The sequence below is a fragment of the Grus americana genome, chromosome 4 (assembly GCF_028858705.1).
Source record: "Grus americana isolate bGruAme1 chromosome 4, bGruAme1.mat, whole genome shotgun sequence".
NCBI classification, from domain to species: Eukaryota; Metazoa; Chordata; class Aves; order Gruiformes; family Gruidae; genus Grus; species Grus americana.
Window position 1 is genome coordinate 59,217,264 of NC_072855.1, and position 60,948 is coordinate 59,278,211.

The 60,948-nt window shown below is 41.8% G+C and overlaps 2 protein-coding genes across 2 annotated transcripts in view; both read left to right on the forward strand.

The window, feature by feature from the left end:
- LOC129205942 (transmembrane protease serine 11E-like) overlaps nt 1-5,654 on the forward strand; it is a 19,710-nt gene extending 14,056 nt beyond the window's left edge. The window contains exons 7-10 of the mRNA XM_054824450.1: nt 1,483-1,663; nt 1,891-2,156; nt 3,039-3,181; nt 3,585-5,654. Coding sequence (XP_054680425.1) covers nt 1,483-1,663; nt 1,891-2,156; nt 3,039-3,181; nt 3,585-3,746 — 752 coding nt within the window. The 3' untranslated portion in view covers nt 3,747-5,654. The remainder of the gene's footprint in view (nt 1-1,482; nt 1,664-1,890; nt 2,157-3,038; nt 3,182-3,584) is intronic.
- An 8,433-nt stretch (nt 5,655-14,087) lies between these two features.
- Nucleotides 14,088-56,565, forward strand: LOC129206064 (transmembrane protease serine 11E-like). Its single transcript, XM_054824694.1, has 10 exons — nt 14,088-14,251; nt 22,282-22,403; nt 23,136-23,254; nt 36,318-36,385; nt 39,352-39,515; nt 50,023-50,061; nt 53,261-53,456; nt 54,285-54,544; nt 55,311-55,453; nt 56,404-56,565. Exons 1-10 carry the CDS (start codon nt 14,088-14,090, stop codon nt 56,563-56,565), a joined length of 1,437 nt encoding a protein of 478 aa, XP_054680669.1.
- The last annotated feature ends 4,383 nt before the right edge of the window (nt 56,566-60,948 follow it).

Consider the following 60,948-nt stretch of genomic DNA (forward strand, 5'->3'; position numbering starts at 1 on the left):
TGTGGTGTTTGCAGAATCAGGTATTCTGACTTGATGGTGGAAAGCATTTGCTTTAATGTTGGTTACGGGAAGTAGGGGCATGTAGATGAGCTGCTGTTAGTGAGCTTTGCACAAGGACTGCAGTTGCTATGGGCCAAGATTATTGCTGGAATCCTTCCAAAAACATTTTTCCCTTCTGCCCCCTCCTCCCTGCAGAAAGGGTTCACAATAGATGTCTGTCAGATTTGACCTAAACTTGCAATATACAGGGAAAGGCCAGAAGATGGGATAGGGAAAAGAGCTTTCTACAGTGAGAACAGGTTGTCAGTCCCTCTCCTGTTCTGTGCTCCCCCATAAGGTCTTAAAGCTCCTCCAGAAACAGGGAGACAGCATAAGTCCCCTCCCAGGGGACTACATCAATCCTCTGCATGGTCTCAGAGCCTTTGCACATTAGCTTTCCATCTTTAAATGGACTCTGAGAATTAACTGGTTTGGATCTAACTTTTTTTCAGCTGAGTAATACATGATTGTGCTGTTGGCACAGTGGCTAAAAGTAAACTGTTGGAGGAAGAGGACGCTATTTTTTTGTTGCTGTTGTCAAGGCTGACCTGGAGGTGACCTAACAAAATCCTTTCTTTCTTTGCTTAGTTTGTGGGTGGGTTTTTTGTTTGGCTTTGTAGCTGTTTGCAAACTAGTCTTCAGCAATTCTGTGACACTTAAAGCTATACTGACTATGTTGGTCTTGTCTTCGCTATACAGGGGTGATGTTACAAATAATGGGAAGATTGCCTCTACTGAGTTTACAAGTGATGTGCAGCGTCTGTCTTGTGCATATTTTGGTGATGATGTGTGTATTAAAGCTTAGAGCTGCCCTGGTGTGGTTGTTTTTGTGGAGGTTCCTCAGTATTTCCATACTCTTTTTTTCATATGGTACCAAGAGAGGTTTAGTCTTTAGATGAAAGTTACGTGTCATTATTATGAAAGCTATATGAATGTAAACACTTAGGTTAATTATCAGTGCATATCTTTGTGCCTAATAATCTGTGTCTGTGTGTGTACCTGTATGCACAGACACACTAATGGCTATATCTGTTACCTTTCCCACTATACAGCTCTGGTCAAATATCAAACAAAGCAAGATTTGTAGAGGCAATGTGTTTTTTAACTAGGTAAACAGTTGCAACTGTGGAAAATAAACAATGTCTCAGATATACAGCCTTCAGTACCCATGGAAGTACATATGGGCTTGTGTGTCTGAAAACTGGCTTAATGACAAAATAGTCACTCTTCTACCGAGCTTCTTTGTTTACCCCACATCTATCCTGAGATGCCTGTGACCATGACACTTGCTTTCCCTGCTATTGGAGGCACTACTTTAGGTGAAGGCTGTCTCTTGACGTCTCTGCCCTGTTACGTCTGTGCCTGCAGCCGTGAGGGCCTTTCCCAAAGCAACACCCTGATTTCCCTCAGTCAGCTAAAGCAGAGCTGCCTTTTCTTTGACAGGCTGTGGAATACGAAGACAGACATTCTCCTTCACAGGAGTGGAGAGAATAATTGGCGGGCAGCGTGCGCAGGATGGGGAATGGCCGTGGCAGGCTAGTATTCAGCTTGATGGGACGCATCGCTGTGGTGCGTCAGTGATCAGTAATACGTGGCTAGTAACTGCAGCCCACTGCTTTAGAGGGTAAGTCATCAGCACCTTTCTGATCCTACAGATCCTTAGGATTCTTGGGTGCTCTGACCTTTCGTGGCCCACTAACATCTGTATCTGATGAAAGATAATGAAGTTGGGGTCTTCTCTGTCCCTTAGGCAAACATGACCACATTGCATTCTGATGCTTAAATGGAGAGCTAAGCTTCTTTGGGGATCTCGTTTTGTGTGGCTGTGACATAACCTTAAATATCTTACAGAGGAAAAGATCCTCGGAGGTGGACTGCCAGCTTTGGAATTCTGTTGAGACCTCCAAAACAGAAAAAATTCATCCGAAGAATTATCATTCATGAAAAATACAGTGACTTCGTCCTTGATCATCAATATGATGTGGCTGTTGTGGAACTTGCCTCTGCTATTGAGTTCACGAGTGATGTGCACAGTGTCTGTCTTCCTGAAGCATCTACCATTTTCCCAGAGAACGCTTCTTGTTTTGTCACAGGTTGGGGAGCTTTGGAGAATGATGGTGAGTGTCTCTTGCCTTCCTGTGCCCTGTCACACATGTATCTGAGAAGACTATTGTTAGTTTTATGGGTTTTTTTGGTTTATTTTGGGTTCCTTAGACTTGGTGTTTCATAGGTGCATGTGCTAATGATACACTTGTGGACTTAGTTTGGTGCTTTTTTTTCGGGCTTGGTCAGTGGATTGGAATATGGGAGAAAGACCCTACAGGTTAGCCTTACAGGAGTAAGAGTAGCTTTTTTTTATCATTGCTGCATGGATTGTGCTGGTTGAATACATTCTGTTCTCTGTTCTCACTGGCCCAGTCCCTCTGGGTTTAGCTGACATGAGTTCTTTTGCCATTCAGCTTTGTCATAGATGTATCATGACAGTTTTCATCAGTTATCATCTTTTCAGTCATAAATCAGGCTTCATCCAATGACTTGAGTGAGCTTCATTCAAATTAATCTGTTAGTGAGGTTAGAGATGATGGGACTATAAATCTGCTTATGAGAGCCATTGAACTATATAGGTTGTGTTTCGTGGTAGACATTGGGGTGTATAGTGATTGTCCAAAGCTACATTGCAGTTAACCAAATGAGTCTTTCTAATGATATCAAGGACATATCTTGAATTCAGTACTGAAACATGTATAAAAATCCCTTTGTCTGTTATGCTCAAGAGCATCTGATGAGGATGAAAGATGGAAAAAAGTTATGTTTGGGAACAAGTAAAGGACTTTAAGGGGGGAAAAAACCTCTTTCTTCTTCCTGAGACATTGTCTGGGTAGCTCCCTTCATTGCCTGTCATAGCAGAAAAGCTGTAGGAAAATCTGGCGACTCCTAATTCTTGAGTGTTTTAGGTTGCATAGCCTGTCTGCAAATTCTAATGCCACTTCTCCTTCTAGGTTATAGTGTTAATCAGCTTCGGCAAGCAGAAGTGAAAATTATAAGTACTGCAACTTGTAATAGAAGACAAGTGTACGGTGGAGCAATAACACCTGGAATGTTGTGTGCTGGATACTTGGAGGGGAAGGTGGATGCCTGCCAGGTAAGTCTCTTCAGAGGTAATAGTAAAAAGGAAGTAGTTGGGGTGGGTGGTGGTGTTTTCTAGAAATAAAATATACTTTGGGGAATCTTGATTAAGTTTATGGGGTTCAATATCTTGACAGATGTAAATGAAGAGCTTTATGGCTCATGGGCACTTAGGTGCTTGGGATTTATATACAATGCACATGCAAGAGAATACAGATGTGAGGGTGTGAAGTGGGAGAGACTAAATTAGGCATAGGCTGTCAGCCTCTGTCTTGTCAGTAAACCATGTGGAGGTTGAATTATAGCTGTGGTCTAGAGGCAAGTATCTGTCAGTTGTAACAGAACAATTTGAGGCTTGTTGCATCAGTGAGGTGAACAGTGTTTTCTTTGTTCCTGCCTGTTGACATTTTTCTCCTTAGGGTGACTCTGGTGGGCCACTGGTGCATGCAAACTCCAGAGGAATCTGGTATCTTGTGGGAATAGTGAGCTGGGGAGATGAATGTGGCAAGCCAAATAAACCAGGAGTGTACGTGCGAGTGACTTACTATCGAAACTGGATCAACTCCAAAACGGGCATCTGAAACCTGCAGCAGGTTAAGTTTTGTGGGCTGTGTACGGCTATTCCTCTGACACATTCTGCTCTGTGGTAATGCTCTAAACAGCTGCTGGCATAGCTTGTGGTCATGTATCAAGTGCCAGCAAGCTCAGAGTAGGACTTGAAATTGGTTTGGCCTACAACCAAACAGGAATGGACTTGATCCATGTGACAGCTGTTTGTTCAGGAAGTACTCTGTCAAAGGGACAACTGCCTTGGTCTATATGCAATATTCTGACTCTTTTTTCTCTGTGGCCAAATGTCTTGGCCCCTACTTTTATACTCAGGCAAAGCGTTTGAGCCCAAACAATCATTTACCAGCATCAAAGACAAGTTATAACCAAAATATGGCCCACCCATTTGCTGTGTGCTCCCAAGGCCCCATCTATCTGCAGACCAGCTACAATCCAGCCTCTGACTCCAAGGCTGCTGCACATCTGAATTCTTCTTGAGCTTTTTCCTGCATTGTTCCAGGAAGCGTACTCTAATGAAGAACAGAAGATGGCTTAGGGAAGTCCTGGTTCCTAATACCATGTCAGGCTGTTACTTGGATGAATAGAGAATTTTTCCTTGCTGTGTTGTCCTGAAAAAGCAATCGGTGGAAATCACAAGCTTCTGTCAACCTCCTTTGAACAAGTGTTTGTACCGCCACTCATCGCTTCATATGAACAGGCCCTGCCTTGAGAGTGATTGCTGGACTTAAGACCAAAAACCACTTTACGTTCATACCAGTCTGTTGTCATATCAGAGTATTTGAATTAATTTCCATTTTTAACTTTCCGGATTGTATTGTTCTGAATAAAAGTCTCTTGGCTTTTTGTGCAGGATGGAGGATTGTAACAATCTCAGTATGCCCATTGTCAAAAAAACCCCTCTCAAACTGCTTATTCTTGTGAATGGTCTTCTCGGGTCTTTATAATTTGTGTATCTTCAGCTGCATCCTAAAAAAAAAAAAAAAAGCTTTTGTGGTAAGGTGGAAATACCTGTCTCATTCAGAGCAGGGCAGAACTTCTGACTGACCCAGTAAACTTATGTAAAGATCTCTCTCTTCTGTCAGGAAGTAAGAATTGCCTGTGTCTCATTGCCAGATCATAGCTAACTCATTAGATCTCAACCACACAAACTTCATATTCTCTCTGAGTTCATGTTTTCAGGAGCCCATGTTTCTGTCTGCCAGGTAGATCTCAAACACTTTCTACACCCCAGCAGCAGCAAACGCCTATTCCTGGTGAGGAAGCTTTCCTTGGTGTGTCTGCAGACTCTTTCCAACACTTTATGTGGATTCTGATCCTGACAACAGCAAGTGCTGTGGTCTTAGTTGCTAGATATTGAGCCACTCAAATGATCTATTTTCCCTCTATGGTCTGAAGAGAAAGAACTCAGTGAAGGAGATACCAGCCACGCTGCCAAGACTTGGAGCTGGTCCAACGTGACAAGCAAGCAAGAATCTTATGCCAGGCTAGAAAAGGCAAACAGCAGGCTTTCAGTATGCTCATAGTTAGATCTGGGGGAAACAGGCCCTCAGTGATTACAGTCTTAGGATCAAAGTGTTGTCCAAATTGAGTCTAAGTCAGTTGACACAGTCAATGGCAGTTCAGGGGATCCCCTCTGGACTATGCAGCTTGCTGCAAATGCTGCCAACCAGAGCAGCAATCCATCGAGTTAACAGAAGTATTTTGATTATGCATCCTGTGATCTGGCTGTCTGACAGTACCGAGAACCATCCTTTCCTAGAGCCTCACTGGAGGTACTGGAATACTGGATGCTCAGAGAAGGTCTGCGTGAAAGACAAGGGTCTGCAGCTGTTGTGTGTTCCGTACTTGTGTATATCAGGAAAACTGGCACTCAATTTTTTTTTCCTCAGGGAACTTTTCTTGTGGAATGTTGTGAGCTTCAGAAACAAAACTTAGTGTCTTAATTCCTACATAGAGAGTAAAAAGTGTCACACTGGTTCCATAGGTCTGAGCACAAAAAAATCTCATTTTAGTCCATTAAGCATAACATGGGTTTGAAGTATATTGTTTGTAGAGGAAGCTTAAAAGTAATGTATGACAAGTATATATGATTATATTTTTCCTTGCTGGTAGCAATTGTCTTACCAGGACAGTGAATAAAATTTGATCTTCATGAAGAAAAGCATCATCACAAGATGCCATGGATTTCCAGTTCCCAAAGCACTTTAGGCTTGGGTTTTCAGAGGGCATAATGGTTTCCCCATCCTGCTGGATTTCATTTTAACTTGGAAACAATATTTTTAGGCTTGTGAATCCCAGCTATTTCACTGGTTCCCCAAAACAGGTAAGTAGATATAAAAAAAAAAATATTTTGCATCTGTGAACGTTCATGTTGTGCTTATTTTGGGTACAAAATCAGAAAGCCTTAAGCATTTTGCTCTGTATCAAGGGCTGCAGTAAATATCATTCTCCAAAGTGGTGCACACAAGACTGAAAAAGTGAACTCGTCATTTGCTTAAGGAGCTACCAGTTCTGAGCTTCTACTCAGAGAGATACAGTACCTGATCCACCTTAATGCCGAGTGCCAGCACAGTGCAGCCAGGAGGAATGGGGCTGAAGAGGACCTGACATTTACATGGTGTATGTTTTGGGAACCTTTATTTGGACTGCCTTGTGGAGTTTTCCTGACAGCAATTGGAACAAGACTTCTGATCCAGTTTCTTCTGGAAGCAGTGTAGTTTACATGCTCTGAGGCCTCTTGGTGATGCAAAGCAGTATAAATGGGGACTGTCAAGAAGAACGCTTGAAAGAACACCCCTCATCCACTGGGAATGTTGGTGCAGATGGACGTGATGGGTCTGAATCCCTTACTTGTGGGAAAATGACACTGATGTCAGCATTGTCTGGCTTTTCCTGAGGGAAATTATGGAAACCTGAAGCAATGTAGATGGCCAAAACATTGGTTTAGGTGGTCTAGCAGATTTGTATTTCTTTTAAGCTGCAGTCTCACCTATTTATGAAACCACAAGCTCAATCTTCTCACAGGCATGTTTTCATAGGAATTAACATCTTCACTCAAGGCAGAATGGGATGTATCTAACTATATAATCGTGCATGGCACACAGGAATGTAATTTATATGCAAATTTAATAAAACCTGTTAAAAATTTGCCTTCTGTTTCAGGTACTTGTTACTTTTCTGTGTTATGGTAAGCAACTGTAAGATGGTGACGCCTCTGTTTTAGAATGTGTTACACTGATCCTATACCACGTATTTATGTAGTGACTTTTAAGTAGTCTTAACCATCTGGTTTTATTGACTTGTTAGAAGAGCATAACTGGAAGAAGAGCGTAACTGGAAGAAGAGCAAAACGCCATCCAGTGTTGGGCAGAATTTACCCACCTGGCCAGAGGTTACCCAAATTTATGTGCACAAAAACAGGTCTCATGTCAGCCACTAGAGGGTGAACCATATTGTAGAAGAGCCTTGGCTGCTGGGGGTGCTCTGTTTCAACTCGGTAGAGACGATCTGGAGGACAAGGCACCATGTCCACATTGCCTTGAAGATGCAGAGATGCTCCACGATTGTCTTACAAAGTTTGAGGAGACTACAGCTGTTCGGCTCTTAGCGCAGGCCTCTGCAGCACAGAGTGAGTTTCAGTCTTTTCCCCAATCAGAAAGCTGGCAGCAAATGCTCCCCTCTAAGTACACAAAGTACAGTGTGCTATGGCTGTGAGCAAGGGGCTGAGCAGGTTTTGCCTGCTTCTCTGCCACACCATAGCCAGACCTTTGTCCTGTGGAAAAGTAGACTGGAAGGGCACATTGTCAGGTATTGTTGGCATCATGGGTCTATTTTCTCAGCTTGTCAGCCTTCTTGCGAACAAGATAGCAAAGAGCAGCAATAATTTTGAGAATCTGATAGGACGGGAGGTTTGCAGTGGCATACAGCTGCTGTTTGCTTTGACGTAGATCGACACTTATCAGATTTCTTCTTGTCCCTTTCCCATCAGGATGGGAAACTTGGTACAAATTGCACCATATTCTGAGCTAGAAGAGCAAGCTGTTGATGAATGAAACATGCTGGAGTTTGTTGATCCTGCTCTATAATACCTAACAGGTGAAGGGATGGTCTTGGAATTTGAGATTATCTGAGAGGGTAAAAAGGAGTACAACAGCTTTATTGCAGTATTACAGGACATGCCAGGTTGGCTACGGATGGGAAGGTGGCTGTTTGGAAGAACAGTAGCACTTTTGTCACGTTTTACTGGGTCAAGTGCAATAACAGAAGTCTTAGAGACAGACTTCTTAAAGGACATAATTTTAACAAATCTGATTTCTTTTATTTTTCATGAAAAATAAAAAAAAAGTACTTTTTGCTGAGTGTCTGGCAAAGCACATGCTATGTATGTGACACCTAATTAAAGCATTTATGAGCGTTCAGTAGCTTGTAACTGTGCCATGACCCAAGGATGTGTTCAGCTGGTGTGGTGGTATTTGGCTGGGGGAGCCATGTGGGTGGAGTTTCTATCAAAGGGTTTGAAGTGAAGAACTGAGTGGAATAATAGCTCTCATGTTCTTCTGTATGTGGTTGAACCAGGATATTTCTATAAAAAATAGCTGTCAGTATTTCAGCTTGCTTGGGGTCTTTGATCCATTATTGCTGCAAAGAAAACTTTTCAAAACTCATCTGGTTAGAATAGTTCAGAAAAGTCCCAAAACAAATATAATGAATGGCAGTTAATCTGCTTTATCTTAAGGTAAAGTTTTATTTGTAATTGAACCCATTCTTACATGACACTTCCTTTGAAGAATATTTTGTTTGCCATTCATTGCTGGTGGCTTTTTCTCAGGTGCAAGTAAATTGTTTCTGTGAAGACAGATAAAAGGCTTTTGAGAACTTGTTATCCAAAAATGCAATTATTTTCTTTTATGTAAGCTTGAATAAGTCCAAGGAATACATGGCATGTCTCTGATTCACTTGGTTAGCTACTGAATTCTTTCTTCCCTCCAGTAAACCCGTCAGGTTGTGCTTGCCATGTGATGTTTGTCCCCTCAGCTCCTATGCTTTCCATCTTCCTGTCGTGCCAGTGGGCAATCCCTTCCTTGAGGTAGGGCTTGCCATCAGCCTGGCATCCAGAGCCTGTTTTAACCACAGAGCGTACTTTGTAAGTCAATACAAAGTCAGCTGCCTGCAATTGTCACGCATCTCTGACCTTTCCCAGACTCTTGGGATCACCTGCAGTCTGCAGCCTTTGGAGTCGTGACCCAGACAGTCTGGCAGTGTTCGCCAGGCCAGCGGAGATGACCTGCATACCAAGGGGAGCTCTTACTGGGATCATTCCTTCCCCAGTGGACAGACCAGATAGAAGGACTATACTAGGAAATACTGTCTTCCATTCTAGAGGGTGGTGAGAACATAAGAAAAAACTTTTTTACTGTGAGAGTGGTTGAACATTGAAACAGGTTGTCAGGAGAAGTTATGGGGTGTCCATCCTCAGAGATATGCAAAACCCAATCGGACATGATCCTGAGCACCCTTGTCCAGCTGCCCTTGTTTTGGGCTAGACCATCTCCAGATTTCCCCTCCCACCTCAGCTACTCTGTGATTCTCTTCTTCCAAAGTGCCTGGCAGCTTCAGGAAAAGGCACATGGCCATGCCTAAGTGGCAGGTACTGTCTCAGATGATCTGACTGCCCCTCAACTGTTTCTGTGACAGGTGAATGCACTAGTAGACAACCTAAAGAAGATTGACACCAGGTTGTCTTCATGCTTGACCCTTAGATGCAGCACCCAGTGCTGTTGTCCCCAACTTGTCTGGCACTCTTAGCATTCATTGAGTAATCAATGAAAATAGCAGGGCACGGAAGGCAAAACAATCCATTCTGTGCAACCTAGGTAGAGAGCAGGTTACCCAAGAGTGAGCTCAGCCAGAAGGTCTCACAGGGAGGCAGCAAACCAAGTGGGACCCTCATTTGGTACTCAGCAGTCTTGCCTGAAGCATGCTGCATTTTTTCTGTCAGTGACTCAGCTCCTGAACTGAGGCTGAAAGGCCAGCCAAAGGTGAAACGGCTGCAGGATGGAGGTCTTGGGCTTGACTTTCATTATGTCTAATTTAGTCTATGAAGCCTTGACGGCTAATGCAGTCTACGATAAATCAGGCGATTGCTCACAAGAATCATGTTTAGGATCTGGCACACTGCTGCAGAGCAAAGTGGAACATATAATGAATGTCTGTGGCAGAAAGCGTCTCAGAGAGCCAGACTCCATTTGGCTTCTGCTAGACAGGTTAGCTGCTAACATATAACATGAAATCAAATCCAAGCTACCATTTTCTGGGGACATAGCGATGTAGGAAAAGCCTTGCTTAGAGCCTGCTGTCTTTCGCTGAGATCTGCGTTAGTGCTCCCAGTAAGCCTCTCTAGCACTTCTGATGTGTGAATGCTGCTGTTCTTTTCTTTAAGATGTGCCTGTAAAAGATTTATTTTTATCTTAACATGCCTTATTTCTTTGTAGGCCTAGTCCAATTCCTATAAAGATCTCCTGTCTCTCTGGAGATGCTGTGCATCTTGACTGGGAGAGGATTTGTGGAGTGGATGTAGAGAGCGGCTTGTTAGCCTGATTGCTAGGCAACACCTGGAAGAAAATGCGGGCTGGTCTGTTTCCCTGTACCGAGTAGCAGCTCTGGCTGAGCAGCTGCAGAGGACAGGTACATGTGTGCTACCTTTTTGCCTCAAATGGGGCGACAGGCTATGAATTCTTTTTTAATGACTCTGGCAGTGGGGGACTTCTGTTGTTTAAGGGCGTGTTCAGTATTCTGGGCTGGTCTATCTGGCTGCAACTCAGATGGGTGTAGCAGTTTCTGTTATAAGGGCCTGGAAAGAGGGACTAACTGGAAACCAACCAGGGTAGGATCTAGCATACTTCAGAGCTTGAGGCCATGGCTCTAGCCTCTGAGAGCCTCCACATGCTCGGTATCTCAAGGCTGCATGGGCATGTAATAAAACCTTGCCCCAAGTAACTTTCTGAGGCTCAAGGTAAAGGACCTGGCTTCTCTCCCAGCCCTGACGTTGGCTCTTTCATTCTGTTCTTCTAGTGGATTTTCTGAGTTTGTTTTTTTACTGATCAGTTATTAAAAGCCATGATTGGGAATTTCATGTGGCAAAGGAAAGCATGGGATATTAAACTGGTGACCTTTTTGTTGTCAAAAGAGTAGAATTGTGTAGCATGTCCACAGCTGAAGTTAAAAAGTGTAAAGAAAGGCAGCTCATTTCAAGCTTCCCCTGAATTCTGAAAGCCAAGTGCAAGATACCTATGTGTTTTTAGGAGGGGGAGGCCTGAACCCATAACTGAGCTGTCAAGGTGTGCTGATGGAAAATGAGTGGACTCGTCCTAGGGAAGGATTTCATTGCAGTGTGACAGTTTGATCTTATCAGATGCTCACAGAATCACAGAGTAATTTAGTTTGGGAAGGATGTACAGAGGTCATATCGTTGAACTCCCTGCTCAAAGCAGGTCTAATTAGTCCAGGTTGTTTAAGGCCATGCTGTTTAACAGTGCTTCTGTCAGTTCTGTTAAATATCACTGGCAAGAACATTCACTTCTCAGTTTAAAAGTAATGCCTGACCGCTGTCTTTGGTCTAAAATTCGTGGCCTCAGTTGAGTAACTGGTAGACAATTATGTAAAACATCTTTGCTTGTAAATTCCGAAGATGTTATTGCTATGGCGCTTGGCCAATGGTCTTCTCTAAAGGCATTCTTCGTCTCTACAGCCAAGGAGCCTATGTAAGTATGCAAACATAAACCAAGGTAGCCTATTATTACCATTCTTAGGCAAGCAGTCTGTCTGACCGGCTGGGCTGACTTTGCAGGGTTAAACAGAGAGAATGGTCATTACATGTTTTTACACTTTCATTCACAAAATCCTGTGCACCCACATTCTCAGATTTCCACCCCACGCTCTGATAGCTAGTTTCTGTACTGCTTCCCTGGTATTAACCAAAAAGGTTAGTAACTGCCTCAGCTTACTGAATAACCCTGTAATACCAAGCACTTTGCAACTTGCTAATTTATTGTGAGGAAAATTGTTCCTTAATGATTGTCTTTTCTTGGCCTGTCTGTGCCATTGTTCCTGGGGTACAGTTATGTGTAAGTTGATTTTGCATAATCCGGCAAATATATTTCCTTATTTTCCACTGTTTTGGCAGGACAGTTCATTTTAACAGTTAATTATTTTGAAAACAAAAGTGACCTACTTCAATTTTTATTAGGCAGATCACAAAAAATTCTTGATTGTAAGGAAATCAAATCATGTTTTTGGAATATCTCTGTTGTTCACATTCTGGGGTAACAACAAGAAGGTCTGTCCTAGTGTGCTCTGAAAGTTACCGGAAGTTCACTCATCTGTTGTCCAAGACCCTTCCTCTAGCACTAACTCCTGAGACCCTTTGCAGTCTGGTGGTCTTATAATGAATGTTCTTTGTCTCCATGAAATCTTGTTGCAGAGGCCAAGATCTCACGTAACTTTTATCTCAAACTCTAGCTATTTGCTAAAACCTGCTGCTGCTGGAACGTGTTTTTTACCTGACCCAGGTAGGCAGAGCTGGCCTTTGAACTTTGGGGCACATCAGGGAAAATTCTGTGCATCTGACTTCAAGGGCCACCTTTTCCCAGTGTGCTCAGCCTGAGTGCTCAGGGCACCTCATTAGTAGTCTTTAAATACTAATGAAGAAATTAATGTTATTAAACCACTAATAATGCTGCCAACTTTTACCTCTGTGAGCAGACACCGCTATGCACAGCCTCAGCCTGACCATTCTGGACAGAAATTGCTATGTGCTTTTTTGCGTTACAGCCCAAACGTAATGAAGCTTTTTCTGTTCCAGGAGTGTGTTTTGTAAGGATGACAGGTTTTGTGATCACAGTATTAAAAAAGAAAGAAAAAAAATTAAACCAAAGAATTCTAAGGTATTTTCTTGACTCCTGGATTGGTTTGTAATCGATCTCCAGCATTCCATCGAGTGCTGGAGTTCCTGTGGGTGTGTGTGTTTCTGGGTGGAGCAGGGATTTCCTTTGTGCACAAACTTTTTTGAGTTTTATTAATCTTAAAAAAGAAAATAACGGGGCTGGGAGGGATGGAGGGAATGCCTAGGGAGGATATTAGTACTTGACAGGTAACTGTATTCAGTCAGTAAAGCCCCACATAAGGTAGGTAGCTGCAGCAATTCCCTTTCTACAGGGAGCTAGGAGGGGCCAAGAAAAACAATTGATTTGATCAAAACAAAGGAAGAAATCAATGCTGGAGAAATAGGAGATGCTGTGCAGGAGTGCTCAGCTTTTCCCACTGTCCTAAAAATTGGATGTCCAGACACTTGCTTGTATAATTGCATTGAAGTGCCAGTGAATGGGCATCTTTGGGGAAAGATGGAAAAGGACTAGGTATGATTAGGTGACATTTTCCTCTTGTTTTTTTGTTTTTTTTTTTTAAACCCTCTGTTGCTGAGGTTCTTTCTGGAAGATAATAAGTTTTCCCATAAAAATGCCTGTGAAATCTTGAGATTTCATTGGAAAACCAAATACTTCAAACTTTTTGGCAGAAATCCCAGCGCATCAAACACTAGAAACCAGGAGTTTGGTTTCTGGTAATTTTCCTTTTTTGTTTGGGATTTTAGCTCCAAGTGCAGAATTTCTCACAAGAGAATATCCATTTTTCCCCTTTCCAGCTGGCTCTGAAGAATCATGTTTGTGCTGGGAAAAGGAATTCCAAGGAGATTGGTCGCCCTTTTCACAGAGTAAGCATTTTCCACAGGCGGGGTTATGCCAACCATTAAATGACTAACATGTAATTAGGAGGCTGGATACTTATAGTTGTCATGTCCCTGATGCCAAGGGAGTCCAGGATAGCTGTAGAGGAGTGAGCATCGAGGGAGATCAGGCTTGGCTGACCAAGCCATTTATGTCTATATTTGTTTTTATGTTTGGCCTTTGTGTTGGCTATCTCAGGAGGCAAGTGACTTAGCGTTGCGGACAGTGCAGTGCCTCTCCCGTGTGGGTTTTACAGTGAGTGTACGGTAGAAGGTGCTGCCGCTCAAGAGAAGGCCTACTGTAGGGATACAAGTTGGACAGACAGGGAGTGCTGGAAAAGGGAAATCTCACACACTTCCTGTTCTGCTGTGGTGAAGAACAAGTCTTCTTGCCTGGGCTGGTTTATCTGCTCTGTCCATCTCTGCCTGGGGAGCTCTTTGATGCGGAGCTGATCTGAAGGTTACAGTCTCCTTATCAACTCCATGCTCACCTCTGTTTGTTTTTATTCTGAAGTTCGCTCCCTCATTTTGCAATAACCCACAGGGTGCTGGGTGTTACGCCAGCCGTGCCTCAATGAAGGATCTTCATTCAACACCTTTCCCTTCCCGTCACACCAGTCAATGCGACTCCTGCATTTTCCAGCAGCATTCGCTACGCAGTCCAGACTTTAGTCAAACCTTGGTTGGCGGTCAGAAAGGCTACCAGACCTACCGGGACCTACCATGGGATCTTCAAAAGTAGGTGGCACGTCTTAACTTGGCAAGTTTGATTTGGAGATGTAATGGTGGTAAAGGATACTGTCTGTGGGAGAGCTTTAGGACTTCAAGGACATATATAGATCAGAAAAGAAATCTGTTTGCTCTCTTGGAAGGTCCTGACCTTGGACCTCATTGCTCTATCTCTACCCCTTTCATCCTTTTAGATCTAGGGGACATCATGGATCTGTCTGTCTGAAATGTGCAGCCTGAAAAGGGGTGATACACAGAGGGAAAGCTAAACAATAAGTTGCAGGCTGAAAAGGAGGTTTTGGAGGTTGTGGTGTGGATGGAAAGAATAATGTATGGCTGGAGTAAGAAATGCAGAGAGAAATCCTTCCCTGGTATGGCCAGGATCACAAAGATTTGCTTTCTGTTTGGACAGATGAGGTGATAGCTTAGGTTGACATGTACTTTTCCTCCCTGCGATTGTCTTATCCTGTTCCCAGCAGGCTTTTATTGCAGCAGTGCAGACTCCAGGAAGCTCTTTTGTGTCAAAATCAAATGTTAACACAATTTTGGGAAGCAATGGGTTTTGATCAGGTCTAGTTGCAATATTATTTCCCCCAAACCCTGTGAAAGGTCCCAGTTAAACCGGTGACAGCAGCACAACTACATAAGGAGAACACTATAGGTGTCAATTTTGACCCTAGTATTAAGGAGAAAGCCAGTATTTCTAGTGAGTAATGACAAGGTGTTTTGTATCTGAAAGTATTTTCTGCAGTCAGAGATGTTGGATATCCTTAGTTTTGTTTTACTGTAACAATATTTAAGACAGTGCTGGAAAGTTCAAAGTATTTTTACAAGAAAAGTCTCCCAGCTGGGACACTCTCCTATGCTCTTTTGGGTCAGAGCAGGGATCTGGTCATAACATAAATGTACAGCGAGCCTCCTGGAATTTGTTGTTTCTGTTGAACGCTCTGGTTCCTGGATTCATGTAGCAATAGGAGATGCTCAGTCTCCCTTGAGTTTGTTTTTTGTTGTTGCCTCAGCGATTGATGAAGCTTAAAAGTATGACCTCAGAAACAAAATCCAAAATAACCTGGTTTTTTTGTTGGTTTTTTTTTTTTTTTTTTTTAACACCCTAATGATTTGGCTGGATGGCTGATTTTTTGTGTGTGATGGCTACAGACTACAATATTAGTCTTCTCTCTGGCATTACTTTGGGCAAATGGCATGGATGATTGCAAGATACTACTTATTTTTTCCATCCTCAGTATTTTTAAAAGTTAGAGTTTTTTAATGATTTAGGGACATATTGAAGTAGAAACATTGTTTCTGGATTGACAGAATTATTCTTTATGCCCATTTCACTGTTCTTCTCATTTTGTGAGGGCAATATCATTTTAGTCGATACAGTGTTGACTTTGCTAGGACAAGACTGAGTTCAGCTTTTGGTTCTGTGCTCCTTAGTGGTACCCTGCTCAATACTCAAAGATCCTCTGCGCTGTTTAATATCCATACCTTAAAAGTTATGCTGCTCTAACTGTCAGGTGAGGAAGAAATCTCCATCAGTTGTGAATACCAGTTTGCGTGTGTTACATTAAGAGGGAGAGTTGTCTACCTAGCAGAATTGAAAAGCCATTCCTTTTTCTAGTTAGATGTAAATCTAGTTGCCATGTCTTGTTGATAACAGTGGTGTAAATAATTTTAATAACAGAGTGCTAGAGGGAAGTTAAATAACATCTGAGTCCAGTTAGGTTGGATCCTAGTTAGGAAAGGATTTAGTTTAAGTAGTTGTTTAGATTACTATAAAATCTAAAGTACGTTAAGGGAAATCTATGTTGGATAATTAAACATTACACATTTGGGAAGGGATGGAGACTGGCTGGCCTTAATCAAAGACCCTGTGTAGCCTGTTAAATGTCCAGAGTTCTTTGCTGGGCAGGGATGTAGATCTGAGCGTGGAGCTGTAAGCCTTGCTGTTTGAGCTCATCATGCTGTTCCTTAGTCTGTTGTAAGAGTGGTGCTTCACTATTAGTTTTATCTAGTTCCAAGATGCCTCTTTTCACAACATGCAAACCTAAGTTGGATCATGTGCTCCATAAAATCCTTCAGGAAGCAAAGCTGGTAAGGAAAACTGGGTGGAGTAGACAGCCTTGCTGGTCTTGTCTCTCTGTTGTGCTGTGTCCTGCAGTCTGGGGAGCAAATGCAGTGTCCTACCCACAACTTCCTTGTGAAGGTCTCGTGCCCTGGCAGGGTGAGGTACAGCGTAGCTGGTGTTGTATGTGGTAGTCTAAAAGTGAATATGTAGGTGGAAATGCAGTGCCACTCGCACCAATTTGTCATGCAGTAGGTGGGCAAAATGAATGTAAATTACAGACTGCTGAGGTGTAGCAGGAAATGGATACCAGCCCTGGTGCAAGGACGCTCATGTCCCATTGGCATTAGTGGGAGTTAACCTTGATTATTGCAGGAGGCAGATGTGGTTCCTGCACGGTGCCAAACAGAAACCTATTCTGGTCAGTTTGCCCCAGAGTAGATCCTGATTCCAGGAAACCCTAGTGAAATACTTTTGATTCTGGTACTCATCACACCTGATTTGACTCATATGGAATTGGTACCATTTGTGTTTCCTTGCCACATTCACTCAGTTTCTGACCATTTTAGACAGGAAAACCAGAATGAGAAAGGACCTCCTCCTGAGCCTTAAAATCTAGTCCTCTTTGTTAGCTGAGCAAGCCCCAGTGCAAACCCAGCAACTCTGCTGTTCCTGTTAGAGGGTGTTGCAGAAGTGCCTCACTTTAAATTTTTTCACGGACAGTTTTATGATTGGGCACTTTTAGTCAGCATAAAATTTTAAAATCAAGTCATTCTACTTTCATCACATACTCCGTCCATGTCTGTATTTCTGGTTACACAGAGATCTTCATTCCGAATGAAGTTGAGCTAACACAAAGCTGGGGATGCTTCTGATTCAAGACAATTTGAAAACTTCATGTGATCTGTGGACAGATCTGGTGTTAACAGGGGGACAGATTTCATACAGAACTGAACATGGGAATTCTCCGGTTTCTCTGCCACTGGAGAATCGCCTGGGGTTTCAGAGTCTTAGCTGAACCTCTTGTCTAAGGAAACTTTTCTAATTTCAGCAGCATTTCTCCCATGAAGAGATTTGCCCATCTCTGTTCAGTGAAAATATGTTGCTAGATTACAGCATCTCACTGTTTATCTACCCAGCCTAGCAATTGTTTATTATATATAAAGAATAAAATATGGAAAACCTTATTATTCAGCCAGAGATGTAAGCTTCCAAACTACAGGAAAATCTGGGTACTTTGGGTCAGATTCTCAGTGGATATAAGCTGTCACAGATGCACACAGACTATCACGAAGGCGGAAGGGCTGATCTGTTGTATCAAACTTGTAGAACTCTTCAGGAGTGATGTTAAGTATAGTTGTTTTACAGTGACATTTCATATACCAGTAAACAGACTTATTTCAGTAAGTAGATTAAAACACCATCACTGTCCTATTATGTGTGTATTTATATATTACAATTATTATATATTTATAATAATTATATATTACAATATATTACAATTATTGCTAAGGCTGGTACAATGCTTTTATCAATTTTTTTCTCAAATTTTGTTTGTCTCTCTTTTTAATATGAGAGAAGTACCGCATATATTCTAAAAATTGTGATGAAAATGTCTGTCTAAGCATACCTTTCTTATAGGACTAAAACCAAAGCACATTTAATAGCCCACAAGAGATCATCTCTAGCTGACTGTTTTAGGTTTGGCTGTTAGGCTGTCCTGTCAGCACCTTTCTTGAGCAGACACTGTCAGTGCGTGCATGCCAAAGCAGAGCCTGTGTTCTCTTTCATGGTGTATGCTGACTTAGCTAGACACTGTCTCTGATATGAAGCTCACTGCAGGTAATGGAGGGTTTCCCACAGGTGTCAGAGCGTGCTTTCTGCCCTGGTGAGGAAGACCTTTGAGGCTCTTCCTCTGAAACAGACAGTTTGTCTCGTAGAAGGCAGTTTTAATTCTGCTTCTTTGCAAGAACTGAATCTAAATTCAAATAGGTAAAAGACACTGTTATTTCTCTTGTGAACTAACAGTTTCAGGCTGTAGTGAGGCAAGTACATGAATGATTTGTTTAATGCAATGTTTACGATACGTTTATTGAACAGCACCCTTAAAAAACCCAAGATATTAAGTAAAAATTCTAAATTTTTCTTTGAGACTGACTTTTTTTCCCCCTGATACTCCTTTGTTACAAAAAGTCAACAGACATAATTAGCTGTGCCTTTCTTATGTCTGCTTGTAAAAGGCATAAGGGGAGGGATCCCTCTGGCTCTGCATTTATTGGTGTGAGCTCCTTCTTGAGGAAAGGGTTCCGGGGGCGCTTCTTTATGCTCCTGATGGGGGTGACCCTCGTACAGAATGCAGGGCTCCAAATCACTTACCACCACTCAGGAAAGGTTTCAGTGGGTATTTCTAGGAAAATGCCAGCTGAATGCCAGTTGAAAAAGGCAAGACAGTGTTAGGAATTAGTAGGAAACAAAGAGAGAACAACCAAGTAAAATTGTTATGTCAGTGTGGGCAATTTTATATCAGGTTTTTGTTTCTCTTTGTCAACAAATATTTCACTTCTTTTCCTAATTGGACAAATCTTAATTTGGAACTTGGTGGTCTTCTGCCAAGAGATGAAACCGAGTCCCTGATTGCAATGTATTTAAGATTACTGCATGGGCATGGTTGTCTGGGAAAAAGCAGAGTCTTCGGGGTAGAGGGGAGGACCATGTAGGCTGCAAGCAGAAAGGACCCAGGCAGATAAGCCCACTGAGGTCAGTGGGAGGTTTTCAGCTGGTATTTGGTTCAGGCTTAAAATCTCCATTTCTGCTCTGGAGGATTTCAGTGACCTTCTCAGCCAGAGTGTTTTGAATCCTGCTGTGCATTTCTAGGTTACACTCCCTGTTCCCTCTCTGTTGAGCAGATAGTTCCCAAGGAGTTAGCAGGAACTGCTTGACTCTTGATCTGAGAAAATAAATTCCCGCTGTTGAACTTTTATCAGCTCTCCGCAGAGGATTTGAGCTCTGATGGGCCATTGTGTGGATGGAAGCTGTTTCAGTTCTGGGATAGTTACTTCTCTTGTGTGTGTTGAATCCCTGTAAGTACTGTCCAACTTTACACAGTGGGACATCTTGTCAGATGAAATAATTGAACTTTGAGGCATGAATCTCAGGAGACATAGCAAAGCAGCAGTAAAGTTCAAAGTTAACGGGAATAGAAAAGTATCAGCCCAGCAATCTTTGTGGTTTTGTCTCACAGATATCTTTGAAAACTTGGATTTGAAATCCTCCTGGTGTGCTCAGTCTGCACTTCTATTCAAATGGGGAAGTATCCAGATGGTACAGCCTAACCAAGGACAATGTACTCAAAAATACCTCTTGTTTTTAAAACCAATTTTTGTTTTTAAAATGAATTAGGAGTGGAGAGTAAACCTTAACAGTTGTTTCATGTTGTTATTTAAAAGGAAGGGGGAAAGTTTATTCAGAAAAAAAGGAGGAAAAAAAAGACATCCCAAGTCCCAAAACAGCCCCCCCTTCCCCCCCCTTAATTGACTTTCTAAGATGTATTTATCAAACAGCTGCTAGTCTGAACAATTTCGTTCAGAAGCTGATGCTGAGTCCCCTCTGCACCTCTTTGAAATTATGCTCTCAAACAGGTTTCATGAATTAAGTGAAAGTCACGTGTGTGAGTAGAATTGCGTGTGAGTAACTGTTGTGGACTGAGATTTCTGTTTGCTAAATGATACTTGAAAGGGAAGAAATAAGAGTTATAAAAAATGTTACACTATGTACAAAAGAATGCTGAAAAGTTTTCAAATTATATAGTACTCAATATTTAACTGTGTCCCAGCCATGTTACATCTGGTCTGAAACCGCTCTTTCACTGATATGATAGTAATTTCTTCATGCTCACCTGCTGTGGTTTAGAGGTGGCATCCAGCCTTTCAAATGGGCTTCTCAAAACCGGCATTTTGGTTTGGGGCTATGCCAGGATCATTATAGCTGAAAGACCTTCTGAGCGTTTTTCCTTCTGTGCAGCTTAATCAAGACAACTGCTTTTTAAATGAGAGTATCTACAAGAATGAATGTGAGTAGGTTGTGTCAAGTGAAATGTGGTTTTTTGTTTTGTTGGCTTTTTTTCTAACTTAGTCTCACTTGAAACATAGTAGAAATATTTGCAAAGCATATAAGCCAGGCAAAGGACTACTACCTGGAGTGGCAGGAAAAAACCCCCATCAAATGCACATGACAAATTAAAGCTGAACTTGCCACTGACTTTATGGTTTCACCTAGGAGGTACTATTGAGTGATATTATTCTTAATGAGGTGGAGTCCTGACTACTTATACCTGCATATTTTTGTTTCTCCAGTTAAAGTTTTAAGGCAACTTCCATACAGTAGTCTTAGAAATAACTTTGGAGCTGCTCATCTCCAAAATCTTAACAGGACTGATTTCTGTTGGGTTTGGGGTTTTTTTCCCCCTGCTGTGGATTCACAGGTGTATTTTGAAGCAAATCAGATGTGAGGTTAATTAATAGCTGTTTTAGAGGATAGCAGGACTAAGGAAACACTAGCTAGGAGATCCAGGACAAGTCAGAAGAGATATGAGTGACAAATGAGAATTCACATTTTTACTCTATCAAATGTCACGGTATTCAGCCTGAGTCAGTTGTTTTCCAAGCCGAAGTAATAAGGCTGTAAGTGTAAGGCTTTACAATGAAATTAGAACGAAATATCAGAACCAGCTTTGATATTGATGTACAGTGCACAGTGTGCTTGCTGTCCCATTTGTGCATGCAGCTGCAGTGGTCACTTGCAATTATTTTCAACTTATTTTAATGTATTTAAACTTAACGGCTCATGAGGTATGTGTTCTGGAAGTGAGCTATATATATTTCTTTATGAATGTGGGAACTCACTGAGATGCCTCATACCCTCAGGAGAGGATCCCTGCAGCCTGCTTTTGTGGGGGAGGCTGTACCTTAACCTGAAGGTGTGCATGATTGCATGAGTGAAGTAGCTGGCTCTAGAGTGAAGGACTCTGCCAAAAATTGTGGCTTCCTGTTCTGTATGTTGTAATAGCTGATAACATAATAGAAAAATGGCTTTAAGGATCTTCACATGTCTTTGAGTTTATAGCCGAAGGTAGAATTCACTAAGTAACCTTTTTCAGGCAGTTTTTTCTTTAACTATAACACTGACCTACTGACTGTTGACTTTCCTTGAGTTAATTTGGATTAACACCTGTGTAATTAAGAGCACGGCAGAGAGAAGTATCTAGTAAGAACCTATGTTCCCTGGTCCGCTCACATGTCCTTGCCCTTCTCTGTCATTCCATCACTTCAGCAAATGCTGCTTAAAGCAGTGCTTGCCTTTTGCTTTTAGATTTAGTCTGAGTAAAACAGGAAGCAGAGGCTGGCCCTCTGAAATCTCTTTTTCTTTTTTTTGTCCAGCCCTGCTTTGCAGGCTGAAATGGACTGAGCAGCTCGGATAATGTACAGATATGTACTATACAAAACATGGGATGCTTTTTTACCGATTTTATTGCACAAAGAAGTTTTGGGACCAAAGGTGCGAATCTGTCTGTGATAACTGATTTGTTTAACCAATTGAAAGCTGCCTACACTGCTGTATGAAAGTTCACCTAGATGAAAAATAAGTTTTATTCTTGCAAATTTCCAGTCGGGAGTCACATAAGAAAGTGCTTAGTGAGACTCCTATTTAATTTGGCCCTAATATTAAAAAATAAATACCCCCCTCAAACCCAACCAACTGTGTTCTGTGATTTCTAGCATATCCCAAAATCTATTTCAAAATAGTCTTGAGTCATGGTTTCATTTTCAAGGGTGTTGGGTGAGAAGTCGATTAATACTGCTGGGAAGAATCAGCTGATGCTGAGGGAGAAAACTTTAGCTTCATTTTTGGGGATTTTAAATAGAAAAGGACCTCTTATTAATCTTTTCCCTTTGTTGTTCTAATTTTCCTTCAGAATTCATCAGCCAGCCATCAAAATAAGACATCTTGAACCCTGGAAAATTGCTCTGATTGTTATTGGAACAGCAGTGGCAGCAGCTGTCACCATTGGTCTCCTAGTTTATTTTCTGGCATATGGTAAGTTTTACATAACATATCACTGATCCTGTTCAGTGCATTTCCTTTGTGCTTGTTGTGCCACACAATGCTGGGAGTTTGATTTTCATCAGTCTGTCGAAAGCTCACTTGGGGAAAAACACCGGCTTCTCTAGAGCTCTCTTTTCTCACTTAGCATCTTTGCACATCTCTTAGGAACATTTCCTGCTGTGCAGGGTGGTTTAGGGTTGTGGTTTCTGTTGGCTTTCACTTGCTTTCACTCTTTTCACATCTTCGTCATGATGTACTTCTGTGGTGAGGTCAACACACAAGTCTTTTGGTCTCCCTTACGCGAGTGACAAACAAAGCCTTCTGCTTCTCTCTACCTGTGGTGTTTCTCTGTTCCCTTGCCCTGATCACCAGCAGCCGCCTGCCAGGGCTTGGAGTTGAGTGGGCATACAGGCCAGGAAGGAAGGTAGCTGACTGGCAAGACGCGGCTTGTGATCCTGCATGCGGCCAAAGTGGTAATATGAATATTTGGCCACAAATGTAACTGTTGGGGAAACTGGGCTTTTTGTCACTACTTGGCTTAGATCAACTGAGTTCTCACTCCTGGACTCCTAGCTTTTCAAAGCCGTATTTGAATGGGTTGGATACAGGTGAAGGCTCATCTGCTCCCTAGATATCTGGATATCAGTCAGCCCCAAGTGTTTCTCTAAGGTTCATTCATCTTGATTCTTTCGGTATTGCCTGTTCCTCTTCTTTCCCTTACAGATCAGAAGCTGTTCTATTACAGTGGCAACATAAAAATCACGAACATCCGGTACAATAATGAATTGTCCAGACAGTCCTCGGGAAGGTTTAGAGACCTGAGTGAGAGGGTTGAGAGACTGGTAAGTGTGGACCATTGTGCCTTTCTGTTGTTCAGGACCATGTGATAATACAAGAGTCATTAACGTGAACAGCACACTCTTAGACCACAGGTGTCTGGTGTACCCTGAGCCCCCATGGTTAGCAGACCTGGGAAATGGATAGCATGAGAGTCATGATCATACCTGGCAGACCAGGCACTTGCCAGTCTGCTTGTTCTAGCACATCACCTCTCTTTGTCCCTGCATGGAGGACAAGTAGATATTGACAATAATCTCAGCTTCCTCCTATATCACTAATAATTTCTGTGTGTCTTCTCTTTCACTGCCCTAAGCCTGACTTTGTGATTTATGCCCCACTGTCTCTGAGGAAAGCATGCTTTTACACCCTCTCCTTTACGGGGTGGGGAACTCTACCTGCCAGGCTGTTGCTGTGTGTTGAGAAAACAATACATGAGCCCTTTTCCCGCGCCTTCGGTATGTTTTGTTGGGAAACCCTCCTACAAATAGCAGAGGCTGCTGAGTGTCTCTCAGTCATACAGTAGCTATGGAAATAAATAGACACATTGCAATTTCCTTTCTTGTTTTCTCTTTGAGACACTTCCCCACGGATGTTAATTACAGAGTTCAGCTCTTTACAGCAATAAGCATGTGATTGTGCTTGTATCTTTTTGTGTTTCATTCATCAGAGTCCGATGTCTATCTCTTACCTCCTGTTTAGCAACCTTGCACAGATACTCAGTTAATAGGACAATCAATGCTTTGGGCCCCACTGTCATTTAATTTAGGGCCATGCCACTTGTCCACAACAAAATGTGAGCTGTGCTGAACATTGTTCTGGAGATGTAGGGTGCTACATAGGGGTTTGGAAGTGCTAGCATCTTTCTGGCTCCACAGCTGAGGGCCTTGGAGATCTTAGTCAAGTTGTCCTCTTTTCTGTACTTGTTTCCTTTCTGCCCTCTTTGCCTACCAGGGACCGTACCATATTTCCCAAGATGTGCTCCTGGTGCATGTCTTCATGTACAGAGTCTTACATAAGCTGCATTTACTTAGGTGCTACCACTTTACAACTATTACCTAATAATTGCAGGTTTTTAAGCTTGTGATGTAGGACCTTGGAGAGGGAATGTTCTCCCTGACCAAGAAGACATTGTGTATTGCTGAGGGGGGAGGAAGGCAAGGCCTGGGGAGAAGTCTGAGGAATAATGCTTCATTGAGTAAAGTTGTATCCCTTTCTCCCACTCCGTTCCCTCTTCATTTTTTAAAAATGTGGCTCCTTTGGCAAAGAAACACTTAATTTAGCTAAGAAGTTCTTTCAGACATTGTTCAATGCAGTCAGATTTCCTCTGAACATGGCTATTAATTTAGATGTTTGAATGGAAGCCAATGCTTTAGAAACCCTGTCTTCTCTATGGATGTCGAGCACTTCTGACAGTAGTGACAGTAAATACCAGTGCTGGTTGAGCAGTGAGAACCATTATTTCTGAGCATGTTAATTGTACCTGATAAGTAACACCATAACAAACATACAGAGAACTATGTTGCCTTTCCTTCATTCCTGTGACTTTTCTTGCGAGCTGTCTTTAATTCAGCCATTAACTTCTACCTCCCCCTCTCAAATTTGGCAAGTTCTTTGCTGTAATTTTAGGTCAGCTGATATAAATGGCTCCTGCCATAAACTTTGACTTCTTCTGGTTTTAGCTCCAGGTGTTCCATCTAACAAGGATGTATGAGATTGAGAATTGTCCATAAGCTTATTTAAAGTGACTCCATACACTAATGAATAACAGTATGTTCCTTGTAAGTCTGATTCTCTACAAGCAAAACTCAGCTTGTGGTGATAAAAATCAAAGCAATCTTTCCAGAGGCAGAAATATCTCTTGACTTGACAGACAGCTGTCTCAGAGCATCTGCGTTTTTATTTTCAGGGTTTTCACACCATCTCTTTAATAGAGGAGAGAGTTGAGTTTTTTATTGCCTTTCCTGTTTTGTCTGGATTTACCAAAGTCCTTTGCAGTGTCTTGCAGGCTGGTGTCAGGGTTTTGGATGTCCAAGCCTTCCCATTGTCATAGTCGTAACGATACCTTGAGCTCATGTTGTGAAACAGTGAGTCAATGCAGATAAATGCAATGTCTTTCACAATACTTGGTGCAAAGTGAACAGAAGTGAGTCATCTCTGATAATCAGAAGCATTCAAATTACCTGACTTAGAGTAACTCCCTGCCAAGTTCTCCCTTCTCTGATCCCTCCCTGATGAAGCCTCCTTCTTTTGTCCCCAGAACAACCCTGAAAGGAGCTCTTTTCACAGTTGATGTTTCACCAGGAAAAATGTTTTTGCTCCTATAGGGATGTTACCCCACATCTTCCTTGGGACTGGCAGTAAATGTCCTGATGTTTGCTTTGGTTTCCAGAGTTGAGTAGTAACACCCATTGTGTGAACGACATTCCCGGACTCTCTTATCTCATTGAAGGTGGGAGGGAATGCAGCGAGATCATGCCAGAGAGCTGATGAAGCTGGTGCACCAGTCAACATCTCAGGGCTGACTGGAAAGTCTGGAAAATGTCTTGTGGGGTGGAGCTGGGGGGACTGAGGAACAGATGATGAAAGGTCTTTGCTCCTTGCCTGACTTCCTGCAAACAGCTGTGAGGGTTTCCTTTGTGCTCTCTTGAAAAAGTAGACCTGACTGAATGCCACTGTGGAAAGAGATGTTCTAGCTCACCAGAGCCTCCTTGTTTCTGGACCAGTTGTTCTTCCCTTGCCAAGCTAAAATGCACTGTGCTAGACCATCCCGTCTTGCACTGGATAAAAAGGGCACAGTCACAGCCTTAGCGGCTTCTTCCCCAAGGAGCCTCTATTTTATAGTTGGTTCACTTAATGCTTGGCTGATCTGCACAACTTTTACCCACTGTTTTTCTCCAACTCCTGCACCAGACTTGGATTTTTTTCTCCTCCCACAAAATGTATTAATTCTTTCAGATTTCCCAAGAATGCCTTGGAGGCTCCAACTACCCTCTTACTGACAGCATCCCAGGAGACATTTCCAAGGCCCCGCTCTAAGCTTTGCTTCTTCAGCCCTTCTGACACCCCAAAGTGTGCAGGGAGCTGAGACAGCCAGCTCTAGATAGACCTGGGTGACTGGGATGATCCCAGTTGCCTACTCTGGGCAGCAGCACTAACTGCCTTGTGTGCAGGGAGGAGGGTGGAGGCTTTGTGTCCAGTGTGGAAAGTCAACTTTGACCCCAGGGGAAGGAGGTGTACATTCAGGAGGGCTTGAAATGAGCTCATCAAGCCCATCTTAATGAGAATTGTTGCAGCTGAAGACTGGCAAGTGTCTATATGTGAGAGAGTAGTGGATACCAAGCAGCCACAGCATGTGATGCCTTCAATACATGGCTGCTTGCTCAATAAAAATGGACATCACCCTTTACCCTGCCCACTGTTGGGCTGCAAATGTACCTGTCTGCTCTTTTTACCACTACAATGACTTTCCAATACTTTGTCCTAGATGTTGTGGGCTTTCCCTTCTTCAAGGAGAACGTATGCCACCCTTCTCCTTTCCCAGGCACCTAGTATCCCCCTGTCTCTTTCTCCTCTGGCCAGAGCTGTTCCCAGCCATGCTGTCAGGCTGCTTCTCCCTGTCCCAGTCCATGTGCCTTTGTGGACTCTTGTATTAGACACTGTACCCTCCCCTGCTTCTGGGGCTATGCCCTGTCCATTATCCCCTATGCTCTCCTGCTCCCATGTGATGGTAAGCCAGGCCGTGGATTGGGTGGATGGATGCTCCTCGGGTATGAGTGTAGCATGGCTCCCTCCTTGGCTAATTGGGTGGCTGGGGGAGAGGCAAGGTGTTTGTTTTCTTTCTGTGAGTGCCTTGAGCCATGGAATGGACCGGCATGGATTTCCCCTGTTGTTTTATCACCCACAAGGCACCTGGGCTCTCATCTGTCCTTCCACCATCTGAAACCCACACAGAACTAACTGGCTGTATCTGGGCAGAGTGGTTGGGGATTGTATTAAGAGGATACCTGGGTACTTCCCCTGGTACTGCCTATCCCAATATTTCTATCGAAGTCATGGAATTTCATCAGGTAACTTGCCTTGGGACTCAGCATTGTGTGTCAGGACATATCTTTTAGAAACAGACATCTTGCTTCAGTGACTTCAAGTGATAAGAGAATCTTCTGTGTCCTTAAGTACAGATGTTGGGAAAAGTTTTTAATGAATACAGCTCTTGAAGTTTGTCCTGTCTGGTAGAATTGAATTAGTGTGGGTTTAATTTAGAAATAGTGTCTCTACTGGGTATTGCAGAGGCACTTGTGATACCACAGGAAAATTCTGCACAATAGTTCTGATGACTGTGCCTGTTCTCAGTCAGTTTAAGGACTGACTGATCAGTCCCTGTACTGGAGCTGGTAAGGAAGGAGGCAGTTTTCTCCCTTGGGAGATGATGATTTTAGAGGTTGTTAACACATTTCTCTCACTACAAGGGAGGAGAAGCCAAGGGGCAGGCAGGTGCCACGCACTCCCCCCCCCCCCCCCCCCCATTCTTTGTGCTGCTAAGGTGAGTGAGGATCCCAACGACTAAGTGCAGCATTTGGTACTCAGTAGTTCTCTGGAGATCTGCACATCCCTGCCACTTTGTGGCTCACAAACAGGGCTTGTTAGCTGAATCCAATGCCTCTGCTTAGTTGCCCTCTGTGCCACCACCGCGAAGGATGAAGGATGCCAGCAGGGTGCAATGGGAGCTTACTTTGTCCTCTACATGCTCAGTGGTGCAGATTCTCAGCTGCTTCAGCACAATTCAATTACAATCAAAGCACCCCGCAGTTTCCCAGCCCCTGGGCACTGATGTCTCCTTTGTGCAGACAGGGAACTGAGTTGGAGAAGGTTGAAAGGCCAAATCCATAAAGCCACTTCAGGACCTGAAGAGATCCCCTGAGATAGGAAAGAATTTTTCAAGTGCCTATGGGTAATCAGGAAAGGACCCACCTAGTTCCTTTGGCACACTTAGGTTTTATTCACCCTCATCACAATACTTGAGTTTTTTTGTGTTTGTTCTCTTCTAACTCCCATGTAGACACTTATGTTTCTGTGGAAAGCAGAGCTTTAATACCTGATAACCTTGTTTGGTGAATGGGTTAGCTTTCAACAGGATGCTTGTAACTGAAAGACTATCTGCTTTATACCCAGTGGTAAGCTTGTAGTCATGGCCATGACATCAGGAAGTACCTTGTATCATTTGAGTTGTGAATAGCTTACTGTCACATTTGCAAGGCCAAAGCCTGAAGTACTGGCTGAGGTTTCCATCTGAGGTGAACTCAAAGGAAACCTAGCAGAAAAGACAGACAGCAGTGAGTGAGTAGATGAGACCGCTGTTTTATGACACTTGGCCTTTTTAGGGTCAGACGTGACTCACCTCTTCCTGGGGAGCAGAAGCGTGTGTGTGTATATTTGGGAGAGAGAGGGAGGTGAAATACAAATGACTTCAGAGCCAAGAGCTAGCTGCGAAGCTGGCTGAAACTGTATACGAGGCGTGTTTGTGATACCTTCTATGTGGGTGTTAAGGAAAAGCTCAGAAATGTGTGGCTTGCTCGATCAGTGCCTCATGGCCCTTGGGTCGGGAGGTTAATTCAGTAGAAGCAGATCCCCAAGGCAGCAGGTTTTAGAAACACTCCTAAAGACTATTTGCTCTGGAAAAACAGACCGTGAGGACTAATTTAGAGGTGATAACTGAATGTGCCCCAAGAAAAGGGAGTGTGCTGAAGTTCAAGGGAGTCTAACATGATTCTCTTTTTTACAGCAAGTTGAAAAGTACAAGTATCTACATATGTCATGTAGCTTCATTTGCTGCATGTGTGCTGTTCCCCCTCACCTCCCACAAAACACTTATTTTCCCCTCCCAGCCCCTGAAACAAAAGAAAATTGAAGATAAATTGGACAGATCACAGAAAGAGAAATTATGGTAGCTGCACCAGCCAAATCTTTCCAAAGATTTTTCAGAGTCCTGCACCACCCAGACCAAACTGAGTAAGAATGTTCCTGATTGTAATAAGTTTCAAAAGCAATTTGGTAGTGATTTCAGATATGGATCCCAAAATTTAAAATCTAAGTCCTTATTTAAACGCAAGTATTCCTAGGCTCTGTATGTGCTCCCTCAAGTACTTGCTTAGTACCTATATGAGGTGAAAAGAACAGAACTTTTATTGAAAGTTTTTCTTGTTCTTCACTGAAGGCAATTTTATTTAGAATTGCATTTATAGTACAAAAGCCAGGAAAATGAAGCTTTGAAAATGAAGCTTTTTAGAGACTTTCTAACAATCCTCTCCCTTTGTTCTTGTTCTGTAAAATAATGTTGTAAAATGGAAAAAAAAATCTTTTATCTATGCAAAAAAGATCTTTAAGAAGCATTTTGAGAAAAAAAAATCGTAAAATAAATGTAGGGCATTTGACAACTTCTGCTTTAAAAGCTCTATTTTAAGGGAACGGTTCTCACAAATAGGAAGCATTGTCCTTGGACTAGCACGGTACAATAAGGGTGCCCTCTATGGGTGACTGGGGCTAGAAACAAAGCAGAAAGCGTCTTTCCTCGGTAATTCAGCCAACTGGGAAACATGGCAATGTAACAGTGGCCAAGATGACAGTGTAGCGACTTGTTTATTTAGCTCTGGAATTAGAGGTTGACAGCACACTCGATTGTCAGTGTGTATATATACAGGTGTGGCCTTAAAGATATAGGTGAAATGCTGTACACTGAGAGAGGAAATAACTCACAGAAAGCACTTGCATCTCACTTTTGATGCTTTTTCCAGAAATTCCTGTTGAAATCAAAAGAAGAGAAAGACAACTGGCATAGGCATATACTGCATTGATTTAAAAACTGAGATGCTTTCTTGCTTTAACTTTTGTTTCCAGTTTTTCCTATTTCCACAGGTCACAGTAGCAGAGGAAACTCAAAAAATATTGAGGAAAGTACAAAGTACTTTAAAATGCTAGCATGAGCTGATGCAGTGTAGTGCATCAAGCTGTAGCTTAGTGTTTTTCCTCACCTGTAAGATCTCAAACCATCAGTGTGGTCTACTTAAATAGCATTAATTTCCAGGATGAAATGGTTAGTTATAAACAATGTGCCTAATATCCAACTTTTTCTGTAACTTAAATTCAACAATCCTTCAACTTCATTGATTCTTTGACTTACTAATACAATGTAATTTTCTCAAGTAATAGGCATACAAGCTGATTTTTCTTCTTCATTTTTCTCTTGGTTCATCAAGGCAGAAAAATCATAAGAAGACACCTCCCACCCTCAAAATAAGTAACTCTAATTCAGATCCAGTATGTGGCAAGAAAAGCTATAAAATGTGCACAAGAAAAATGGATGTGAACCTGAGCTGGAAGAAGGAATTCAAAATGAAATAAAGGGCAGTTATCAATAGTGTGTGTGATTAAGGGTAGAATCTTATCTTAATTATAGACCCATAATCCAGAATTACTGCATTGTTTACAGGCAATTAAATCAATGAAGTGATTCAAGATGTGAACTGGTGTCACTGAGATCAAAATCTGACCTGTCAGGAGAGTGGTTGTTTAGAACAAGGTGTTGTCAAAAGGGAGAATCCAAATTCAGTACTGAACTTGTGTGGTTGATGGTATTTGGGCACTTGTAACCTGAGTACATCACTATTGATCTTCCTTAGATTTCATAAAAGTATTCTCTTCCTAAAAGCTATTCGCTCCTGTATTTCAGCTCCTCCCTCTAAGTATTGCTTAAAAAAACAGAGGGTGCAGATTAATTTTCCTGGGAAAAGCATACTTTTGGGGAAAAAACCCCAAGAAACACACAAAAGCCCTTCTCTGGATATTGGCCCAGATGGTTTTCTCTCCAAACTTGATTTTCTCTCCGAAAGTTGGAAAATCTCCTCCCTAAGAGGACAAAATTTCAATGGCAGTGTGAAAGTTTTAGGAAGCTAATTATGGACAATTGAAAGCAGGGAGTAGGAATGGGAATACTGAGGTGACCTTAATTCCAGTTGTCACTATTACATAGCTATAATGAAACTCTCATGCCATTACGTGCCTTTGAAATTAGTTGCATTAGGTATAAGCACAGTACTTTAAATCCTGAGGTTAACCCATGTATTAGTCCTCTTAACTTCTTTTATCCGAAAGACCAATCTTTTTAGGAACTACTGTACAAGGTCAGTTATTTCTCTTTTGCAGCTGACGCCTCCAAGAACCATCCAGGTGAGCTCCTTATTTTAGTGCAAAGTCAGATAGTGATTACTTACCTCCCAGCTTTAGCAGTCCACTTATTTAGTTTAAACTCTGTGAAGAGTTTGTGATACCATTTGCAGATGTATGGGATCACACTGCTCTTGCCCGCCATGACACATACTGTCTTTGTGTACGTGTGGTTCCTGAAGGGAAGGTTTCTGATCTTCTGGTGTGCTGGAGGCCTGTGGATCATTATACTGCTCTCCTTCAGGTCCATTTTCTTCGCCTCAGGCAAGCACTGTGGCTGTAGGGCTGTCCCTGCTGTGAGTAATTGGTGTATCTGTTTCTAAGGGGAGTGTGATGTCCACATCCTGGTTTGGGACAGTGCCAGGTTCAGCTTTTGCTGTCCCCGTCTGTTTTTCTCCTCCTGCCCTCTTTCCCTCTACTTTCTGGTAGGGTTCCCAACTGCCCTCTCAGCTGAAACCTGGGCAGGAGGTATGTCAGGTTCTCAAGGGAGCTGCTACTGGATTTGCATTATGGTCAGCTCTGGGGGTCTCAGCAGGTTGAGCTGTAAATTGGATGCAAATTGGCCAGCAAGTTGGGTGCTAGGTATAGAATTAACACAACTGATTAGTAGTAATTGATATTATATGATTGCCACAACAGCTGGGCAAAGTCACTGAACCAGGTGGTATGTTCCAATTAATATTTGTGCTCAAAAAGCTTTAAAAATCACTAATGATAGGCTTTACATCCTAAAGACCTAGTGAGGCAAGAGGAAGAATGTAGTATGAGGATAGCTGTTGAAGGACTAAACTGGCAGCAGGCAAAAGAGAAATAGTATTGAGCAACAAGAGGATTTGTGCTCCCAAAGCTACTGTATGCTTTTGAGCATCACACGCAAATAATTCAGTGGGTTCAGCAAATATTCCAGTTCTGTCAAACTAGATTTAAGATAACCTTTTTGACAAAACCCTGCTACCTTGTGTGCAGTGGCAGAGCAGTGCATGGTGGGAGAAGGCAAGGGCTGACACAGCCAACCTTGCCAGGTCACTTCCAGACCCAGCGACATATCTGGGCAAGCCCAGCTCATGTCAGTCCTGTCCTACACTGGAGTGATGGGATCCCTGTTGCATGTGACCTACTTCCAGAGCTTTGGGGGTTTTTGGGTCCCAGGGAGGCAGGGCATATTGGGTGACTCCGAAATCATGACGATTTTAGTAGGTTGCTCACAGGCCTCAGAAGTTTGGCTGCGGTGTGACACAAGAAAAAGAGGATAATTATGAGATCCGGAGTTATTCAAGATAGGATAGGAAAACAAGTCTTGTTCATCAAGGTGTAAAGCAATTTCTGGCTGTGGGGAATGAGGAAGAATTTCCTTTCTGGCTGGGTTTTTACAGGTGAGAACGTTTTGCCCTCTTACTGCATCTTTGCCACTATTAGTTACTGTATTGGAATAGACAGACCAGTGTTTGGAAGTGAAGTTCCATTTGTCTTAGAAAATTATACTGTATGGAGAGATGATTTGTAAAAATTTCTTTTTTGTAATAATTTCTTTTTTGTAAAAATTTCTTTTTTGTAAAAATTTCTTTTTTGTAAAAAAATTGACGAAATACCAGATGGCATTAAGCTAAATTAGCCAGCAAACATTAACTTAAAGAAAACCTTGTTTGGACAAACGCTAAAATAAAGGCTGTCAGGGAAGATGCTACTCACTTGAAGGGAGCCGGACTTGGCACTTGGTTAAGCATGCTTATTGACCTTGCCTGCAGCAGCAACTGTCACCATTGAGAAGCTGCTAGACAAAGAGCCATGAAAAAAAGTGAGATAGACTTAATGAGTGGTGAATGTAAGGGATCTGGTCATGACAGTGTCACTTTTGACTGGAGGTAATCAAAGCAAAATGCTTAAAATGAGTGTAGATGCTTCTTCCAGGCATGACCAGGTCTAACCTAGTTACAGGACAAAGTTTTAGTTGCTTTTGCTTCCAGGGCTGTGACTCAAGCTGAAAAGAAAGCTATAAGCAGGCTGGAGAAAAATGATTACTCTTTGATATGGGTGTGAAAGGCTTTACCAGAAGATAAATAGAAAAAAACATGAGACAGAACATTAATCTTTGAAATTTATCTGAAGGCATCTTGCTACATCTTTTCTTCGTACATAAAATCTATATTAATATAAAGATTAGTGTTAATAATTCAGGTTACCAAAATCATTGTTGAAGGAAAGAGGAGATTTGAGACAGATTCATATCTGTCACACGAGTTCATCAGCAGGTGGGAGATGGGGCCACAGTGCAGAGGTTTGGCTAGCATGTCTTTCCTGATAAGATACAGCAGTTTGTAAAAGTAAAAAATACCAGGTCAAGTTTGAAGGTGTTAAAGGCCCTGAATGGATCACTGGAAACAAAACCACTCTCCAGGGGTTTTTTTTTATCTATTGGTGATGTAGTACTAAGGCAACTCTTCAGGAGGGGAAAGTTAGTGACAGTATGTAAGAGGAAAAGTGGCCATTTCCTCATTCAGATATGAAATTGTGAAAGAGAATGGAAGTAACATAAATCCAGTAATTTTGGTATAATTTTAAATCATATGCTTACTGTTCTCTCCATAAAAATAACATCCCTTTTGGATTAAATTTTCTGAAAACAATGTCTGTTGCTGATAGTTCAGTTGCATTTGAACTCCTTAGATTCCTTTGGTAAAAAGCACAATGTGTAATTGTGTTTTGCCAGATGCCACTGGAAATCTGTCTTTGCTGCAGCACGTGGTGTTCCTGATCAGACTATAGAACATCTAGGAAGTGGTCCAGAGGAGGAAAGGAGAAAGCTGAACATGTTGGGAGTACAAAAAACACAACCACATGAGCTGCTTAGGCTGTAGCAAAGATACACAAGAGGATGGGTGACAGAAGTAAGGATCCCTCTATATGCTGCAGAAATGCCGGCGGAAAGTGTAGCAAACCCACTTGCAATCTCTGAGATGAGACAGTACAGATAGCTTGAAAACACAATTGCCAGGAGGAGATAAAGGATTTGGGAATGTCATACTGACTTAACCCTCCCATGCAAGGGATTGTGAATTCTCGCCCTCTTCAGTCCCAAGCTTAAAGTCAGCCTGCTTTTGCTTTACTCTTTAGCAATGTAGAAGCTGGAGGTGTACCTCAGCCCAGCTCAAGACTCTTTTTTGTTTGCAAAGCACTCTGCAAAGAAGTCCCTGTCCCAAAGATCTCAAAAGTTCTCAGAGGCAGTGCAGCCAAAGATAGCACATGCCATTGCATGCCGCAAAGCTGGCAGTGCTGCTTAACTACATGTTTCTGCTTACACAATCATCAGTGAAGCAGTTAACACTGTGACAGAAATGATAAGCAAATGTTGTCATTAAATAAAAAAATAAAATAAAAATAGCTTTTTGTCTGAGGGTAAATACTTCGAATAACCAAGGGGTGGTGGAACAGGCTGCAGACTTATAGGAAACAAAACACTTTATTCTTTATTTCTAACTGTATGCCTCATAAAATGCAGTGGTAGCAGCTGGCAATCAATAAAGTGACAGGATAAAGCACATTTTGCATATATACAGTAGCTTGTTGCAGTTGATATATTTTTCCCATAGAATTTTGTCTGTTCCAAATGCTTAATTCCAGATAACTGCCAGTAACAGCAAGATAAAAGATCAGCTCAATACATGACCATTAAGAACTTTTCCTTACTAATATATACTTAAAATTACCTTAAAATAATAAAATGTTCAGTTTTCATCTTGAAATTATTCTGCTTCACTATCACTCTGTAATGACACGAGGCTTCATCTTATGACAGCCAAGGCTGGAAAGAGGGACTTTGTGTTCTTTGGGAGAAATCACCCCCAGATTTCATGCTTACATGCTTGTTTCTGTATCTGAAAGATTTCAACATCCTAGAAGTTTGAGAACCATTACCATTTTCTTTCCTTTGGAAGACAGAAAATCTGGAGACTCGGCTAAATCAGACAGCCTTTATGGGCTAAAAACTACCAAAAAGACAACTTGCATGATTTTGTAAAGCATTTCTACATAGTTCTTCCTGTAATGCATTTGATGTTTACAGGACGTGTTCGATTTACTGGTTCTTACTGATAGGAGGAACTGCATAACTCACTAGTGACTTTGCTATTTCTCAATACTTCAGTGATCCTGAGCCATTCCTGGCAGAATTTCATGCCATGTTATGACCATGCTGTCTCAGACTGATGACGCAATCTTGAGACAACGTTCAGCCTAAAGGATGCAGTTAAGCAGGCACCAGCAAAGATGTCATTTGGGGATTGATTCCTTATGAGTCCTAGATTTCCGTTTTCAGATGAGAATTGCTTAACAATTCCCCTAGCATGCAGCAAATCACAAGGGTGTTTGGGGGTTATAATTTGAGATCCCTGGTAGTTTTGCTATAAATTTCTATAGGACCAAGGATAAGTGCTGTATCAGAAAGGACCCCTACAAGAGAGGCACAGTACAGGGCACAGCATGCTGTATCCTTTTCTGTAGGCCTTTTAGGAGGCTGTGCTTTGGGAGATTGCAGCAGTGTGTTTCAAGGATGTTTATAAATATCTCTTATTATGCCTGGGAGCGGACAGGACAGCATTGTAGTGGCACACTGATGTAGTCATAGGATATTTAGAAAAATGAGTTAACTTTTTATGATGTGCCTTAGGCCAAATGGGAAATAGTTAGGAAAAGTCTGTGGCAAATGCTATCTAGAGGCTGAGCTGGATTATGTTTCTTGGCTCTGTAAGCTGTGAATTTGTAACTGAATGCTGTTTTCTGAATGCTCCTTCCAGCAATATGTCCATTTCCCTCCTTTTTTGTTGTTATCTTATATTTTTCTTTTTTCAACAGATCGACAAGACATTTTACAATTCCATTTTAAGGAAAAAATACATCCGTTCACGCTTAATCAGAGTGAGGTATGTGAGATTATAATAAATGCACGCAGCTGAGATAAAATGAAATGTACACCAAGCCCAGTTAGCCATTTGATCTGATTCAGTAAAGTGTATTTTATGTAAGGCCGAAGCATAATCCCCAATTAAGCATAATCTTACTCTGAACCCTGCCCTCCTTTGGATCTTTATGCAGAAGATAAACTTCAGTCAGTCCAAATTCTAGACAAGTTTGTGTTCAGATCTTGAGCAAGCTTTAGCTAATAAAGCAGATATAACTTGAGCTATTTAAAAATAATAAAGATTTTCAAATCTATTTCCTTCACTATAATGCAGATATCATTTTACTTCTAGTATTGCTATTATGCTGGGCTTGTCAAGAAAAACCCAAGCATGGCTGTGCTGGTTCAGAAGGTCTCACTTGTCACTGATGCGTCTCAAAGAACTGGCATAAGTAGGTGCCTAGGGAACAGTAGCAACACAACAGACATATATGATAACTACTTCTTGGTATGCTCCCTGCCTCCAGCTATTTACCACTTGGGATTCCCTGAAGTGGTTGTGGTTTGTTTAGCAGCCCCCAGTGGAGTTATTTTCCAAGGGCTTGTCCACTCTCCCCTGGACTCTTGAAATCCATGCACCTCAATCCTTCAGTAAGGAGTTACTTGTGAAGGGCCACCTTCTTTGGATCATTCAATGGTCCCTAGTTCTTGTGCTGGAAGAGGTTGATCTCTATCCCTTCTCTCCATGCAATTAGTGGTATCGGACACTCCCATCATATCCCTTTTCTCTCCTGTACCCCATGAGCTCTACTCTTTTTCTAGTTGCAAGTCCCAGCCTGCTCAGTCATTCTTTGCAGGAACTGTTCCTTGTCACCCTGCTCCATATCTCTTTCAGGTCTGCTGTCCCTGCTTTTTGAGATGAAGGGGTCAGACCTGTGGTTGCGATTATCATTGAGCAGTGGCTTTTTTTCTCTTTTATTCTCTGTTCATTTGCCAATACTACCTAATGTTTGATTTGATTTTTTTGACCACTGTTCAGTGGTCTTGTTCCTGAGTGACAGTGCCCATCACTTTGCAAGTAAACCTTGAATGTCTTAATAATCACATGCTAAAGTTGCAAGACTAATGATAGCAGCCTCAATATCTTATTCTTGTGAATGTATTTTCTCCTCCTTCTTCTATGGTTTGTGAAATCCTGCCTCCTGCTCTACCTTAGCTTAACCCCCAGTTAGGCAAATCACACAAGTCATTACTTGAACATAGCTTTATATTTTTCGATACTGCCTGGAGTGTTATAAGTGTAGACAAGGTGATTTAAGGATCTGAGAGGGAGAAGTAATATTTGTCATTACTTCTTGTTCCCAAGGACAGACTGAGGTATTTGCTGTGATGTTTGCTGTGTTGGATGCAAGACTTGTATGCACCAAAGCTTGTTTTCTTTTTCAAATATACAGGCTTTATGCCTCTTTAAGTGCTCAGACTGTAAGCTCTTTTAAGCAGGGTCATTGTTGTGAATTTGCTTGGAAAGTACTGTGCATATTTTTTGGATCAGTATAAACAATGCATTAGTAATAATGCCTGCTGAGAAAGACAAAACAAATCTTGACTAGGTGTCTTTGGCTCTGGACCTTTGCTATATAGTGAGTGATTCAAGGCCGACTGTACTTACCTGAAGGTTTTGAGAGGTGTGGTGTACTTGCAAGAGTTGACACAGTAATTCCAGTGTGGCACAGCACAGGAAGAGGAGTCGGGGGAGAGGTGAGGAAACACTTCAGAAATGCAGAGCAACACCCACAGTCGCATCAGATAATATCTGGAAAATAAACGGAGTGGCAATCATGCTGAAGTTGGCACAAAGGGAAAAAACAGCCTGTTGGAAAGTTCATGTATAGCTACTCAGTCTCAATTATGAGATCCCTGAGGCAAGGAACATGTCTTTCTGCTCAGCTACGAAACATTCAGCATGCCTTGGTGTGTTCATAACACGTGACCTTTTATTTGCCCTTCACTGGCAATAGCAGGATTATATGTTTCATTTTGGTGTGTGCTCCTTTCGAAGATCATAGCCTGGTTGCATGACTTCTGTATAAGCTACTTGCCTTCTACTTTTAATTTTCTTATTTTTCCTTTATAAAATTACAAATTTCCAGGATAGTGAGATATAACTGGAAGATCTTCTCTTTTCCTATCTGAATGATGCTTAAGACAGAGCAACTTGCTTTTATTCTGACCCCTGTATGAAGTAATTGGGATTCCACCTGTTGTGGGTTGTGTCATTGCTTCTTGGCTCAGGTAGGAGGAAGAGACACAGGAGAGAAGGTTCTCAGTGCATGCTCTTATCTTCCCTGTGTAACGACCATGGATAAGCCATCTGCAAGCAGAGCAAGATTTACTATGCCAGATTAGACACTTTGGTGTTTGTAGTCTAGCATTCAGTCTCTTGCAGCATCTGATGCTTTAAGAAAAAATAAATACTACCACCAGGTGAATTCAGTCTGTTAGAAGATTTATCTTCCTTTTCTTTCCTCTGATCTTACATCAAAACTGTGGAATTTTGTTCCAGTGTGGGTGCTGCTTGTACTTTTCAGTGAGATGTTAAAGGCCCCTGGAAAGGTCTGTCTGAATACCATTAACCGTCTACCTGATGTTTCTGAAGTGCTGTGTATCCAGCTTTTCATTGCAATCAAATCAGTTCATTCCTTCCTGCTCTTGTGTCCCAAGTATTTAGTCAGTGACTGTTTTTTAGACTCCAGTATAACATTGGTCTGGCCATCTGTTCACAGAAAGCATCATGCCACCTTCTAGCCTTGACCATTCAGCATTTACTTGGATTTCTTTTGGCAATTCCTTCTCTCAAAAATGTACAAAATGTTCAAAAATGTATCTAATCCTTTATGTTACATTGCTGTTGCTAGAGGAGCTAAGATAAAAACTAAGAAGTGCAGAAATGGGCCAAAGGTAACCAGACTGTATTTCATTGGTTTGTAGCCCAGATGCTGATGGTGTGATGGCAGAGGCTTTGCTCACATTCTGGTTCTCCTCCACGGATTCTAGAGAAGCATTGCGAGAAAGAGTTGAAAGGATCTTACGGAGGGGCCTGAAAAAATACACGGGGCCCCTGCGAATAAATGTCAAATCTTCTAGCATCTCAAGTAAGTATGTTACATCTCTCTTAAAGGTAGTTCTTGCCCTTTGCTGATTGATGAGACTTCATTTTTCCCTTCTTATGATGGCCATTACTGAGTCTGGATGACAGTCTTTCCTGCTCATTAAGTGAGAACAAAATCAGTGGCAACATATGAACACCACGTAAGTCTTAAATATGTCTTAAATATGGGTAAACAGGAGCAGTTGCTTTCCTCGCAGTATGGCCTTAGCCTACCTCCAAACTGCAGTACCAACCTTAGGCTACTATCAGGGTAAAGAGTAGGAGCCTGACCACAGTGCTTCAGTACACAGCAACACAAACATGCTCCCTAGGTCTTTGCTTCTCTGAGGAGCCTGAAAGTGCAGAAACTATGCGTGGATGACAGTGAGGAAACAGACAGTGCACTGAAAAAATATATTTGATGGGAGGATCAAAATCCTTGCAAATTCCCCAGGGGAAAAGGAAAGGACGGGAAAATGTTCTTACGTATGTGACTTCTCAGCTGAGGATCTAGCCCCTTCTTTGCAAAGCAGACCTGCATCTGCAGGATATGAAAACTAACAGCACTATCTTTTTGATTCAGTGAATTACCTAACAGACATTGAAAGATGGGTTTCCCTCCTCTTCTACACTTCTGACCTGTTAGGGAATTTTTGTGCAGGCTTAGACTCTTGTCTCTGACTTGGCTTCAGTTATATACAGTCAGCACTTTTTATGTGTGTCAGACTTTCCAAGAATGAGTTCCTAGTTGAAAGGAAGGGGCAGATACTTGCTCTATTTGTTTTTGCAGACCTTTCCCTTACTCCTAGCACAAAGGTGACAGTACACCACATGGGTGGGAACTTGTTACTTGCTTTTCCACACTAGACTACTTAAACCAGCGTAGATCTGCAGAGGCTAGATGGCTGTGTTGAAAGAATAAGAAGCCTGGGCCAGATTCCATGCTGGATGGATCCAGACTTCCTCCCACTCAGAAATGACAAGGAGCAATATCTTGTTCTGCCTCTTGGTGCTTGAACTGGGCACACTGCATTGCGGCAATGCAGTGAAACTCAAATATGAGCTGTCATACACCCATCGTTTCTTGATGGGCCAACCAGTCTTCCCCATTGGAATGGCTCAAGATGATAGGTGATGTCCCTTTGGGCAAAGAATCACTATTTCTCTGCAGTGTTGTTTATATGCCAGTACTTCCTGTTCAGCAAAGTGCAAATGTAATTTCTCCCAGATAGGCAAAGCATGTAGACATCAACTAGAAAGATTCAAAGAGTTTTGAGTCATGATTTAGTGAATTTTGAAGCTTCAGTTTAATTTGGTGCCTTACATAAAGGATAAAATTGGAAGGAGTACAAAAATGCTTGTTAGAAAAGGACTGTGATCTCATCAAGTTATCTGATTAGCTGCTTTAATTCAGTCTGGTAAATGTGGGAAGTGACTCAGAACTTTTAGTTGACCTTGAACCAGGGCTGTAACAGTAATGCACTAGTTGCTAGTCAAAAAAAAAATTAGCTGATATAATTGAATCACAATGTTTTCATTAAATATTTGATCTCAGTAAAAGATGGCATCTCTGTGTTACTTTGATAAAGTTGTATGATAACCTTCATGTTGCTTTTCTTGGCTCTCCCAGCCTAACCATAAAACACTGACTACATATGTCTACTACTCACTACAGGTCGTTGTGCAACTGTTACACGTGACACAAAGGAACATAAACAATACCTTGCCATTTCTAGGAGATGACAGTAAAAGGTTCCATTTGGATCTTTCTTTGCTAGTAGGATTTCAGCAGTGCTATGAAGCTTAGGCAAGTTCCTGTTTGTGCTGCCGTTTAAGAAAACCAGGTTGTCTCAAGTGAAGAGTATAGAACAGAGCATTCCTATGCTTTAGAAGAGATGCAGGTCTCAATTTATAAAGCTTGTCTTCTTCCTCACGCCTGGGAGAAGTGACAGTTTTCAACAGGCCCTGGAAGTCCAGAGAGGGATCTAGGTTTTGTATTTCATACTTCTCTCTCCCCTCCTGAAATCTCCAGCATTAGTATTTAAACCAAAGAAAGCTACGAAGCCCTAGATTTTTTTCCATGCTCTGCAGCACCTTTCTAAATTTTGCTTCATCGTAGCTTTGGTTTTGCAAACTGGAATCCTTGTTCTGTGTTGAGGCAATCTCAGAACATTTTCATAATGGCTTGTAAAAAATCATTAGCCTGTTCATTGTAATCACCTCATGAAAAGATTCTAATTTGGGGGCTATAATATATAGCTTAGTATCATCTTGTTGTCCAACACCATGTCTCAACTTGCACTTAAAAGTATTTGCTCTGGGGATCAGCTCCAACAAATTCCTGCAAATTGGGTGCAACACTTGGGATCTTCAGCTACAATTCAGGGCAGCAGTACAAAACTAAGTAGCCTGCCAGCCCAGGGGTAGAACTTGCTTTGCTTCTTCATTCCTGAGGATTGGGAATAAAGGGGGGTAAAATATAAACTGACAATGTTTTATTAGCTCAGTTTTTGCAAAAAGAGGGAGAAGCTTGATTGTACAGATGTGAAAAAATAACGAATGTGCAAACCTTAAAGGAGAACAAAATAATATTGTCTCTGTTTTGTATCATCACTAAACAGTAGATGTTCTTTACATAGGGCTGCAAAAATACATTTTTATCAGGGTATTTTCAGATGTGTTATTACTGAGGTCCCTGCTTTCTTATTTAGCTAGAGCTGATCAATCCCCTGATCAAGGACAGTGGTATCTCCAGACATCCACTATAGCTTTGATGAAAAATGGGAGGTGATAGAGATCTCTGCACTTGTGTACAAAACCTACTGGAAGTCCAAATCTTTTTCAGTGAAGAATCAAGCAAACTAAGCCCTATCTTCTCTGAACAGCAGTGCAAGGGCCAGCAAAATGAGATATCACAGTCGGGTGACTTGGAAACACCCACGTTAGGACTTGCTCTTCCACTAGCACTGAAAGAAGGTGTTGCAGTTTGTCCTCTGTATAGTTCTGGCACCAAAGAGATCTACAAGGCTGAGTTTTTTTTCCCAAGGGTTTCTTGGTTAGAAATAGCCACCTCACAGCTTGGATCTCTATTAGGCAAAGTGTAGAGCAGCTTGCCAGACTATTTCCTTTTGTCAGGTAAGTTGGAAGTCTCCCAAAATATATTTTTGGGAATGTACTTCTGACGTCAGAAAGAAACTGGTTGCAAGATCACTGGCACTGTTCAAAGTGAGTAGGAAGTATTCCCACCTGTTGCACAGCCGAGGGTTTTGACCATGAACAATGAGTCATGAATTGGTTTTGATCAACAAGTCAACTGTTATTATTTCTATTTATCTGGCATCTGGGGCTTGCTAAAGCTCCTTACAAATACAAAATATAGAACCTAGGAGACAGATTCTCACTTCTTTATTGAGTCTTCTTCGGGAGACATGTAGGTGAGTGTCTGACCTGGATGACTGAGGAATGTTTCATCTCAAATAATGTATGTAGCAGTCTGGTTTTTTTATACTTTACTAGCCACAACAGCAGCTTGGGGGAGTGGAACAAGATATGCATCTGTACATTGGGAAATATAGTGGAGATCTGACATTCCCCACACTTTTCATACCATTAGTTTGGCACAAGGTGGTACATTTCAGTCTTTGTAACAGTCAAGAGAGGTTGACTGAAATGGGAGGGACTAAAATGTATTTTAAATTTAGTATTTTGCAAGGACATGCTTGTGATGAAGGAATTAAGCAGAAAATCATCCTGGCCTGGCTGCTTAGATGACCCAGATAAGTTGATTTAATTAATTTCCTCGCTCAATTCTTGTTTTTCCCTTTCTCTGCTGTGCTTGCAGAGGTTGCAAGTGATTTGGGCTGCCCCTACTGCAGTGGGACCTTGATTGCAAATGGGGGATGAGTGTAGGCCAAGAAGAAAAAATAATGCTAAGAACTGTATCAGCTTGGATACATACTGCAAAACTGAGACATAGTTCCTCATGCAGATCCCTCCTCAGGCTGCAGAACAGCCAGACGGAGTTGCTGTATGTATGCTGTGAGGTGTGGACCTCTGCCTGTCCTCACAGGCAGAATTAAGATGGTTGATGGCAGGGGAGAAGTCATGGATGTGAGGACAGGTCCAGTGGACATAAGCAGGGAGGGAAGGGCTGGGTGACAGGGACAATTAGAGGTACAAAGCCTTTGTCTTGTCTCTACCAGGTTACTCTCCCCTGTTGAAGGAATGAGAATTGCATCACCTGTATCTAAGCCATGTTTTGCTACTTCTACAAGGATGCATAACTCTAGGGAGGTAATTCCTGTTGAGAGAGCGGGGAGAAGGTTAGTGGGGAGACGTTTTAGGTTGTGTGCACTATGTAACCACACAAGAGCATGATTTTTCCGCTGAGCCCAAAGCTTATGTTTTGCCATCTTTCAGGAAACATCTGCATTTCCTTTTAGGTACAGTTTTTGGGAACATGACTGAACCTGCTGCTCACTGCTCTCATTCCCGTTTCACCCCAGTACCTCGGGACCTTCATGGTCTTTAACGTAACTGAAGAGTATTAGGGTAGAGCTATTATCCCCATCTCTGTGTGCACTGCAGGACAGATGCACTCTGTGACATTCCTCTTGGCTGTCCGGGTTGGTGATGTACTGAAACTTGCCAGAGACCTTTTTTTTGCATGCATGCACTGTTGTTACCCTAAATAACACTGACCTAGTTGAGCCCCCTGTTTCTGATGCAGCTGAGAATTTTTTAATTCTCTCTCTTTTCGAGGAAGTTGTTATTAAACTGCAATGAAGGTCAATGGGGAAAATGCTTCCTCTGCTCCCTAGTGCATTTCACAAAGCAGTGCTTCAAATGCGTGTCCAAGCATGTGTTATTAGTCCTGAAGCATGTACTTTTAATTGATTTTTTTATTTTTAAATGTTTACAATCCTCTCCTCCCTTCATACACCATTTTAGATAATCTCCACCTTGCCTTCTTTGTGGGGAAAAAACAACTTACACAAGCGTGATGTGGGAACTTGATATAATAGAGGATGGCATACACAGTTTGCCTTTGAAGCTAGCAGTTGTGTTATGACATATAGAAAATCACAGGTGGAAACCTTTAAAGAAAATCAAGTTCCTTGTGGGAATCGACATCTGTGAAAAATTATGTAATTGGGTAAAGCTGTATCAGATTTTTAAAACAGATTTCTCATCTTTAATTTTGCAGCCATCTCTGGCCCTTTCCACACTGAAAATGCATAATATCCCCTAATAATGTATTTCCTTGCCTTGCTTGAACTACTTCAATATAACGTTTGCTCCATTTGTGTCACCGAGAGTTCTGCCTGTTATTTTCCTTTTAATATAAACGCAGATCTCTGTGGCTAAAATGAAATGAGGCAGTGAACACAGGATTAATTCTTCTGATGCAGAGACACTGATATTATTTAGAGACGTTGCAAAGTGAACACATTTTTCTGTAGAAATCTCTGAATCCTTTAGAGATAAATGGTGACATTCACTCTACAGTTACTACGAACCTGCAAACATTTAAATGGGCTTTGAGCACTGAACTCCTTTAGAAATCCTTAACTGGCCATTGCATATAAACAATTACCAAAATAAAGATGCTTTCCTGCTCTTGCTTACTCCCTTTTTCTTTCCATGTTTGCTCAAACACATACTGAGGAGTAAAAAGCTATTTACTGGTAAGATACTGATCTTAAATAGTAACTGCAAGTCACTAGTCTCATTAATAGGAAATTAGGATAATGTAAGTGTGTTTTAAGGGTATTGTGTTTACTAAATATGCAAAATAACTGTATCAACAAAATCGGTTGTCCAACTAGAGAACAGAGCCCTCTTCTGAAAGATGGAATCCCTAAGCCACCTTTCAATAGATTGCTGTGATTTTAATTTAAACAGTAGTTTTCTCTTTTAAGTTAGGCAAGCTTTAATTAAACAGCAAGTTCCATTTTACATGTAGGCAATGCACGTTCAAGTTGAACTTGTTCTTGTTTACAGTGGAAGCCCGAACACTGTTTTCCTAAATGCGGCACAAACAACTATTTTTGCAGCTGTATGTGGTTGGGACAAGATATGACACTTTAATTGTTACTAATTGATGCTTTTTCTTGGTAGTGCAAACAACTAGGGCAACTAGTAAATGAAGCAGGGCAGCGAAATTGTCTTTCGTGCCTTACAAGTGATTGCTTCAAGGCAGGGCTTGCAACATGTTAGCTGGCACAATGCGAACAGCTATGCTGTTGACCAGGCCAAAAATGTCAAGCTAGTAGCAAATGAAGGCAAGCCCCTAATGAGGTAAGTCAGTAAGCAACCCGATTTTCGGCGGTATTGTATAACCTAAAGTCCTCCCTGCTTTTGGTGGGTTCTACTGTGGGCTCAGCTTATCTGAAAATAGTGTCAGTTCAGGTTTCCAAACACGTATGTGTGCTCTGGGTTTGGGATCCTGGTTTTGAGTCCTGGGTATTGTGCCCTTAACTTGACCTGTTCTGATCTACATGATGGGTTCCCAGGTCTGTCTGCCAGACAGACCTGCTTTCACCTCTTAAAAACTCCCTTTGCTTTGAGGTTTTCTCTGTTGCTGTGGTGTTTTCTTTAGTAGTTACGTTCCAGCTCCCATTGTGGGATACATGGTCAGGGCACTGTATCTGGCAGATCTCTTAAAGCAAAGCAGTGTCCTTACCCTCGTGAATATGGCATTGAATTTATTGACAGGCGTCACTGGCCTTTTTCCTTCAGCAGTGGGTGTGTTGGAGAGTACATCAGCTGCATAGTCCAGATATTATAAAATATGCTAAAAATCAAAGCTGTACAGACATTCTATTTAAGACTTGCAGTGTGTGCGTGGGAGACTTGTTTCTCCAATTAATACACGAGTCGGTCCAACTGGAAACAATGGGTAAAATTTTGCCCACGTGAGGTTTGTACTTTTTTTCTAAGTGCCTCGTAAAAAGGCAGACAGAGATATAGACAGGTGCCTTGCAGAACAGCTGTGTGACTCACAGCAAAACTCAGAGCAGTGAGAACATGCCAGTTGAATTGCTTCCGGCACTGCGCTTGAACAACCTGGTTGCTCCTTTTGTCTCCTCGATGAGCTTTGCAACATAATGTAAGTGTTAATAATTGACTGCAGGCTTTATAATTAGGCATTATGAGGTAAATGTCTCTCCACCCAGAGAGGAGCTAAAAAAACATTATTATCAATATTGCACTTGAAGGCAAAAGGTTCTCTTTCATTGTTGATTACATTTGTTGTTTTCCTACCAGTTCCCAGCTATAACATATTAGAGTGACCCAAATGATGAGCTAGTTCTGAAGGTTGTATGAATTTCTAGGAAAACATAGTTGAAATGAACAAGTACGGCCAGATTTCTCAAAGCACTTCTTGCCAATGTAAACATATAGATGAAGTAGCCAAATCCTTAGCACAGCTCAGCACCCCTTTTTTTTTTTTTTTTTTTCCCTGTTTTTCCTCACTTTGTAAGTTACCAAACAGTAACGTTTACACCACTGCTGGCCTAGCTTTTACTGTCTGGTATTACATTTTGATGTAAGGCATCTTGGCAACAATCAACCATGCTATCCATGGAAAGCCACAGAATACAACCGACATTCCTGAAATGCAGAAGTACCTGTACATTCCACCTCGCACCTCTGCGAATCACATATTTAAGAATTATCATTAAAATCCACATTCATCACACAATCTTCAAACTTCACTCGCATCAACAAAAAAGAATTCCCCACACCAAAATCAAAACAACATCATCACAACACCGAATGAAAGTCAACAATTTACGCACAATCCACCCCTTGTCACTTCACCACAATTACAACCACCAAAAATTCCCCACAATTATTCCACTCTCTAACATTGTCCAGTCCATGTTTTGCCCGTTACCTCTCCCAGTTACTATCCTTATCTTTAATTCCTCATGCCCCACCTTGGGTGCCAAAAAAGGACTTCAGTGGGTTGACCCTGGCTGGACACCAGGTTCCCCCCAAAGCCGCTCTATCACTCCCCTCCTCAGCTGGACAGAGGAGAGAAAATATAATGAAAGCCTTGTGGGTTGAGATAAGGACAGGGAGAGATCCATCACAGGCAAAACAGACTTGAGCTGGGGAAAAATTAATTTAATTTATTGCTAATCAAATCAGAGTAGGATAATGAGAAATAAAGCCAATTCTAAAACCACCTTCCCCCCACCCCTCCCTTCTTCCTGGGCTCAACTTCACTCCCAATTTTCTCTCCCTCCTCCCGCCCAGTGGCACAGGGGGACGGGGAATGGGGGTTGTGGTCAGTTCAGCACACCTTGTCTCTGCTGCTCCTTCCTCCTCAGGGGGAGGACTCCTCACACTCTTCTCCTGCTCCAGTGTAGGGTCCCTCCCATGGGAGACAGTCCTCCACCAACTTCTCCAACGTGAGTCCTTCCCGCGGGGTGCAGTTCTTCACCAACTGCTCCAGCGTGGGGTCCCCCACAGGGTCACAAGTCCTGCCAGCAAACCTGCTCCGGCATGGGCTCCTCTCTCCACGGGTCCACAGGTCCTGCCAGGAGCCTGCTCCAGCACGTGCTTCCCACAGGGTCACAGCCTCCTTCAGGTGCCTCCACCTGCTCCAGTGTGGGGTCCTTCATGGGCTACAGGTGGATGTCTGCTCTACCATGGACCTCCATGGGCTGCAGAGGGACAGCCTGCCTCACCATGGTCTTCTCCATGGGCTGCAGGGGAATCTCTGCTCTGGCACCTGGAGCACCTCCTCCCCCTCCTTCTTCACTGACCTTGGTGTCTGCAGAGTCATTCCTCTTGCATATCCTCACTCCTCTATCTGGCTGCAATTTCTCTTGTGCAGTTTTTTCCCCCCTTCTTAACTCTGCTATCACAGAAGCACTACCACCATCATTGATGGGCTTGGCCTTGGCCAGCAGTGGATCTGTCTTGGAGCCGGCTGGCATTGGCTCTATTGGACATGGGGGAAGCTTCTAGCAGCTTCTCACAGAAGCCACCCCTGTGGCCCCCACTACCAAAACCTTGCCACGCAAACCCAATACAGGATTTTCCTCCTTTCATAGGAATTGAGAAAGGACAAGTGAGCATTTTTACTAAAAGGCAACCTCGCAAGTTGTTGCTTGCCCACCAATAAAACTTACTTATCTTTATTATATGAACAGCTCCTGTTCATAGTGAATAAGACTGTATTACTGTATAAATGTCTAATTATAACTCACCTCTCATTCTTACAAAACAAAGCACCGTCTGCATGCACATAGTGCAGCCCTAGCACTGCCTTTGCTCTGTAACATTCCCCACAGTCAAGCTGTACATGCACTGAAGTTCTGTTTGTTTCCTTTTTCTATCATAATCTCCTTAATGTCATATTAAGAAATGAATGAGTACACGTCTAGTAATGGTGGATTGCAAACATGCAATTCACCCTGCATACCAGGAGGAGTGTCAAGCCCACAAGCAAAACACAAGTGATACAAACACAATAGGTGACAAGTATGAGCCAGAGCCCTTTGCATTCGGAAGAGACTCCTCCTGGCTTGGTGTGGTTTTGGATCAAAACTAGGATATTATTTTGTGTAGCTGCAGAGAAAAAACAGAAATTAAGTCAGTGAGGGATCTGATGAGAAAGGCTACCCAGACACAAAATGTGAAATTGTAGGTGCTGTACAAGAATCACTATATAATTTAAAAATTGTATTGAAAGTGTGATTATAATTTTTTTTAATTTGTTTTTACTGCTGGCAACTAAAATGGTAGCTCTAGTAAAAATAGCATTCTGGAAGAAGGGGAATAGACTTATACCTTGAGCCAATGCTTGTTATTGTCAGCATGAGCATACTGTATTGTCCAGAAACGTGCAACGTGCACATTAAAGGAGGGAATGTATTGCTAGAACCTGCTGTGCCATGCCATAAATTGTTATTAACTATTTCTTTTAGCATTAAGAGTGTACCAGACATGCTGTTGCTCAATAAGATAGGAGAAAGGAGAGTGAGCCACTGCTATTGTAAGCTGGCATTGCTGCAGTGAAGTCGGTGCCTTCTGATCTCAAAGGGGGTGCAGAGTGAGTACCAGATCTCCTCTGGCCCTTGCTCTGCTGTAAAATGCAGCCAGTTGATTTTTTACAAAAAAGGAACTTCAAAGCTTTCCACTGTAAACATTTCTCCCCAACAAAACTGTGCATCTTGAGTAACACAGGGCTTGTTTTTTCTGTACTCCCCTCCAGAAAAATCAGGGTCCAGCAGGATGGGGGGAACCTTATACCAGGTCCTCAGAGGATATTGGCTGGCTGGAGAACAGCAAGCAGCACCGCAGAGAGGAGTGCAATAGCCAGTGCAAGAATGCGACCACATTAAGAGCTACGTCGGTTTCTCTAGCAGCCTCCCTCAGCCGTACCTCCTGCAGTGCCCAGTGCTCAAGTAGCTGTTGGGTGGGACGACCATGCAGATGAGAAACCTTGTCTGTGCCATCCTGGCCTGACCCTGACTGTTTCTTTGTTTCAGATATGGACACAAAAAGAGCAGAGGCACTCTTCAATGACAGTAAGTGAGGGCTTTTTAAGCCTGTGAAATCTCCGATTGTTTTAATTAGCATTAATAGTCTCTGAGCACTTTTCCTGGTTTTAAAAGCCTTTTCTCATCCTCCTGTCTAATGATTGTGACCTTGTACTTCACAGATATCAGCTGTGTATTTAGAAATACTGCTCAGTCATGAGGAAGCCTTTTTTATTAGTGTCTTCTGGGATACTTAGGAAAACTGGCTTGAAAATAGTGGTGATGGGGTGAAAATCCTTTCTAGAAAAAGTCTACACCCACTTCTGAGTTCCCTGGTCAGTTTTTTTGCAGTGAGATGTTCCTTCTGTTAAAAATATCAGCAATTCTGTGAGAAAAGAGCAAACAACCAGAAACAAGTAAGTGCTGAGGGCTCTGTAGAAATCCTCAGTGTTTGGCAGAGAGGAGACACACAGGTCCTGCTGCATAAATGCCTATGGCATGCTTCTGCCTCCAGCAGTGCTGGTGTGGAAGATGGAGGGCGCCTCTTAAATGTAAACCCTGCCATCTCGGAAACAGAGGACTTAGCGAGTGAGGGCTGAGCGCTGTAATGTTCAGGACACTTGTTTATTTACTAGGCTGATCCAGTTGCTATTGGTACCAGTGAGAGCTTTTACACCGTGTCTGCTTAATTGTGTATTTGGACACGGAGAGACTAAGCCGTGTTTCTACATGAAAGCTAAGACATTTCAGATGACTCCTAGGTGTACATAGCAAAATTGAGCGAGGAAGACTTCCAACAATTAAAGGAACTTCATCGCTTGAGCTAGCTGACTGCTTTAACGTCAGGCACAACAGCTAGCTGAAAGGTGTACTATAATGTGCTAAAGGCAGGGGAGTCCTTATCATGGATTTGAGTGCATTTTATGTTTGAGCAGATTATAGTTAGAAGCAATCTCTATTATAAATAGATTAAAACATGTACTTAAATAGAATACTTCATCAAGTCTAATCCTGCCTGCACAGGGCAGACACCTTGCCCTCTGTCTCCCTGATGTAAAGTATTAAAACTGCATCTTGGAGCAGTGACTGCAGAGTCTGTTTCATATATGCTTGTCTTGGATGCTGTAGCACAACAATTCATTTCCACCTTACTACCTATTATTTTCCTACATACAGATTAAGCAATGCGCTTTACACCTGAACGGGTACCAGCATATTGTTCAGTTGATGCTTTAAGGATGATAGCCTAGCAGAGACTTCTAACACAGCCTGGAAGTCAGAAGTGCCCCAAAAGCCAGTAGGACTGGGCACAAGCAGAAGAGTTTGGAATAATGGCTTTCTGTGTGCTCTCAGAAATTAGGAATATGTCATTTTCTTTAGTGTGCATTGGAAGGAAGGAAGGACCATAAGGAAATGTATAGAGGCTGCATCAGCCTGTGATTATAATGAAAATGTGCTGGATTTTGGAATGGCTAGTAATACAAAATTGTTCCTTATGGAAATAGAAGGCAATATGATTGGTCTTCTCAAGGTATTGCTGTAGGGGTTAAGTTGAGGTAGTTTGTTTTAGAGAGGTTTTTAAGCTTTCAGAGAAGGAAGTCCACTTGTTTGGAGATTTAGTAGTCATAAAAGCCATCTTTGCTTACAAGTTGGGTTTCTTTTAACTCTAGGAAGGTTTGATCAGTTCCTTAGCAGCAGGCTGTCAAGTAATGGAAGATTAAGTAGCATCACTTCTTGGGTCGGTTTTAGGTTCTGGTGTCCTGGGGCACTGATGGAACTGCGAGTTTCTCCCTGTGTTTTGAACATTGACTGCTCAGGTGGCTGATAGGATTGTGCAGTTTTAGGAGCAGTAATTGAGGATTACCAATAGCTTTCAGGAGGGAAACATGCTAGTGCAGACAGTTTTATCAATTATGGTATATTCTCCAGTTTTCCTTTCACACGGAAAGTTTTTAACAAGCAGATATAGATTTCATTGATTTCCTTCATTGTGGTTTTAAATCTCAGAACAGGGCAGACTCTACACTGAGCACATGAGCTTCTCAGTATTGTATGACTTTTTTGTTTTGTTTGGGTTTTTTTTCCTTTCTTTTTTTTTTTCCAAATTTATGAACAGCTTTCAATCTGCTGTGTTATTGCTGCTGCTTTTGACTATGAGGTACTGTTAAGGTAACCTTGTGCAGATCCTAGCAGGAAGGGGCAGAGGTTACAATCTGTGTGGCTCCAGTGTTTCACTTCTGAGGACTTCAAAGGCCCTGGGGCTGGCAGCTCTTCAGTGACGAACTACCGATTTCTGCTTTGTCCCCCTCTGGGTCACTGTCTGTGGGAGACAGGCAGTGCAATGGTTTGGATTGTGTTGTCACTATGCAAATAATTCTTAGCTCTGTCTCTTTTTCAATGGATTGGCATAGTCCTGTTCTGTCAACTTTTCTAATGTCTAGCTGAAATCGGGGCCTGGATGAAAACTAGTGAGTCTTGGTCCAGGTAAGATGAATTTGATGCTGTTTGGACGGGAGAAGACAGCTGAAGCAGCTCTGTCCATTGAGAAAGTTTCTAAAGCTACTGGGGAGCTTCAGCTGCTCCTGAATATCCTGAGTTTAGTGGCTGAAACCACGGATATTTTCATTTCTGTCTGGGTTTGAAGGATAATACTTTTTGTCATGGATGCACACTGTGCTGCACGTATCCATGCCTTTGTCATCTCTGGCTTGGATCAGTGTGATGCTCTTTGCCTGAAGTGCCTCTCCAGGTCCACTTGCAGAATGCCATTTGTGCAATGCGCAGTTGCCTGTTTCCAGGTGACATCTTGATGATGTAATCTGCGTGCATGTGTGGTAAAACCCCATGGCTTGGATCATTCCCATCTTAGATTTTGCCTTGTTCATGTTTTACCCTAATGACAAGTTACCTGGGACATTAGAGTTGGCAATCCCTATATTTGGGAATTGTCCTGGGTGTGTGGTGAAGGGTTTTGATTCCTGATTTGGGTTGCTCGCATAGCTAAGCCTGAATGGTTGACCATCATGGCTTTCCATAATAGTCAGTTGTTAATTCAGGCTTCTAACAGAATGGGTTGTGCATAAGGATCTCTGATTTGAGGGGCTGGTGGAAGGTATGTTTTCTTGTTGATGTTAATACTGTTAGAGAACCTAGGTGGTATGTAATTTTACATGTATTTTCCACAGCCACGGGCAAGCATATTTACAAAACGGAAGAACAGCTAATACACTCTTTCTCCTTTTGACAGTCTGTGGGTTACGGCAGAATAGATCAGTCAAGTCAATGGCAAAATCATCATCATTGCGGATAGTCGGTGGATTGTCTTCTGCAGAGACCGGGGACTGGCCGTGGCAAGCTAGTTTGCAGTACAATAATATCCATCGCTGTGGTGCGACACTCATCAGCAATACATGGCTTGTATCTGCAGCTCACTGCTTCAGAGAGTAAGTTCCCATCTTAGAGAGAACCTGCAGCAGAATGTGCTCCATGTGTATGAAGTTGTGTGGCTTTCCAGATTTACACCACACCCCTGACTCTTTCCAGGGGAACAATTTTCTGCCTTGGAGGAAGAAAAGTCAGAGTTAAGCAGACCCATCATTTGAATGTTTCAATGAGAAATTAAAGACTGACTCTTTGGAGCAGAACTGGCAGTTGTATGAGTGGAAATCAATAGCCATTTGGCATATTGAGCAAAGAAGTGTAGAAAAGGTAATGTGACTGAAATGGCAGAGTATTTGTTTCCTGTTGCACAAAATGTTTCTAAAGGTGCTCCTTTGCGTTACAACTAGGTTGCTGCTGCTGCAGGCTGCTACCAGAAGTTATAATCCTGCATTCCTACCCCTCCATTCAGCGATGCACTCCCAGTGCTTTTCTGTTTCAAGCATGGCAATTGTGAAGCTGCAGGGCATGTAAAATGGAATAGCTGATTGAACAGATTATTAACATGCAAAAAGAGTGAAGGAGATTAAGAGTTTTCTAGCAGAAGAGCTTTTTGATTTGATTACACCCTGTGGCCACATAATGGCTAGATCAGGGACAAGGAGCAGGGGAGGAGTATGAGACCATAGTTGAGGAGGGAATGCAGATTTGCCCTCTTCTACCAGCAGCCCACAATTACGTGGGACAGAGTATTATGGAAAGTGATGGATGCCTTAGGAATCTAGCAGGGAGGTGGCTTTGTAGGAGCTTTACAATAAAGGTGCTCACCAAGTTTGAAGTCCCAAACACTTACATATACAGCTAAATACTTACGGCACTCTTACCTTTTTCAGCATGAGTCACCCTCAGAAGTGGACTGCTACTTTTGGAGCTCTTTTGAAGCCACCAAGCTTGAAACGCTCAGTCAAGACTATCATTATTCACGAAAAGTATCGCTACCCAGAACATGATTATGACATTGCACTTGTACAGCTCTCTAAACGAGTTGAGTTTACAAGTAGCATACACCGCGTTTGTCTGCCTGAGCCATCTCAGACTTTTCCATACAATATTTATGCTGTCATCACAGGCTGGGGAGCACTTACCAATGACGGTGAGTCCTGAGTCTACCAGGTGAGCTGTATGTTACATAAACAGTGGCTCTGATCTACTGCTGAATTGACACCACTTCTGTAGCCATATGTTGTATGGCAGCAAGCCTAATTCTTTGTCTGTAAGCAATGGGTTTTTTAATCGTGAGCAGCAGTTTCTTGTTCTAAAATTAAACTGGACAGTGCTACAATCAACTGAAGCAGAAAACTGGAAGAAGACTGTTCTCTTTTTCCAGCCTTTCTATTTTGTATTGTAAATTCTTAAGACAGGTAGTCCAGCCACACATGTGTTTAGTGCCTAAAAATATATTCTCCCAGCCCTAGCCAGAAGCTATGGATAACTCTGTAGGCTTTCAGGAAAACGTGAGCTGCAGATGGCGACTTACCCAAGCTCACACTCTTAGGCCACACTAAGAGTAGATTTAGCAATGGAACCAAGATGTCTTCATCTTGTATCATCTGTGCAAATTTCTAAGTAATTTGTGTTCCATGGTATTATATAGAATATGTATCAAATATATGGTTTTACACTTAAGGCACTATGTACCATGTAATCGTTACTTCTGTCTTAATGGTACAGTTCCTAAGTGAGACTATGAGTATGTATGTTTCCCTTAAGGGCTTAACCTAGACAGATCAACAAGCAAAACCTCCGTATTAAACCAAGTCAAGCTGGTCCTCCATAAGAGAACAGTAAAAGCTCTTCCTGTATCTTAACTACTGCAAAGTAATTCTGTTGATAAATACCCAAACTATATTTTCCCTCAGGTCCAACCCCAAATGCTCTTCAGGAAGCAACAGTGAAACTTATTGACTCAAACACCTGCAACAGAAAAGAAGTGTATGATGGGGACATAACACCCAGGATGCTGTGTGCTGGATACTTGGAAGGAGGAGTAGATGCTTGTCAGGTAACTATAGCTTAAAATTAGAAAGGAAAACTATTTTAATGCTGACTCCAGTATCTGGTCGACTAAATCTTAACTGACAGTGTATTAGTCCTTTAAATAGGCTCTGTTCAAAAAGAAATTAAGTTGTAAAATGAAATAGCATTTAGTAGACATCATTTAGCACATAAAACTCATACTAAGACAGCTAAATTAGTATAATATTCATAATTTAAACCTTTCATAGCATGAAATTAAATTCTTATTCTGTAACTCAGAATAGCTGCTACAAGCCTGTTTGCTTCTCATAATTTCTTGTATGTGAAATCTAACCACCAATTTGTTTGCAAAGTGATATAACAAGATATTGACAGAGATTCTAAATGCTGAAATACTAAATATGAGCTAAAAATTAAATGTCTCAAGCTGCCAAGACCAGACATCTGTACAATTGAGAAGGAAGAAGTTTAAGAATGTAGCAGGTAACCTGCCAGAAAAAATGCACTACCATTCATTTAAATTAAATTCTGGATTGAATCATCTCATAACAAATCTGTTATGATATGATCTTTGCTAACAAACTTGGATTACTGGAAGGAAAACTGTCTGAAACAAAGACTACTATAAGGAAGCTGGGTATAAATGGAATGGTGAGGATACATGTATGCTGCAGGTTTGCAAATACAAGGCAGGTGGAGAGCAGTGTTTCACAAACAGAAGAGAAACTTTTTTCTTTTTTTTTTTTTTTTTACTGTAAAACCACAGAGACAGGTCAGGAGGTTTGATGGCAAACAGGAAAAAGCCACAGACTTCCAACTCAAGTTTCAGAAACAGCCTGGATTCTGCAAAGATGGCAGCTCTTGAAATACTTCTTGCTTTCTTCTCTTATTGGACACACCCTCTTGTCTGTGGAGAGAATTATATTTTCCCTTCTGATCAATTAAATCTTTTTTTCCCTGCTCCTCTTTTTCTAGGGGGACTCTGGGGGACCACTGGTTACTCCAGACCCTAGACTGATGTGGTACCTCGTGGGAATAGTGAGCTGGGGAGACGAATGTGCCAAACCAAATAAACCTGGAGTGTACACACGAGTGACTTATTTCCGTGACTGGATTACCTCAAAAACTGGCATCTAAATCAAAAATGGATTTAACTACATAGACTAGGTATAACTGTCTGTAATTCTGAAAGGTTATTTTTTTGTAGTATATATATTCCTGTGTAGTTTTGGTTGAAGCAACCTTTGCCCGCAGCAAGCGCTATCTTTGCTGTCAGAGATCCTAACCCCTTGCGAATTTATACTAAACATGAGATTGCCTGCCTCATCTTTGAGCCTTGAAACATTCTCACTTATCAGAAATTATGAGCTGATGTCATTAAACTAATATTTAAAAGCTACAGATTTACCTGCTTTATAAATACAAACGTTTTCCAGGAAAAAAGATTTTTCTTCAGCCATGGCCGAGGTCTGAAGCTGAACCTTCTTCCTCCAGCAAAGCAAATGCTGTCACAGCTGTGTTTCTAGCAAAGCGAACCCTTGATTATTAATCTTATTAGAGACTCTCATCTGCACAGACTGCAGCTGAGACCTTGGATGCTCACCCTGCTCAGTGGCCTTGACAGCTAACAGTGGATCAGCCAGGACTGAGGATAGGTCCTAGCTAAGGAAAAGGAGGATTTCTGTGTTTGCAGTAAGTTGGAAGGGAAAAAAGAAAAGCTTGATGTTCTTCTTTCGAAGCACATTTTTAATAGAAATTTTTGGTAGATTCTGTGAAGTTGAAGTTCCTTGAAAGTGCTCTTGTGGAAGTGCTTTATCACAATACTGTGCTGCTACCTCTGTACCAGTTGCCTTCTAGATCTACGCAGTTCAACTCACAATATGCTTAAGATACAGAAACACAAACTCTACCCAAATTAGTTTGTAACAAGTGTGTCCCCATGAACAGCCTCCCTGGAAAGAAACTCAGCATTTAAATTTGTGCTAAAGGAAAAATAAATATTAACCACAAATAAACTGGGAACTACCTTTTTCGTTCAAGAAATAGTGTGCTTTTCCAAGGGCATGCCAGCCAGTGGAAGCCATCTCAATGCAAAGAAAGCAATTAGTGATACTGTTTTGCTTCACTGATGGATTCATCTCTGCCATGAATGAATATGATCCTGTCTTATGTGGCTGAAGAGTAATTTCATATTAAAGAACAGTCCTGATAACTTCAGAGTAAATGCAATCCTTAAACACCGATTAAGCACTTTTCCTACCTCTGTGCATGATATCTCATGGATTGCTGGTGGAAGGGGGTCCAGTGATGTGACTATTACTGTCCCCTAGAACCCAGGCCTTCAATATGAGAATCCAAAATGTCACTCCAGTACTGTCTCCTGCAGTCTTTGAAAGGCCACTGGACTGCGAATGCAGGACTCACAGGAGTCTGTCTGAGAAGTGAAAAAGCTGCAAGTCCCATAGCTGAACCTACTACAGCTGAAAATCTCTCCGAAGCATCCTGCCTCCGTTTCTGCTCAGGACGGGTCTCTCCTCAGCCTTCCTACTGTGCAAGCTCTCCAATAATCGGCATCTCTGGGAACAAGATGCTTGGCTTTTCTTGAAAACTCACACCCTGAATTACAAGTCTACATATGGATGGAAAAGCCTATGTTTAAACCTTGGTGGTGGAGGAAGGGGTTGTCTTATTATTAGGCTCCTTTCAGTCTTTCTACATATCTTTTGAATTTCAGTAAAAGACAAGATGCCTTATCTCAGAAAGAAATCAATTGACAGTTTTAGATTAGTTTTGGTTTTGAAATAGTAGTATATTTATTCTGATTTTCCATGTCCATTTTAAAACAAAAAGGATCTTGGGACAGTTAGGAGGATAGTTAGATGCAGCAAATCTTTCCTTAATTTATTGATGAAGTTTGTAATCTATGCACTTTTGAGTTGCTGCTATTTTTCCACTAAGAATTTACTCTGGGCCAGGTTCAGTTGCAAAATAGAAACTTCATGGAGTTTTGGATTAGATCACCTGGAAACACTGTTTTCTTCTAGTATACAGGTCCCCTTTTTTCAAAGGCATCCTTTGGAAAAAAAATTACATCTAGTTTTTTGTGCCTCTTATTGCTTTGAAGGTGAAAATCATGACAAGTGTCCTTCCTTACAACCACTGATGAATTGCAATTGAAAGTAAACAATAGTTCACTTTCATAGATAGCTAAGGCTTTGTTTTGCACTTTTTTGCCTAGAAAATGGAGGGGCGACAATAAGGGGGTGAGGCCCAGATTAGATACAACCCCTATAAACTGGTTCCTACCTCACACTGCAAGTGACATGTATATATAATACCTTTAAAATGAGAAAGGCAGCCTTTATTTCAGATTTTCTCGTGAGAGGCCAAACAGCCAAGAGGCGTGTGGGAGAATGTCTACCTTACTCAGGGAGTCCTGAGCCAGCCAGATGCACTTTTCACAAATTTTTTAGCAAACTGTCTGGCCTGGGTTTGTCTTATACTCCATGTCAGTGTTTTATTTATGAAGACTCTGTTTGTTTTCTGCCCTAGAATAAAACAAAGAGAATACTGTGTGATTAAAGATTTTTAAAAACCTTTTATTATTGTCAATGTTAAGATTTAGAAGGTTTTAAACGATATAAAGGTAATATGTTTCATAACATTAAATGTGTTTAAAAATAATTGCTCCTTTTTTGTCCTTTTTTTTGCTTGATAATAACCAAGCTAAAAATTATATATGTATCAAAATAGACTAATCTTCCTTGTTTTGAAATAAGACTATTTTAAAACTGCAGCGCGCTCTGTTCATTCCCCATCCTAGGAACTGTTTATCTTTAATACTGTTTGGTGCTTTACAGATGTTTCAGCAAAGACAAGGTGGGAAATCTGCTTTTTTAAAATACTCAGAGGTGAATTTCAATTTAGCTAGTGCTATGCAAATATGAGACTGGATCTAAAGCTTCATCCAAGAATCTACCACCTTGCTTCTGGCCTTGGAAAAACTCATCCTTGTGACATGGCATTCCTGGAAATTGCCTGTAGGGAGGTCTACGCAGCTGATGTACTGATGCTCCTGAGATTTCCCAGGCAGATTTAAAGCATCAAGAAACATGGTGCAAGCTTCTGGTTATTCAAATTGGGATGTTTGAGGCTTGCCCAATGCTGATTTTCAGCCTGGAGCACAAGTAGGAAAGAAGAAAGAGGCTGATTGCACAAGGCCTAATCATATGAGGAGGTCTGGTTGAATGACATCAATCCATCACCGCGATTTCTTATGTAAGTAAAGCTTGTAGAAACTCCGTATCTACTGCTCTTGTTAACAAATTAGAAGAGCTGAGAGCCAAAAGTTATTTTTTAACCCAATGAATATTTATCTGGCAACTTGCAGCCTGTGTTAGAAATGCATGTGCATGGAAAAGCTGGCTCTTGCTTTTGGAAATGCATTCATGTACATGTCAGCATGGAATCAACTTAGGTAATCGGTGCCCTGTTTATCTGGATCGAGATTTTAAGAACATTGTTAACATGGTTTCTAGGAAGGTGTCACTTGCTAGAGCAGCCTGAAGTGACAAGATCCTTTGGCCCACCCCATTGGGAAGCTGAAGTCCTTTTAAACGTGCCAGCAAAGCACTCCTACACCACACGGTGTGCCAAAGAGAGGAGACAAAGCCTTGCCAGTCAGCACCTCGCTCCTGCAAGAGCAGATGGCAAGCCATAGCCTATGGCAGGATGTTTGGAAACCCACTGAAGGATGCTGGTGGGGATTTATGGTTGGTTCTGCACTGGCCTGTGTGCTAAACTGAATTGTGTTGGCCTCAGTACTTTCAAATAATACATTTTTAGGGAGAAAACTACATGGAGTTTTGTGTGCAGATTTGCTTATTAAATAAATAAATAAACAAATGCATCCCCCTGCAAATCTCCACTTTGGAGTCCCTATTAAGAATGTGAAATTGTGCCTAGAAATCAGGAAATTAAAAGATTGGGGCAGGGGTGTGTGCGTGTGTGTATCCAAGTGGCTGGGATTTTCCCAGCAGATGGAAAGGAGATTTGCAGCTGTTATCAGCTTCAGCTCCTTTTGAAAATACTGGCTCTAAAGATGTATTCAATACTTGCACGCAGACTGAATCTCCAGTAGTGCACATAAACTGAAGTCACAGAGATTAATTTAAAAATTAATTTATTTAATCAAATTCACTAAGATTTTAGGGTTATATATATATTTAAAAGAAGAGGCTATGGGGAAAAAGAAAAATCAAATGGCTCCAGATATTTCAAATTTTGCAGTCTTGGAAAATAAAGAGAAAAACCTGTATGGTTTTTTATTTGGTACCATCAACCTAGAGGGCTCCTGAGTATACCTACTAACTGGAAGCATTTCGGAACCAGTTTCTTTGGCTTCTGGGTAAACAGTATCTGTCCATTCTTATTTGCCAATTTATCTTAGAATGCCCATGTTCACAGTTTCACTGATGGCTAGGTTAGTCTTTGCTTAATTACCGCTGAACTGTTAGGTGA

Excerpts from the sequence above, each read along its gene's own strand:
- LOC129206064 (XM_054824694.1), top strand. The coding sequence starts at position 14,088 with ATGAAGGATCTTCATTCAACACCTTTCCCTTCCCGTCACACCAGTCAA. Across the intron at positions 22,404-23,135 it reads AGTTTATTTTCTGGCATATG|ATCAGAAGCTGTTCTATTAC; the intron begins GTAAGTTTTACA and ends TTTCCCTTACAG. Across the intron at positions 39,516-50,022 it reads CAAATCTTCTAGCATCTCAA|ATATGGACACAAAAAGAGCA; the intron begins GTAAGTATGTTA and ends TCTTTGTTTCAG.